We start from the raw sequence: 72,089 nt of genomic DNA, 5'->3' as shown, positions 1-72,089 counted from the left end.
AATATTTTAAATATTAAGATTTTTCACTTAATTCAAATAAGAAAAGATTTAATAAGCAAATTTTTTGTTGATTTTAAACTCCTAAATATTAGGAAAAATAACTAAAAGACAGTTTTGTCCAATATAAATCTATCTTTAAGGGGTAAAAAAGGCGAACGACATTTTGCTAAGAGCCTTCGTGCTTTTAATATAGTACTAGTATCTATGAACGTGCGTTGCACGTTGATAATGGCACGTGATGATTTAAACATTTATTTATATGAAGGAATAATAAAATTTAATTATGAGAGAAATTTTATGTTTAATAACACAACAATCATCAATGCCGAAAAATATTATTACATTAGCATAATACATGAATTTAAAATAAAAGAACATCATCAAAACTTACACAAATAATCAATTTTGTCATGTTAGTTAAATAATTATGTATTATAGTTTAAAAGTACTTAATGTGATGACATATTAACGAATACTTCTTTGTGGATAATTTTTTTTTCCGTATATGTTTTCTCCTAATGCTTTGGTTGATATGCCTTAACTATAACTCTTGTTGCCGATCTTGATATCCCTCTTGAAAGTGCAACATACAGTTGTTCGTGCAAGAAAACATACTGCGGTAAATATAGTCCAATATTTAAGATGTTTGTCCTTGTACTTTATTTATTATATTTGCAAAATATAAACAAACTAAAAATTATTCTCACACAAATTTAAAAGGATATTCCTTAGTTTCGGAAGACAAAAGTTGATTTCAGTGATAAGAATATACTTAGAAGCACAGTGACCCGTATCATGATTTTGCATGTATGACATTATTGTCAAAACTTCTATATACCATCTATGTGTTATTACATAAGTTATTCGGCGTGTTTAAGTTTTTCAGTAGCATGATGGGCATATTATGTTCTTGTTTTTATATTTCTTGTCAGTTGAATCTTTTTCATTTGAGGCCAGAAGTATAACTTTGGCAAGATAGCTTTTATAGTCTCAACTTTTGTCGATTTTGAAACTACTGGTACAGAAATCACCTCTCAAACCGTTAATTTCCACCAAACGGTTCATTAATATCTAATATATCTTTAGAATTCTAGGCAATTATTTTGATCGTTTGACACTTAGCCATAAGTGTTTCATCCCATATTATCTTACTTTCCTTATAAATTTATCACCATTGCTCTGCTTTGATATATTTGTGATGATTATTTAAGTTGTTTAAAAAGGTATATCAAATCTAAAGTCCTCACAATAAAATTGTTGTTGGTACACAACTTGCTATTATTGTTAATAGTGTCATGCATCTTAATATGATATTTGCAAGTAATACATAACATAAAAATATTATTTCGATTCCGCGGGAGGCATCTACAAAAAATAATCCCGTTATACCAGAGTTGACTCTTTATAATATAGTTTTGAAATCCTATTCTTGATTAGGATTTAGCTTTGATTGTGCTTCCTCAGACATTTGTATAACATTTTGATTCTTAATAATATACTATTCTTTTTACTTTGTGTTCTAACACTCTTTTTATGGAATAAATTTATGTACCCTAAGATTTTTTTTAAATTTGAATAAGAATTTTACTCATATGATGAATTTAAATAATAATTGAATTAGATTCTCTTGCTAAATAATTAATTTAAAAATTTAATTATTTGGCTTTAACATAAAAAATAATTTATTTTATGTTGATTCAGATCTTAATATTAGTTCATCTCTTGGTTTGGATATTTAACCTTAATTATAATTTTATCCACCATAAATTTTATTTTCAAAGAGTAAAAGATTGATATGACATTTCACTTTTAGATCGTTATGCTTGTAGAGTCATTAGTAGTATTGAATCTTACCAATCATTATTTTTTCTCTTTATCACACATTTATATTCTTAAATATTTTCTTAATTGTTGTTTAATAATTTGGTATTTTCCAATATTACACGAAAAATTGATTAAAAATATATTATTTGAGTAGAAAAATAGTTTAAATATAAAATAAAAATATATTAACGTAGGGGTATCTTTTTCTGAATTTCAACTCTTTATGCAGTCCATTTTAATATTACTTTTATTTTTTCTTGGTATTGGACATTATAGAGTGGTAATGTATTGCCAATATGGAGGATTCTTATGAAATTAATTTTATAAAACTTTCCTACATATTTTTAATAAGAATTTAATAGACAAAATTTTATTCATTTTAAAATTTTAAATATTAAAAATTAGCATAGAAGGTATTATATTCCAAAAAATAGGTTATTACAGTTATGTCATTTCCTTATGAGTTCTTCCGCTTAATATTTTAGGGCTATTTTGGTATATTAATATTGTATTTATGCTTTTAGAATAATATAGTCTCTCCTTTTTCTAAATAAATTTGGACAATATAATACATTATCAAACTAAATTAGTAATAGGACATTATAATGCGTTTTTAAATTAAATTACTAATAGGAATTTTTAAGAAGTATATCCTAATAGTAATAGGATTACAGACTAAAAATATTTAATTGTATAATTGACCTATATTACATCATACATGCAAAAACATTATGTGCCATCTATATGACCTAACACATGAAAAGAGATTCTGAAATTTAGGTCAATGAAAGGATTTTGAGTGTTCAATTTTATATGAATTAGACATCCCGAAAGTAATTATATTAATAGGATTTCTAAAGTTAATCATGTAGGATTTCTAATGTGTAGTATTGTCCTAAAACTAATAGGATTAAAAGGCTAATATCTAGAATTCCGGTTGTGCTATTTTATTATGAGTTATTATGCTTAATATTATAAGGTTATTTTTGTAAACCGATATTGTATTCATGCTTTTATAATAATATAAATAGATAGATATAGATAATGATCACAGTAATTCAATTTTCCCATTCGGTCTCGGAATTAAGTGCATTCTGGAGTTTCGTTATTTAACAATAGAGTTTCAAAATAAGAAAGGATCGTCTTCTCTGATCTAGTCTACTAATCAACACTTGCTGTTCATATTTTTTAAATCTACACTATCGTAAAGTTAATAGCTACTTCATATTTGATACAACTGATCGATGTAGCTCATTTCATCTAGTTACGAGAATCAGGAAAGCCATTTCAGTCTCCATTCATTACAATGTTTAACAAGTCATCCAATAGAAAAGTTGTCTTTTAAATGCCTGTGTACGGGTAAAATCGGGGGCAACCCGATTCCCCGATGAGAGAACGGAGGGGAGCACTGTAATCGAGGTCAAAGACCCTTCAAATCGAGACCCGGGAAAAGTGAACGTTATATCTAACATCGGACATGGTAAAGCGACGCACCTAGGCCGAGAGTAAGTTCTGAACCTCGGGAGACACGGTGAACGGTTATGTATGACGGATATAGGGCCGTGATACTCGCCCTCAACCAGATATCATGGCGCGAATCTCGCTCGATGTCGATTATGGATCAACAATTACTGGAAAAAGAAGATTTTTATCCTTTTTAGACTTACACTAGGACTGAAACACTCCTACTATATATAAAGGGGAAGTTTTTCTTTGATCTAGGACATTGTAACACGCAATTCAAAGTAATAAAATATTTATTTTTACCTTCTAGCTACTGTTAAGAATTTTGTTCACTTGTTCTGTTCATCATTCCTGACTGAGTTCGAACCGAGGGTCAGATCGAGGACAAGGTCATTGTTCAATCTAAGACCAGGCTTGGTCATAACGTTGTGATTGGTTTGATAGTTTACTTAGTCTTTAATTCATTTATCTGTTATTCTTAATTATTTGTATTGGATTAAACTATGTATCCTTTAAACCGCATATAAATTTAATTGTTATCCAATTTTGGGGTAAACAGTTTGGCGCCTACCGTGAGGCTAAGGATAATAGTGGTGATTTGATACGAATTTCCATAACACACTTTATTTTACGCTTGTTCTTTGAAATCTTAATTTCAGGTCAGCCAAAAAATGTCAAACTCTCGGTCTGCTCACTTCAACGATGACGCTGAGTCTGGCCATCACGATAAAAATAATAATTTGGTGCCCAGCAACAATGTGTTTCCTGCCGATCCCAACGGCGTCCCAGCTACCGACCCGGTCAATGCTAACTCGCAGGTGGCCATCAACATTAATTTGCCAACTGATCCCGAGAACAGTGTTCGTGGGGGACACGACCAATAGCTCGAGAAGCGCCCAAAGGCGAGGGTGATGAGGTGAGCCTACGATTGATTTTCGAAATGCTGCAGGTTCAACAAACGGTAATAGCACAGCTGCAGAATCAAATCCACGGCCCCAATTGCCGAGAGACCAGGTAAAGCCGAGCCTGGGATAAATTCCAAGGTGCTGAAAATGCTCGAATCATTGACAAAACGGGGGGAGACAGGTGAGAAAAAGATTGAGGCTAATGACAACAAGGTGAAAAATACAACTCCAAGGTCGATCAGATCCCGGGAGCACTCTCGATATTGAAGGGACCGAACTCCAAAAAATTTATCTAGAAGCCTTTTCCTCCGAGCGCGGCACCAAAACCGATCCCGAAGAGGTTTCATATGCCCGACATCCCCAAATATAGTGGGACCACGGATCCAAATGAGCATGTGACCTCCTATACATGTGCAATCAAGGGGAACAATTTGGAGGATGATGAGATCGATTCAGTGCTACTGAAAAAGTTTGGGGAGACTTTGTCCAAGGGAGCAAGGATACGGTATCACAACTTGCCCCCAAATTCTATTGACTCATTTGCTATGCTTGCAGATGCTTTTGTAAAGGCCCATGTCGGGGCCATCAAGGTCAAAACTAGAAATTCGGATCTTTTCAAAGTCAAACAAAGGAATAACGAGATGCTCAGGGAGTTCGTGTCAAGATTCCAGATGGAACAGATGGACCTACCATAGGTTGCAGATCATTGGGCCGTTCATGCATTCACTCAAAGGCTCAACCCCCGAAGTTCCTTGGCCTCTCAACAGCTAAAAAAAATTTGGTGGAGTACCTGGTGGTAACTTGGGCCGACGTCCACAACAGGTACCAGTCGAAGATTCGGGTCGAGGACGACTAACTCGGGGCCCTTTTTGGATCTGTTTAATCCATCAGGACTTATGATAGATCTAAGAGAACCATTGATCAAGATCCAAGATCGGTATCAACCATACAACACGGACCAAAGGGAAAATGGATCTGAGCGTCACCCCGTAAGGAACAAGAAGAAAAGAGATCGAGGGCCTAGTGGCCAAAGTCTGATGAGCAAGAATGGGTTCGACATGCAGCTCGGTAGTATGGAAGCACCGAGATTATGGAGTACAACTTCAACGTGGACGCTGCCAGCATCGTGTTAGCCATAGGGTGCATCAAAGAGACTAGGTGGCCCCAGCCATTGCAGTCCAACCTTACCCAGAGAGACCCTAATTTGATGTGTAAGTATCACGACACCCACACTCATAGGACCGAAGTTTGTTGATAGTTAAGGAAATAAGTTTCTTGGTTATTCAACAACGGGAACCTTCGAGAATTCCTGAGTGAACGAGCCGAAAACCATTTCCGGAATAAGGACGCCAATAAACAGGTCAAACAAGAGAAGTCTCAACACGTGATCAACATGATCATCGGAGGGGTCGATGTCCCCCAAGGGCCAATGGTAAAATGCACTAAAGTATCTATCACAACGGAAAAAATGTACCAAGGATTATGTTCCGAAGGGAGCCATTTCGTTCAGCAACGAAGATGCTGGGGGCATCGTACAACCTCACAATGATGCACTAGTAATATCCGTACTTATCAATTAATCTCGTGTTAAACTTTTTCTGATTGATCCAGGTAGCTCGGCCAACATCATCAGATCAAGGGTCGTAGAGCGATTGGGGTTATAGGACCAAATTGTACCACTAGTCTGGTTATTGAACGGATTTAACATGGTATATGAGACCACGCAAGGAGAGATAACCTTGCCAGTAAATACCATCGGGACAGTCCAAGAAATGAAGTTCTATGTGATCGAAGGAGACTTGAGGTACAATGCACTATTCGGAAGGCCTTGACTCCATAACATGAGGGCGGTACCCTCGACCTTGCACTAGGCGTTGAAATTTCCCACACCGAGGGGAGTCAAAATGGTCTATGGAGAACAATCGACCCCAAGGGAGATATTTTCTATCGATGAGGTAACCCCGATGCCCGCGGTTTTGACATCAAGGAACACGAAACCGACCAAAAAGGAAGAGATTAAATAGCAATCACTGATATCGGCCTCAACCGAATCGGAGAAATAGGAAAAACAAGGGGTAGACGAGGAGGACCATTACAGCGATCATTAATAGATTTTGATGACACCGACACTACCAAATCAACGGTTGAAGAGTTGGAGCAAGTCATATTAATCGAGCACCTGCCAAACTAAAAGATATACCTGGGCATGGGGTTAACCTCCGTGCTCATGACAAAACTTATTGACTTTCTTACAGCTAAGGCCGATTGTTTCGCTTGGTCCTATATTGACATGATAGGGATCCCACCGGAGGTAACCACTCACAAGCTGAGTTTGACCTGAACCTCCATCCGGTTAAGTAGAAGAGGAGACCACAGACCAAGATCAAGCAAGCATTCATCAAGGATGAGGTATCCAAACTTCTAAAAATAGGATCCATCCGGGAATTTAAATACCCAGATTGGTAAGCTAACATATGTTAATGGTAGTGCTTAAAAAGGAGATAAACTAAGGATGTGTGTGGATTATAACTACCTAAATAAAGCTTTCCCAAAGGATTATTTACCTTTTCCTAACATTGATTGAATGATCGACGCGACGGTCGGGCATGAGATACTCAGTTTTCTCGATGCCTACTTTGGGTACAACCAAATTCGGATGGACCTGGGTGATCAAGAAAAAACTTCTTTCATAACCAAATTCGAAACCTATTGTTATAACGTAATGTCGTTAGGATTAAAGAATGCTAGTGCCACCTACCAACACCTAGTAAACCGGATGTTTGAAGAATAAATAGGAAAATCAATAGAAGTTTATATTGATGATATGCTATTCAAGTCCCTACGAGCAAAGGACCATTTAAAACATTTGTAGGAAACCTTCGACATCCTAAGGAACTACAACATGAAGCTAAACCCGGTGAAGTGTGCATTCGGGGTCGGTTCAGGTAAATTCCTCGGATTCATGCTATCCAATCGGGGGATAGAGATCACCCCAACAAAATAAAGGCCATAGGGGATATCACTGTAGTGGATAACGTCAAGGCGGTTCAAATACTGACCGAGCGTATAGCCGTATTAGGTCGGTTCATCTCGAAGTCTTCGAACAAGAGCCATCAATTCTTCTCACTACTGAAGAAGAAGAATAATATTTCCTTGATTTTGGAATGCCAGCAAGCTTTAGAAGAACTCAAATGGTACCTGTCAAGCCCCCCTCTGCTGCACACTCCAAAGGCAGATAAATAGTTGTACCTCTACTTGGCGGTTTTTGAGGTGGCAGTAAGTAGAGTCTTGGTCCGGGAGGAAGAAGGTACACAATTTCCTATTTACTATATCACTAGAACTCTAGGCGATGCCAAATCGAGGTATCCTTACCTAGAAAAGTTAGCACTCACTTTTGTAAGCGCTTCAAGGAGGCTAAAACCATACTTTCAATGCCACCCTATATGTGTCGTAGCCTCTTACCCGCTAAGAAATATCATGCATAGGCCTGACTCTCGGGACGATTGGCCAAATGGGTTGTGGAGATTAGCGTGTACGATATCGAGTACCGACCCCGAACTGCCATAAAATATCAAATTTTGGCAGACTTGTGACCGACTTTATGTTGGCCTTAATACCCAAAGTCGAAAAGGAATTACTGCTCACCTCGGGGGCAAATTCGGGAATTTAGACCCTATTCACGGACGGTGCCTCCAACATGAAGGGGTTCGGGCTTGGTATCGTGTTGAAACTACCTGTAGGAAGTGTAATTAGGCAGTCTATTAGAACTGTAAAACTGATTAACAATGAAGCCGAGTATGACGCCATGATTGCAGGTCTAGAATTGGCTAAGAGCCTTGGGGCCGAGATGATCGAAGCCAAATGCGACTCCCTCCTCGTCATAAATTAAGTCAATAAAATGTTCGAAGTAAAAGAAGAATGGATACGGATGTACTTGGACAAATTGTAGATGGCCCTACACCAATTCAAGGAATGGACCCTGCAGCATGTACCCTGAGATCAAAACAGTAAGGCCGATGCACTGGCCAACTTGGGGTCATCGGTTGACTCCGATGAATTCAGCTCGAGGGTAGTGGTACAACTGATGAAATCGGTGATAGAAGAAGGACACGCCGAAGTAAACTCAACAAGTCTAACTTGGGATTGGAGAAAAAAATACATAGACTACTTGAAGACTGTAAGGTTGCCTTCGGATCCCAAAGAATCGAGAACCCTGTGCAGCAAAGCTGCCAAATTTATCTCAGTCGAAGGGGCATTGTTGAGGAGATCCTTCTTCGGCCCACTGGTCAGATGCTTAGGGTTGGGAGAGACCGAATACGCCATGAGAGAAGTTCACCAGGGCACTTGCGTTAACCATTCGGGGGCAGAATCGTTAGTTCGGAAGCTAATTAGAGTCGGCTACTACTAGACTGAAATGGAGAAGGATGCGAAAGACTTCATACAAAAATGCGGTGAGTGCCAAAGTCACGCCCATATGATCCATCAACCTGGAGAGATGCTCCACTCGGTCCTATCTCCGTGGCCATTTATGAAGTGGGGAATGGACATCATCGGTCCCTCACCGTGGGCACCCGGTAAAGTTCAATTCATATTATTCATGACCAATTATTTTTCTAAATGGGTCGAGGCTCAGGTGTTCGAGAAGGTCTGAGCGAAAGAAGTCATTGACTTCATCTGGGATCACATAATATGTCGATTTGGGATACCGGCTGAGATCATTTGTGACAACAGGAAACAATTCCTCGGCAGCAAGGTGAGTAAGTTTCTTGAAGATCACAAGATCAAGAAGAAATTATCAACGCCTTATCACCCTAGCAGGAATGGGCAAGTGGAATCAACTAACAAAACTATACTCAAAAACCTGAAAAAGAGGTTGACCGGTTCGAAAAGAAAGTGCAAGGAAATTTTGTCCGAAGTCCTGTGGACATACCATACAACTTCAAAGTAGAGCACTGGGGCGACCCCATTTTCTCTGATCTACAAAGCTGAAGCTTTAATACAGTCGAGGTAGGAGAACCGAGCCTCAGGTTCCAGTATGCTATCGAAGAGTCAAATAGCAAGGCCATGACCACAAGCCTAGAACTAATGGATGAAAGGCGAGAGGACATCTTGGTCTGATTGGCCGCCCAGAAGCAGCAAGTAGAAAGGTACTATAACCGAAGAGCCAACCTCCGATATTTTCAAGTCGTGGACTTGGTATTGAGAAAGGTAACACTACGTGCCAGGAACCCAAAATAAAGAAAACTGGCCTGAATTGGGAAGGACTGTATCGGGTTGTCGGAATAACTGGCAAAGCCTCATATAAACCCGAAGCAGGAAACAGTGTACAACTACCAAACAACTAGAATGTGGCACACTTAAAGTGGTTCTATTACTAAGGTACACATTTAATTCCTATTTAATTTAGTTACATTACGGACTAACGTATGCAGGTACTCGGCGAGGGGCGGATGTGACTATTAGGTCTAGAAGCACGTGTCGCACTCTTTTTCCCTTAAACCGATTTTGGCCTGAAGTGGGGTTTTTGGCAAGGTTTTTAACGAGGCAACAGTAAAATATTTACTACCTTAGTTTTGAATACCAGCCTTAAATCGGAACTGATAATTGTTTACACCAAATCAACAGTATCCGAGCCCTCACGAGTTTGACCTCGAATGTCGAGGGCCATTACCCCTAGATTAAGATCTTTATCAAAGGAAAACAAAATTTTATGTGTCAAAAGCTAAGGCTTGGTGGTTAGGATTTATTGTAAGGGTCAGACAGTCATACGAATTGTGCCCACATAGTCTACTCTACCCACAGCGCAAGGCTTATGCGCCTCCGATCATGTACCTTACATTTTAAACAATGAAAGAAATCTTTGCTTCACTTTTACTTTATTACTAGCTAATTCACTTTTCCGATCCTGGATCCTAAAGCCCACGGGCTACCCCAACTCGAGGACTGTCGCCCGATAAGAATTCGGACGACCCGGGTTACTGAATCCCGGAGGCACCGAGCCTATTAAGAAGTGCCAGAATATGAAAGGCTACGGCCACCCTAAAAATACCTCGGAGACATCCGAAGACCGTACTCAGAAAGTAAGGCCCTTACGTAAAATCAAAACCTATTAAGAGGTTATCCTCAGCAAACACACCATTTAATACACTTAAGCATCTTAAAACCTTCAATTCTATCGAAATCACGAAGCCATGAGTAACCCGGAGTGGCTATCGAAATCGAGTCTCATTCGGACCTTCGAAGAACGAATACTCTAGATTACATCTGATTTTATGCTAAGACCTGCAAATAAAAAATTACAAATAGATGCTGGAAAGTAAAGATACGGTGTTTCCAAAGGGGGAAATTTTATATACTTCAAAAAATATTTACAAAGGCACGATAAAACAACCTCAAAATAAAACAAAAAAGAAAATATACAAGGGAAAACTAAAAAAGAAATAAGGCATTTATGCCTGGTCTTCACGGGGGCTCAACTCATCACCGGAACCGTCGGAACCCTCGGAGCCTTGGGAATCTCAGGCTCATAGAGTTATTTTGCCTCGTCCTCGAGTTTCTTGACTTCTTCAATCTCGGCCGACAGGTTAAAAACCTCGGGCGTGGATCTCCTCGAATGTCTCTCTCCGGGATTGCCGCTTTACGTATTCGATCTTCATCTTTAAACGGGCCCCGGCTATCTCCACATTAGCCTTATACTAGGCCACCATTTCCTTGACACTGGAGGAATCAATAGAAATTTCCTCCAACTTGGACCTCAGCATGTTATATTCTTGGTGGAGCGCATCACATTCGATGACGGCTGAGTTCAGTTGTGCCTAGAGTTCATCATTGAGTCGAGACCACTTTTTGGCCTTGTCCTTTGCCCCCCGGAGTTGGTACTTAACCGATGCCAGCTCCTTTTTCGATGTCTCTTCTTTCAAAGCTAGCAGGTCCATTTTGCCTTTCCACGCCTCGGTCGTGGCCTTGACCTCATCCATCTTAGCTCGAAGTTGGTCGATCTGGTCTATCTTCTCTTGGACTTGCAAAGTTGCGTTATTAGTCACCACGAGTAGCTTCTCATTTTTAGCCTCAAAGATCCTTACCTTCTCGACCAGGTCGGCGTGCTCCCGCTTCAAGGACGAGGCCTCCTTCAGAGCCATTTCCAGCCCGGCTTGGAAAATTGGAAGGTTCTTGAGGGCCTTGTTTGTTGTTTACTAAGGGCCTTGTACATGTTCTTATTCCGGACTTGCTCCTTAAGCTCGAACTCGAGCTAACTGATTTACAGGAGGGACCTAAGGAAGCTTTGATGATGAAGCACTGAAGCCTTAAAAATAATAGAGTAATTAGATTATGTCTAAAACTAAGTAAAATTCGCAAGGGGTACGAAGGATAGACATCTTACCCGGTTCAGTTCCTGTTGCGCCTCGTTAAAAAGGCTCGACGTGCGTACTTCATTCATCTTTTCCTGGTCATCCTCGGTCACCAGGTAATGAAGGTAGCTAGCCACGCCCACTTGAGAGGACAGCGCTCGAGCGTCCGCTGGGATATTAAGAACGATCATTCTCTTATAGTCGGGGTCCACACGCGGGGCAAGGAACTGCTTCACTAGTTTCGGATTCAAGCCCGACTCGCCCGTTCCTGATGGCACATCCTTTTTTGGGACCTCCAGGTGACCCAGCCTAGAAAAGTCCTCCAGCGCATCCATGACCATGCCATCAATGAACGTGTTGAGGGCATCGTCTGGGTCGGGCGCCATCTCGTTTGATTTCTCTTTGCCCGTTTGAGCCTCTTCGAGCATGGACTCAATATAGGACGGCGTCTCCACGATGTCAATGAAACCAACTACCTCCTTCGGGACAGAACTGACTTCTCTGGAGTCTGCGGCCTCCGTTTCTCCCTCTAGTACCCGAGCTAGAGAGGGATCGATCTCGTGGTCTCCTTTCCCGATTACCGCCTGCTCTCCCTCATTGAGGGTTGACTCATGAGCGATGAACTCAAGGTCGTCATCCTTAGGATAATCCTTGAGCCGGTAGAGGGAATCAGAGTTTGATACCCTAGACTTGGTACACTTTTTGTTTTTCCAGACCCGGATGGTCGCCCTCTTCTTCTTCACCTTGGTATTCGGGGAGCTCGAGGATTTCCTCTTCTTCTTTTTCTCCTCCTTTGCGGCAGCCCCAGGCTGTCCCGAAACGGAGGGTTTAGCAAGCAAGGATAGATCCTCATCCTCATTTAAAGGTCTGAACTCGATGGTCTTGGGCAAACATGTGAGAAAAAAGAAGACATAGAGATATATAAGTCAAGTGTATGAACGTAATCGTTCGGGAAAGAGCCTCACCATGGGAACGAGCCTCCATTTGCAGAAGCGGATCCAGGATTTAAATTATATGAGTTTAATTATAATATTTTTAGCATTGAACCTATTATATTTTTAAAGTTATGGGTTCATATCTATTATTTTTGCAATTTTAATGAATTTTTACATACAAATTTTTACTCCGCGCCGAAAGTTTTGGGTTTAGTTGAACCCGTAGGCAGTACACTACATCCGCCTCTATCCACTTGCCCTTGGAGAGCTTATGCCATGTGCACTCAAAGTAGGGCATTTGTTTGCGGATCTCCTCGATCCACTCCTTGAAGCGAGGCATTGTATTAGGAACCTGGGAAACCACTGCACAACGACAAACATAGGTAATTGGAAAAAGAATAAAAGGGAATGCCAAATACCCGAGAAGGAAAAGACTTACGGGATGCATTCCACTTTTTGGGGAACGATAGAAATTCAGAGGGGATAAGATCTTCAGTTTTCACCTGAACAAACCTCCCCTACCAGCCTCGATTTTGGTCCTCGTTGATGCTCGAGAATGGAGCCTTGCTTTCTTGGCAAACGAGCTTGATCAACAACCCTCGAAAGATTCGAGATTATATAAACAAAGAAAATGGTAGAGGGTGAACTGGGGTGCTTTGGTGTTGTTTACAAAATGTCAAGGGAGGATTACGATCCTCTAAAAGGATGGGTGAATCTGCCCAAGGCAGAGGTCAAGGACTATGGGGTCCACCGGGGCGAGCGTGAAGGGGTAAGTGTAAACACTTAAGTACCCTTCTACATGAGTAGTGATGTCTTTGTTGGGCCCGGGGACGACCACCTCCTTGCCCTCCAGTTACAGTCTACCTGGACCGTGGGTAGTGTTTCCTTAGTAACGGAGCATATCTACCTCCATGCTCCCTCGCCTCGATCCTGTTGACCGGAGGCCTTCTTGACATTGAAGTTGTTCCCAATGGAGCAACCCCCAGGTACGAAGCTCTTCAAGGGAGGCTCCTAGGCCATCTCAGGAATAGTCACCTAGGCGTTTGTAGTCGGGTTGGAAGATGAAGGGGCGGTTTGCTGAGGCACAGATTTGAAAATTTTTGCCACCGGGATCTGAGAAAATATGAAAGTTTGAAGAAAAGATATGAATATTTAAAGAAGGGATGAAGATATGAAGGTCTGGGTTGAAATTTCAAAGAGAATATATGAAGATTAAGGATGAAGATATGAAGGTCTAAGAAGCAATGTATGAAGATATGAAGGAGTTAAAAGTAAGTAGAGAATTCGAGGGTAAATCAAAGAGTTTTGGAATCGGAAAGTGGAGAAGTGAAAAAGGGTCGGAGTTTTTATAAGGGGATAACAATTAATGTGCGACGTTTCGCATTCGAGGACAGTCAACCGACGACTGACACATGTCCAAAGTCAGAACGACGTGAATGATGGGATATTTCGTTGACCCAACAACTCGGTCGTAACATACGAAGGAAGGAACCGGGATCATTTATCGCTTCCTGCCGTTTCAATAAATCTACTCTACGAAATTCGAGGGGACCATTTGTGTACGGGTAAAATCGGGGGCAATGTATATCCCGATTCCCCGATGAGATAACGAAGGGGGAGCACGGATCCGGGAGATTGTAATCGAGGTCAAAGATCCTTTATATCAAGACTCGGGAAGAGTGAACGGTATATCGAACATCGGACATGGTAAAGCGATGTGCCTGGGCCGAGAGTAAGTTCTGGACCTCGGGAGACACGGTGAATGGTTATGCATGACGGATAGAGGGCCGTGATACTCGCCCTCAACCGGATATCACAGCATGAATCTCGCTCTATGTCGATTATGGATCAACAATTACCCGAAAAAGAAGATTTTTTACCTTTTTTAGACTTATACTAGTGCTGAAACTCTCCTACTATATAAAGGGAAAGTTTTTCTTTGATCTGGGACATTGTAACACGCAATTCAAGGCAAAAAAGTTTATTTTTACCTTCTAGCTACTGTTAAGAATTTTGTTCACTTGTTATGTTCTTCATTCCGAACTGAGTTCGTACCGAGGGTCTGATCGAGGACAAGGTCACTGTTCAATCTAAGATAGGCTTGGTCGTAACATTGCAATTGGTTTGATCGTTTAGTTGGTGTTTAATTTATTTATTTGTTATTCTTAATTATTCATATTGAATTAAACTACGTATCCTTTAAACAGCATACAAATTTAATTATTATTCAATTCTAGGGTAAACAGACTCTTTCTGATACAAATACCAGAAAATCTTCAAAACAAGAAGACCTAGGAAGGTAAGTAGACCTTTAAGATGGTGCGAAGCATGCATTATTTGAACTGATAACGGTTTTGGAAGTGCTAATTTTAACATGTAGTATATAGCTGCATATCTTGTGTATGAATAGAGAATGCCCGCTTCATTAAATTCTTGTTGTATGTAATAACGAGAGAAGATATTAGTTTTACCTGGTCTACAGTAGCATCAAATGTTAGATCCATCCATTCAAGTGCATGTTATCTTCATTTCAGTCGCATTAAGACCGAATCTCTGTTCCCCTTCCCCTTCCCCTTTGTGAATGAAATAAAAATGTTATGACGTAACTACCTAATCTTCTTGATGCCCTTACCGAAAACTTCTAAATACTCTTTTTTCAGAATTTTAGGTGTTATTTCACTTGCTTTCTTATTTAATTTGCGGCCCAATGTCTAATATACTATGTAATTTGTAGATCCAGTGCTATCACTCAACGTGAACCTAGGTAATATAAATGGTGCACCTTAGGGGTATAGATACTCATGTCGTATCTCTCTAGAGTAATATTTAACGATTGCATTTTCTCGTCTATCATCCAAATTTTCGTTTCACTGATCTAATGAAGGCTAATTCGAGCTGCTAAAAACCTAAAAATTAAGTGTTACTGTTGCAATGACGTTGATTTTTCCTTCACAATTACTTCATTGTGATAGAGAGTAGGAAGAGCTGAAGGAAGAAAATATAGGATCAAACAATTGAACATATTGTTCATGTTTTCGAATAGATTTTTTGCTAGGTAGACTCTTAACATAACTACTCTAGAGAACCAACATAAATAAACTTACACAACAGCAAACTAAAGGCTAAAGAAACCAAAACTGAGAGTCTGAGAACAACTTATGCCCATGTTGGTCAAACTAACAATTTTCTTTTCAAAGGCATCCAAAATGAATGAATGAATGAATGAACTCTAATACCCAAAGATGAAGAGAACCTAGAGAAGGCAAACATTTCCAGAGCTTTCTTAGACTCTGACTTATATCATCTTCCAAGCAGTAGCTATGATATAATTTAGCCCCGGGGAAATGAGAGCAAAAGCCATTGATTAGTTTGATTTTTACCTTATGAATTATTGAATTCTTGCTTAGGAATGAATGAGACTTTTGTTCATTTGATGATCTTGCTTTGTAGTGATTCAAAAGGGAGTAGTTTGTAGTGCTTAATGCTACTTAGATTTGAGAGAATCAACTCAAGGGCGGATTCGCTTCGTTGGAAAATTTTACTAAGTATATGTATTAATACTGTGAGGAAACGGATAAGTAGGAAAAAATTACACAACCTAACAAATATTGTCACTTGGAGTATTGGTTATGTATTTAATTTTTCTCTAAGAGGTCAAAGGTTCAAACCTCAACTAGCACGTCTTTTTGTAAATATTTGAGAGAGCCTCGCTAGGAAGAGCGCCATGCTCAACAATGTGCTGGGTTGTGAAGATAGTTGATGTTAGTAAACAAAAAAAAAAAAAAAGTAATGTGCATGTCTTGCACAGTTACAGTTGAGTAAAAAATGAAAGATCCTTTTTATTTTATTATTGAGAATGATAAAAATAGCCAGTTTTTCTAGTGTGGTCTTTGCATCATGCACTCATCCAACTATTTTAGCACATTGAAGGAAGGATGATGTTATAGTAGAGCTTAATACGACAGCAAGGGAAGACAAATAATTGAAGATCCCCCAGCAAACCAATCCTAAGATAGTGGCAGTTTTATGTAAATCTCAAAGATATAAGAAACAGTTTATACCATAATTAAAGTCTACAATCGAAATGTCCTTTTAGAAGCCACAAGTATAATCAAGAAACTTGCTTATATTCAACTAAATTTAATATTATATACCTGGAGAAGTTAAAAGATCTCATAAATTATCTTGTTGGAACTATTGATAATTTTGGAGTTTGTTATTAATTCCTGCTCAATATTTCAAATAATTGTAACTGCTAATTTATAAGCTTTGAAAACTAAAATATAATATAGAATACTATTATTAGTGGAATAGTCTTGTATATATATTTTTTAGGAGTGGGCGTTTGGACAATTCGGATTGCATATAAGAATTTTGGTTTGTATTTTGATTTTCGGATTAAAAAAATGACGATCCAAATCCACTCCAACTAAGCTCAAATTGGATCGGACTTTTTAAGTTCGGTTTCAAATTAATCGGTTTGGATATTTTAAATTTTCAGTTTTGAACCTATATGTTGAGATGTTTCTTCTTCTTACGAAAGCTAATATCCAAATGAAGTAGCCATGTTAAATTGCCTAAAAAGTCCTTCATTCTCATTGCAATCATCCAAATAAAGTATACGTAATAAAATTGTCATCAAGGAAATGCAACAGAGACATTAATAAGGCCGATAAAAATTAACAATAGTAAAATTATTTCCAAATAGAAAGTACTCTGACGGTAACTTAGTAATTAGTATTGAATATATGAGATAATGCCTTATGGGTAGGGTATTGGAGATATTACTATTTGCATATGGATAATAAACAAAATATAACATATAAAAAAATTGAATTTTCGGATATCCAAAAATCCGAAGTACCAAATCCAAAATCCAAAAATTTTACAAGTTAAATCCGAAATCCAATTCGAATATCCAAACCAAAAATTCAAAAGATTCAGATTTCAATTTAAATTTCAGGTTTTCCCGGACTATGCCCACCCCTAATATTTTTGACACTCTAATATAGAAGAGTTTCATATAAATCAGAATGTAGAAAAGTTTTAAAAATTCTACCACTTCCATTATTATCCAAAGCCAAACGTATGTCCTCTTTCTTTAATGTTCTTATTCTCTTCTTTATTTATTTTGTTTGTCATTTATATATAATTTAGGTGTATAATTTGTATAAAGTAAAATATTAATGATTTTAAAGTTCTAAATATCAGAATTTTTATTACAATTCAAATAAGGAAAACTTTCTTTATTAAAAATCCTAAATATTAGAGAATTAATTAAATGACTATTTCTAAATATTCTAAAATAGCATGCGAGAATATAACAAAAATCATATTTTTCGGTTTGTAGGGGAGTGCACAAGAATTTAAAGGGTAGAGTTCCAATTCCATTATTATAAAGTGTCAACTGGTGTTAACATGAAAAGCTGAAAAAGGTATTTTTTGAGTTTTAAGGAAAAATGGCAAAGAATGTTGAGAGAGTACCAAAGATTACATTTGACACTGAAATATGTAACGAGCGGGCATGGACGAATAACAGAACCGTGTTAATATTATTATTATTATTATTATTATTATTATTATTATTATTATTATTATTATTATTGAATTATTACATACGGAACAAGTTATTACCCCTATGTTTTAGGCCATACAATTTAAAATAAAAACTTGTTAGACTTTACGAACAAGTTTAGTTTCTTTTCCCATCTCAATGTGAATTAAGTTTTATGTTAAATCTTTATTAAAGTTTTCCTACTACAAGTAGGTTTTCCTACTACAACTACGTAGAATCTCTAAACATCTTTTCCATTCTTCTCATTTCAAAATCCATCTTCTTCGAATTATAGTGTTCTGTCTTACTTTCCAAAGGTTTCTTAACTAAGTATCAATCAATGGAGAAATCAGCCGCAAACATTAAAATTGATGACCAAACCAATGACGACCCTAATCACTACAATTTGGCATTGTGGATAATATTAACTGTACTGGCTATAGCATTGGGTGTTGTCCTATCTTTTTATGTGTTCTTTCCGGCTAAGGTTACTGAGGAAGTCCAATACCCTAAGTTTCGTCTTATATATGCCTCCTCTTCACTCCTTACCGTGACATGCATTGCGCCACCTTCAGTCCTCGACAATCCTGACAATTGGAAACTCACTTTCTTAGTCGACAACCCAACCATTGATTATAATTTCTTATATGATGAATTTGATGCCAAGATTACCTACAAGGATAGAGTTCTTTGGCAACCTAATAATTCTGCTAGATTTTATCAAGACGAAAGCGCTCAAAACTTCGTCGATGCAACTTTTGGTGCTTTGCCTGATAGTTATAATGGTTGGATGACTAACACTATTATGAATGATGTTTCTTCTGGTCTTTCCACAAGATTTTCAGTAAATTAAATGGAAAAGTTCAAATAAGCCACCACGAAGAGGCACAACGTAATTGTGGAAAATTGCAAGTCTCTTGTGAGGATTTGGAAATTAAGCTCTCGCAAGGTTCCAGCATCGGAATGTTGATGGCTACTTCAGATGCTTGTGCAGTACATTTGCAGAAATCAAGTTGTTGATTGAAGGAGTTGGGGCTATGAAAACATAGAGTGATACAACTAGAGTTTTTGTTTACTTTAATAGAGTGATAATATTTTTGTAGTGAAATTTCTGAAAATACGTTATATTCTCTTATGTTCCGGTTCGTATGTACTTTTTACTCCAATGTTTGAGATCACATATTTAAATGTATGACATGAATTTTGATATTCTCTTGTTTAACATTCTTTTGCGGTCTTTATTCAAGTTTTAGCATCCTTTAATTAATCTGTAAAATAAGGAACAGAAATTGGCCTTATAAAACAATAATCCACAAAAGAGTGCAAAGTAATGATTAAAATGAAGAGCGTCTAATTAATGTTGATAGATAAGTGATCAGCTCCTTATGATAGTTCTTTGCCATTACAAAGAGAAAAAAAGGAATCACTTCAAACAATACACAAATGAATGAAGTTAATCAACCATAAAAAAGCCAAACCTAACTACTCTGACAAATAATCTTAGTCTAGTTTCTAATTCTATGTTTGAGAAATATATCTGTTATATTAAAATCAATAGCATGATGTCGCCATGGGCGAGAACTGCATTAAAATCATGCATGCATGGTTTGGCAAAATTCAATGTACATCTACTTCACTATTTTCAAAGATGTACGTAACAATTTTGTATTACTTGGAGAAAATACTGCTAATTATAGTCTTCAATGGAATTTTTATGATACTTTTTAGTAGTTAATTTACACGGGCAAACTAGAAACTTTACCAAATTAATCATTTTAGTTCTGTAATACACAAACTTCACTTAAAAATTAAGTAATTAAGTAGTAGCACAAGAATAATTAATGAGAGAAACCTGCGTTACGTTCCAAGCAGAATTAAAGTGTGAGCCACCAATATGGTATTTTAAGACAATTTTCAAATTCTTGAATTGCCATCAATGGGTGCAGAAAAGAGCTAGCTAATAAAGTTTTGAGGAACTTCCATTTCCTTTTCTGGTTTTCTGTTTGCTTGAGAATTGTTTTATCTATAGTAACTTCAATTTTATTTCTAAACGATTGTTGGCCCAAGTTAAGGTGAAGTTTTGAAAACTGACAAAGGAACTCAGACATGGACCAGGTCCATCTTGTGAAGCACAGTTATGATCAACTCAAACATGTGAGATGCACCTGAAGGAGATAAACCTAACATATCAGAAGTGTTATCTCTTGATCATGATCGAAAAGGTTGCATATTGGATCAGGAGAAAAACTCTTTACACAAAGAGAACACGGTTTAGGAAAAGGATAGAGTACTTAGAGTATGAGATCAACTAGAACTCTTCCACCATGGAAGAGTAGCATTTGTATCCTAGTCAATCTCTAATTGCTAAGTCCTTAAATGTTAGTGTTGTTCTCTTTTACAGGTAATGCACATAAGCAGAAGTTAAACGTGAATTAAGAGCAAAATAGCAAGGCAATTTTGCAAGCAATTTATGTGTGATTCAAGCGTGCAATCCTGAAGCTACTTGAACCGAATAAAAGAACCAGTTCCAAGTGTCTATTTTTTATTCTAGTTCAATTGTAGTAAGTGATTTTACATTATGCCTTTCAACTTATTTAGAAGCAATTGTATTAGGTACTTAGAGTTTTCAAGTTAGAGTTAACTTGAAGTTGTCGCAACAGTTGAGGTTGTGTGCCATAACGGGATTAGAGTTAATCCTAGGTTTACAAAAGAGTTTTTGTAAATGCAGTTTTTTGGCTGAGTAATTTTAGTGGAGAGTTTGGGAAAATCCTACTGGAAGGTAGGACGTGTTTTTTCACCTTTTGAGCCAGGTGTTTTCAACGTAAAATCTCTGTGTTCTTTATTTTCTGTATTTATTATTCTGCAACAGTAGTAGTTGGAACACATAGAAAAACCAGGTCTTTCTATAATCAAGTTAAGCGAAAATTGGGTATCACACAAATCACTCCCCCCCCCTTCTTGTGTGGTATTGAAGTATAAAACATCAATTGGTATCAGAGCGGGTTATCCTTGAAGAGGCTAACACCTTAGGAACAGATCAAGATGAGTGAACCACCTGGAAACTGGGAAGGACAATCCACCGCTAGGCCTCCACTCCTTAATGGCCAGTACTATTTCTGGTGGAAGAACAGGATGAGAGACCACATCATAGGAGAAGCCTATGAACTTTGGGACATTGCCTCTGGCTACTACAAAGAAGAATGTTGAAGGAGTGGATGTGCCAAAGACTAGAGCTAACTATACTGCTGAAGATTTGAAGAAGTGGGAAAAGAATACCAAGGCCAAGAAATGGCTTGTGTGTGGACTAGGTCCGGACGAGTACAGTAGAATTCAAAGTTGTACTACTGCTAAGGAGATCTGGGACACTCTACAAGTGGCCCATAAAGGAACTCCTCAAGTAAAGAGATCAAGAGGAACACTGCTATATTCTCAATATGAAAATTTCACCATGAAGGAAAGAGAAACCATCCAAAAGATGTACACAAGATTCACAACACTAACAAATGAACTTAAGTCTCTTGGAAAAATTATCCTTGAAGAAGACAAGGTTGAGTAAATCTTGATAAGGGTCTTGCTAGTAACTTGGAAAAGCAAAATCACTGCTATTCAGGAATCAAAGAACATTGCTACTCTCAAGTTGGACGAGCTGATTGGAAATCTCACTGCCTATGAACTGAGAAGACAAACCATGAAGATGGATGCACCCAAGAAGGAAAGAAGTCTGGCTCTCAGAATAGTTGAAGGTGCAGACTTAGAGGATGATGAAATGGCTATAATCACAAGGGCTTTCAAGAAGTATCTAATGAGAGGAAAGGTTTCTTCAAGATGTGCAACCTTCAACAAACCAAGGGCCCCTGAAAAACAGACCAACGAGGGCTACTAAAAATGTGGTAAGACTGACCACATGATCAAGAATTATTCTCGGTGGGAAATTAAATGGAAGAAATAAAGGGTTGAACGAAGAAACAGGAAGAAAGAACAGGTTCAACCCAAGAAGAACAAAGGATCGACAAAGGCTATGGTTGCTGCTTGGGGAGAAAGCTCATATGAGGATTCAGAAGATGAAGCTGGAGATGAACAAGCACTTATGGCCATTGGAGAATCAGATGATGAACAAGAAGTAAGTGTGATTCATCTCAAAGACAAAATTAAATTTCTGTCTAAAGAAAAGCTATCTGAATTACTGGTAGACTTCATTGATGAGTCTGAGGTCATAAACTATGAGAAGGAACGACTGTCTAGGAAATGTGTAGTCCTAAAAGCTAAGTGTAAAAATCTGAAACTCAGGGCTAGTGAAAGTGATAGTAAAAACACTGAGCTGAAGAACCAGGTTCTTGAACTTAACAACACTATCTTAGAACTTAGATCTGAAAATTTAAAACTGATATTAAGAAAAGGTAAAAATAAAGTTGATCACACACATCTCACCTTAGAAGAAAATTTAGGAAAAATGAAGGATGAGTTGTACAAGAGAGATGAGCAGATAAGAGTCTTAAAAGAAGATCTAGGGAAGGTGAAGCATGAACTAGACAGAACTTGCAAATGGAATAAGTCCTCTGATGTACTATCCTGGCCACAAGAGCACCACAGTAGCAATAACAGAGGACTTGGCTATGGGACCCTAGCACCTAAGTGGGATCCCAAAAGCAAGTACATCACACTTCCTGAGAACAAAATCTGCACACATTGTGGCAAGACTGGTCATTACAAAAGTGAATGTAATGCAAAATAAAAGGCCAGTCAAAAGAACAAAATCTTTGTTCAAGAGAAAAATAGGCTATCTGGATGGGCTAAAAGGAATTTAATTCACCCCTTTGCCTATAGAAAGGGACCCAAACTAGTTTGGGTTCCTAAAACTAACCCCTGATTTCGTTTTGCAGGTCCAAGTGAAGGGAAGTAGTCAAATATGGTACATGGATAGTGGCTGCTCAAAGCATATGATTGGAAGTAAGAACCAGTTCCTTTCACTTGAGGACCTAAAAGGAGGTAATGCCTCCTTTAGAAATGGGAAGAAAGGTGAGATCATTGGGGTTGGAAAGGTAGGTAAGACAGACTTATATTCCATTGAGAATGTCTACTTGATAGATGGCTTGAAATATAGCATGATAAGTGTATCACAACTATGTGACAGAGGTAATCTGGTAGCATTCACCTCTCCTAAATATTTTGTGATTAATCTTACCACTGACAAGATTGTTTTGCAGGGAAAAAGAGTAAACAATATTTACATTGTAGATTTGTCCACTCTTTCAGAAAACGAACTCACTTGCTTAAGTGTGTTGGACAATGATCCCTTCCTATGGCACAAAAGACTTGGTCATGCAAGTCTAAATAAACTCAACAAATTAGTCTCCAAGGACCTGGTGATAGGGTAACTTAACATCAAGTTCAAGGAAGACAAAGTTTGTGATTCTTGTGCAAGGGAGAAGCAAGTAAGATCCTCTTTTAAAAGCAAGAAAGTGGTATACACTACCAGGTCGATGGAACTGTTTTATATGGATCTTTGTGGTCTAATGAGAACATTGAGCAGAGGTGGTAAGAAATATATAATGGTACGTATTGATGATTACTCTAGGTTTACTTGGGTATTGTTTTTAACATCTAAGGATAAAGTATTTGACATGTTTACTGCCTTTGTTAGAAAAACTCATAAACAACCAGGTAATCAACTTGCATCAATTCGGTCTGATTGGAACTGAATTTGAAAATGCTAAGTTTGCTGAATTTTGTGATGAGCATGATTAGAGATGGCAATGGGGCGGGGTGGGGCGGTTGCAGCGCAGGTTCATCCTTAACCCGCATAAAGTTCAACCTGTCCCGCCCCGCCCCGCCCCGCACCGTATAGCAAGATATTCTGTTTTCAAACCGCCCAGCCCCGCCTCACACAAACCCGCACCGCCCCGCAAAGCAAAAAAATCATTTTTTTCATTTTTAACAAGTAGTTTCTATTTTTAAAAAAATCCAAACAAATTAAAGATAACATATGGCCTTCTTGTCTCTTTTTCTCGATAGTTCCATTTATGTCCATAATGTTTTTCATGTGCTACAATGTATCTACTACTAATCTTGTTAAAAAATATCTTTTAGCATATTACTCCATAGTAAAAGTAGTAATTTAATTAGTGAGTTAATTATAATAATCAATTTTAAAATATCTTCTTAAAACTAGTATGCTACATTCTTACCGAATAGACGCATCAATATTATATTTTAATGACCCAAAAAAGTGGTAATATCTGAATATGAAGTTATGAACTAACAAAATTTAAAATAAAAATAAAGATATAAAGATAAGCAAGGGAACATTAATAAAACAGATTCCAATTAAAAAAGCAGATTACAACTCTACGAAAACATTTGATTCTTCTTTGATGAAAAGCAGAAAATGTGCGATGCAGGTATTAAACAAATGCACAACCCGCAACCGCAGCTAAATTAAAAAAGATTCTTGAACCCGCCCCGCATAAACTTAAACCCGCACCGCCCCACATAAGCTTAAACCTGCCCCGCCCCGCACCCGCCCCGCCCCGTTTGCCATCCCTAAGCATGGTATAGATCATAATTTCGCTGCCCCTAGGACTCTTCAACAAAATGGAGTAGTTGAAAGAAAGAATAGGACTCTTGAAGATATGGCTAGGACTATGCTTCTTTCTAGTAAACTACCCCATAGCTTCTGGGCAGAAGCTGTAAACACTGCATGTTACATCATCAATAGATGCATGATTAGACCTCTTGTAGAGAAGACTCCCTATGAGTTACTTAAAGGGAGAAAACTAAATATATCTCATCTTAGGGCATTTAGATGCAAGTGCTTTGTGCACAATAATGGAAAGGACTCCTTAGGTAAGTTTGAACCCAGAAGTGATGAGGGAGTATTCTTGGGACATTCTTCACATAGCAAAGCTTATAAAGTGTACAACAAAAGAACTTTGTGTGTAGAAAAAAGTGTACATGTAGTTTTTGATGAAACTAACATTCGTACTGAGAGACAGGAATATGAAGATGAGGCTATTGGGCTGGTAAAAGAATTAAGTGAAGTCACAGCTCAAACTGAAGCTGCATCAAAAAAAGGAACATGTAATGGAACAGGTTCTTCCATCTAGGGCAACCTGGCAAAGGGAACTGAACAAAGAAGAAGTGAATCTAATTTCCAAATGGAACCTGTCCATGAGCCTGTTCCTCAACAACAGAACATGGGAGAAACTCCAAACAGAAATTAGTTGGTTTTGAAACCTTACAAGTATCAAAGTTCTCATCCCATTGAGAACATCCTTACTGATCCAACTTTTGGAGTTAAAACTAGATCTCAACTAAAGAATCTATGTGCTTTTGATGCATTCTTATCTCTTATTGAACCTAAAAATATTGCTGAAGCTTTGCAGGATGCAGAATGGGTGAATGCAATGCAAGATGAACTCAATCAGTTTGAAAGAAGTCAAGTGTGGCATCTGGTCACTGACCCAAGGACAGATCAATAATTGGCACTAAATGGGTCTTCAGAAACAAACTTGATGAAAATGGAACGGTTACAAGGAACAAGGCAATGTTGGTGGTCCAAAGTTATAGCCAAGAGAAGGGCATAGATTATGATGAGACCTTTGCTCCAGTTGCAAGACTGGAGACAATAAGACTCCTCATAGCCTTTGCAGCACACATGGAATTTACCCTTCACCAAATGGATGTGAAGAGTGCCTTCTTAATTGGCTACTTAAAGGAAGAAGTCTTTGTCAAACGAAAGCGCTCAAAACTTCGTTGATGCAACTTTTGGTGCTTTGCCTGATAGTTATAATGGTTGGATGACTAACACTATTATGATGTTTCTTCTGGTCTTTCCACAAGATTTTCGGTAAAATAAATGGAAAAGTTCAAATAAGCCACCACGAAGAGGCACAACGTAATTGTGGAAAATTGCAAGTCTCTTGTGAGGATTTGGAAATTAAGTTCTCGCAAGGTTCCAGCATTGGAATGTTGACGGCTACTTCAGATGCTTGTGCGGTACATTTGCAGAAATCAAGTTGTTTATTGAAGCTGTTCGGGCTACGAAAACATAGAGTGATACAACTAGAGTTTTGGATTATTTTTTTGTTTACTTGAATAGAGATAATATTTTTGTAGTGAAATTTATGAAAATACGTTATGTTCCGGTTCTTATGTACTTTTTAATCCAATGTTTGAGATCACATATATTGTAATATTCTCTTCTTTAACTCTCTTTTGCGGTCTTTACCATCCTTAATCTGTAAAACCAGGAACAGAAATTGGCCTTATAACACAATAGCTGTAGTCATAGAAAAAGTAATGTTGATAGATACTCAGTGATCAGCTCCTTATAGTTCTTTGCCACTACAAAGTGAAAAGGAGGAGTCACTTCAAACAATACACAAATGAATGAAGTTAATCAACCATAAAAAAAGCCAACCTAACTACTCTGGCAACTAAACCTGGTTTTACAAAATTGGAGCTCCAGTCAATAAACCAGATTACTGGTAGCTCAATTCTCTTGCTCATCGAACGAGTGCTTCAAAATGACATGAATATTAATTAGGAGATCAATTACCTTCAAAGAATCAGAACATCTACAATATGGTGCAGTACGTAGCTAGGATTCTGTCTTTTGTCTCTCGCGGTTTTCCTCCATAATTCTTTGGAGCTCTTTCTCACTTCTCGCTATCAAACGCTTAACAGTGTCAAAAGTGGTAAGCCTAATGCTGCAGGAGAAAATGAAGAGACAAAAACAATGATGTGTTAGGTTATGATGTTAATATCATCGTCAATGATCATTGCCTGGTAATACTAGTACTAGTAGTAACTAAATTCCTTGTTATCGGTCCCCTTGGAGAACTGTTTGTTCCATCAGGCATGAGCTTACTTACGTTACTGGTTCGAGCCAGCATAAAACTAGTCAATTTATGATGAATCCTTAGTTTATGAATACTAGTGTAATCATCTCACGGAACAAACATGACATTTTATGAATGAAGCAACAACGTAAATATGCTTTTTTTTTTTTTTTTTTAATGGCAAACAGAGAATAAATGGGCTGAGAAATACTGCAACGGGAAGACAGCTACTGCAAACATCTACAGAATGACACTAGCTGGAGCTGTGTACTATTTATGGCAAGAGAGGAACAATGGAGTCTTTTAACGCAAGCAGAGATCTTCTGATATACTGGTGAAACTGATTATACAAGAGGTTATATTCAGAGGTAGCATGCGGCCAAAATTAGCTGGGAAGATTCACGAACTCAATTTTTATCCTAGGTAATTGGTAGAGGTTGAGGAGTTAGCTGTGTAAGGAGATATAGTGGAGATGATCTAGTCTTAACTCTAATTACTGGGTGCTGCCAGTTTTAGAGATGTTTTCTTTTGTCTTGAGCTGTACATATTCTTTACTGGTAATAAAATTGTTTTAATTACCAAAATAAAAAACATGCTTACCTAAACTCTTAAGTCTTCTGCGGATGGCGATTATAACCGTGCAGTTTGTTAAACAAACACAGCGTCAAACATGAGATTTTAAAACCGGCAAGCCTAACTATATTTATCAATTATGCTACAATCTCAAATAGAAACTATTGAGCCTGATTAATGCCCAAAAAATGGAAAAAAGGTGTGCGGAAACAGAGACCAGAGAAGATAAAAAAATAAGTGAAAAGAGAACAGAAGAAGGCACAGGAATGAGAAAATGCACCTGCTATTAGGGAGAGTTTTCAGCGCATTGGGAACAAACCCCCTGTATAATCCAACTAAACCATCACGCGCCACTATACCTGAAAAAAGAAAGGGTTCATTTAAACAATCAGAAAGAGTGTTAGGTTGATTAACATTCTCAGTTTAGAATAACTTAAATCCCCTCTCGAGCATGATCATGGACTTCAAAAACTATGATACAATCAGTCAGTCACTGAATTTTAAAGGCTTCTTTTCTTTTTCAAATGAAGTGAACTATAGAGTCAACAAGTTCGAGGAATTGAAATCAAAATGTTATCTAATTTTGACATTTCATACTTTTTGATACTTTAAGCTTAAAGGATTTGAAAGGATTTGAAGCACAAAAAACCTCATAAAGTGGAAAACAGTTTTATTAAAGCAGCTGGGCGACAGTATGTACAGCTATTTTCTATTACTCACTCGCCCCATTTTTTATGACCTATGTTGACTAATACCGAGTTAAAAGAGAAAATGGATTTATTATTATCTGATTTCGGTATATATTTGTCAACATAATTGTTGGAAGATGTGTCATGGTAAAAAATTATAATAATTGTTCGAAAATGTGAAGGCGTGAGATGTTAATTAAAGCCAAAGTTATATAAAACAAAAGCAAGTTATATTATTTTTTATAATGATGGAGTCCAGGCTAGCTTGCGCACACCTCGACTATTCCATCGGTGCTTGCTATCTCCCATCAGTACAGGTTCGAGGTAACTTTGCCAGCCCAGCAAGGCACAGACAAACCGTAAGAAATCACCTAGAGTTTTTTGTCCATAGTGGAATTTGAACCTTAGTCTCCAAGGTTTTCACCTACTTCATTGACCATTAGGCCACACCTTGCGTGCTTAGTGGACGTTCCGATTCAAGGAACAATTCATTTCTCGGCACAAACTATTAGAAAGCAAGCCAAACAAATAGGGGTAAGGAGCATTCCCTATAAATCAAGGCTTGAGTATGGGCATAGGAAAGCCTGTGCCAATGACTACTACGATGCACAAAGCCTGAAAAGTTTATGTTGTACTAGAACCAAAAGGTAGGCTACACTTTAGCAAGCAAGTCTCGATCCCTTAAGTAAACTAAGCAAAACTTGGAAAGCAGGACACATGAATCGAGATCATGCAAAATTTTGACCGCAGCACATGTAAATCAAGAACAAACAAGACAAAAATACGGTTTAGATTAAAAGAACAAAGTGTAGAAAGATGGAACAAAAACCTGAACCTTTCAGATTATCTGTTCACAGCCAGGATTTGTACACAGTACATACCTACCAACTCCCATCCCCTCCTCCCATCTCCGCATAAAAAAGAAAGGAGAAGAAAACAACAAGAGATACAGGCAATGACGTCATTTATTACTTACCTGGGAAGGCATCCAAAATTGTCACATAAGGTGTACCCCTCATTTGCATTTGCCTTCTCACTGTGTCCAATGGATAGCACATTAGCGTGGCAATAGTTGCTGAAATCAAACCTGTAACCAGAGATGCTTCAGTTCGTTTCTGATATTTCTCTGGCAAAGCTTTCTTCACCCTGACATTCACAAAAGTGTCATTACGTTAGAGTACTAACACCAGGACCCTGTTTTATATGATATATAGGATTAAGATCTTCCAAAGAACATAGACTCACAAGTCAAAAACACAAAAGTTCACAGCGATATATGGTGCTATTCCAATAAGAGAGGGCCCAAGACCATTATAAAAGGATGCAACGCCTTCCTCTTTCAGCATTTTTAAAGCAACCTGAAATCATTGAACTAATCAAAATAATGATCCAGATATGTCCTCGTATAATAAATTTGGAGTTATCCAACTTTTACCTCACTCATCGTCTTATACCCAGGGTCTACTGCTAATCTCAATCTGAGGACATCTAATGGGTAGGTTACCTGACAACATAACAACAAGTTAAAGGTCTTGGAGACAGATAAAAAATATAACCAAAATACCAAGAACAGGAATATGAATAATTGAGCTTCTGCAAGCTCCCACCCCACCCCTGCAAATGGGGGGGGGGGAGATAGAGAGATCAACTGGTAGTTTTCAAGTATATCTTATAAAGCAAACAACAGATTTCAGCTCAGTAACATTACTGAAACAACAATAAGCACCAAGTTTCTGCAAGGTCACTTTCACTTGTGTAAACATAATTGCGAAATTAAATGCCAAATGAACAACAACTGAGAAATAGCTATTTGGTGTTCACAAAATGTAAACTTACAAAAGTCGAAGTCATGCCAGCACAAGCACCTGCTGCTAGTCTTCCAATGACAGAAAGCTCCCCATCCTTTCCTTGAAATAGTTTCTGGAAATAGAAAGTGAGAAATAACCTTAATTGTGGTGATACAACAAACTACTGTTATGTCTTCTCTAAAGATGTTTCAATACCTTGTAATTTTCATAAGCAAACAGCTGCACTGCACTATAAGGTATGATCCGTATCACCTAAAACATAAACAGAAAATATCAACTTGAAGTTTTAAAAAAAACAGAGCCCTAATCACCAAGAATCTATGACTGACTATAAATGTTAGCTCAACAGGAAAATGGAGCAAAAACCTGTGGAAGGTTGCCTTTCCAGTATCCTTTGATCCCTTCCTCCTTCCCAATCAATGCAAATGCCTGCAATCGAATTTTACGCATATATCAAAAACTTGAGAATCATAAGACTCAATGATGGCACCTATGAGTGGTAATTATTTCCCTATGGGAGGTTTGCAGAAAAGAGAAGCATAAGAAGAATTTACTTCTGCAATGTACCGATAAGGAAAATAACCATTATACTGTTATAGACTAAACAGGAGAGCCCAACCCAAAAGACTAGCCTATTAGGTGGGAGAACCCATTTACCATTTGAAATACTAGTCCTTTTTACTCAATGAAGGAGTCAATTGGTTCACATCAATTGCCCCTGCTTGACGACCAACGACCTTGTTGATCGCGGCTGGCACCACTTTTTTAGATCCAGACCACCACCACTTGCGGCACCCCTCTAGCCCAGGTGGTCATAGCTGGCATCTGTCCTTTTTTTTCGCTGTGTGTGTGTGTTGGGGGGGGGGGGGGTCCAAGTCACAACTCTTGGTGCCCTACCAGGTGCTCACAGCTGGCAACCCCTCCATTCACGAGTCCAGGCCACCACTCCAAGTTGCGGCCTTAAGCGTTCATCAATCTGCTCTGATACCAATTGTTATAGACTAACATAAGAGTCCAACCCAAAAGACTAGTCTATTAGGTGAGAGAGCCCATTTAGCCTATAAACCAATTATTAGTACTCTTTTTAATCAGTGATGGACTCAATTGGTTCACAATAGAGAGCATCACTTGCTTATAACTAATTAAAGAGAAGTAATCAACCAAATGGCAGAAAATTGTACGCGTACGAGGATAATTTATCTATTCATCATAATAACTATAAAAAATTGTTTCTAAAGACAGAACTTCCCAAACTGAGACCCCCACCAAATTCTACAAATTTTACTAGGCGGTAGAATCGGTCACCAACACTGGCTGACAAGTAACAAGTTGACTATATTTCCACCCTCAAATCTAGAGTGGAAGGGACAGCCTTCATCATTTGTAGTAAATGGGTTCTAACTATGATACTGCAAATTACTCGCTTACTCTTTTGGATCAATCATCACAATACTAAAACTCCGCACAATATAAAAGAACAGCTAACAGGGAACATCAGACTACAGGAAACTCAATAAATTAAGAAGTAGATGCCGAGATGTGGGTAATTCTGAATTATTAACTAGGACATAGATTGTCTTTGTCGTATATCTCAAAAAGCAACAACAGGCAAGAAAACAATACAATACCTCAATGAATCCAACTCCCTTCTTTGCAGCTTCTTGTCCAGCTCTTAGTCCATGTGTCTAGCAACCAACGCAAATGACAGGAAGATATAAGTGCAAGGAAGAAAACGTAAAAGTGGCCGCTGTTAACTAAAATATGCATATCAAACTCATAATAGTATGGAGTCACCTTACCAGTAACAATATGAAGGATTGGGGCAATACGTAGATGGATACAAGTATGAGCTGGGGATTTCACTGTCGGGTATACAAATGCATAGTGAGAAAGGATGCTCGCGATGTCAAGTTTCAACACAGAATTTTTTTTTTTTCTCAAATGGAGTTTCACAAGACCAGAAGAGTGGGGAGGCAAGAAGAATAACCCCCAAAAGTCATTCTTGCACCGATATGTATCAGGCAAGTCATTCTTTCCTCTTTCTTCTCATAGAATAACAAAATAGCAGTAACGTTCATAGTTCCTTTAACTTGTCAACAGGTCAATGGCATAAACACATTGCAGCTGCACCTACACTCTTTGTCTACTTCTCTGCCACCGACATCAAAGACTGGACAATAAAGCCAATTTGGGCTTTTAAGATACACATTCAGGAATATAGCATAAGATGGCGAGAGTAGATGCTGATAACAAGTACTCCTACAAAGGATGTGGCCTTTTCTGGCTACCATTTAAGAAATCATATAAGTTTAAAGGTTATAAACCCTTCAAAAGAATATATTAGCAAACTAACAATCCTTCAAAACTATGAAAAAGATAATGCAAATACTTGCAGAAGTCAGTAATACCAAACAAAATTCATGTGAATTGCGTACCAGCCTACTTAGCCAAAACTAAATCACCATCCTGATCGGAGGATGACTTATCTGGCTATATCTCATGTTATTTTCCTCAAGTCCACTAACCAAATATGCTGTAAAGTCATTTTTAACTCTACTCTTAGTTACTGTCATTTGCTTTAAACATTTAGTTACCGTCTACTACTATAAGTATCACCAAATCTTGACCTCCTGCCCCATTCTCTCTATCTCCCACTATCACATTTCAATTCAACCAAAAATCAATCAATCAACTATACCTCAATCCTGAACTAGTCAGGGTCTGCTACATGAATCCTCTATATTCACTCCACTCTTTTCTTTTCTTTTTTCTTTTTCCTTTTATCTAGATAACTGAGAAATTTTTGTATCCAGCTTCAAACTTTGTGAAAAGCGGACCCGCCTCTCTACTCTTCTCCATTTAAATACTATAAGTCAACGCTCTGAAGGGCATATTCACTCCACTTTATTGGGACCCACATTATTTTATTTGTTCAAAGTGTAGGAAATGAAACAAACAATTTTGTCAAGAAATTAAGCCTAAAGTTCAACCAAAATTCAATTATCCAAGAAAACAGCAGTAATATGGTAGTAAAAAAAAAACAAAACGATAAATTAAAAAGGAGAGACACCTGCATGAGGAGCTTGATACGGTCAAGGGGAGCAGTAACAGTCTTAGCAGCAGCACCAGCAATAGCACCAGCAGCAAATAAAGCAGCATCTCTTGGAACCAAAGCTACCATAGCTAATGGGTGCTTTATAAGCTGAGCTGTTGTAGGATTATTGAACCCTTTATTATTATCAAGATTCTCCGATAACGAGATGCATCCAAAATTGCACCCAATTTGACCCGTAGAACCGACCCATTTGGTTTGCCATTGTTGTGGTGGGTGAGTTTGAGAGGTGCTGTTGGATAATTCGAGACTCGGAATGTCCATGGATACTAAAACGGGTCGGTTCTTTCTCATTGTGGATACTGGGTAAGAGGAAGGAAGTTTTTTTTTTTCCCTCTGTTGTGAAGAAGATAAGAGGGGTTTTAGAGGGAGAATTTGGCACTTTGCAGCTACCTACTCTGGGGGTTTATTCTGTTTCTATATTCATTTCTTTTGTATAAATTATTTTTTTTTTGTATTATTATATTGTTTTGTTTCTTAAACAAATCCTTTTTTATAATCAAAAAGAAAATCAATCATTATTTTAAAGAGAACATATTCTATACTCCAGATCCAATGCTTTTTCTCATTTTTTTATTTATCTTCCTCTATGCTTTTTATTAGATGCCGTTTGGTTGGGTTTTTAAGTCAGTTATAGCCTGTTTGGCCAAGCTGGACAAATCAGCTTATTTTGAGAAGAGTTTTTTTCAAAAGTGCTTTTGAAAAAAATACTTTTGGAGAGAAGCAGTTTGTGTTTGGCTAATCAGTCTGAAAAGCACTTTTGAGAAATAATTTGTGTTTGGCCAAGCTTTTTAGAAAGTGCTTTTAAGTGTCAAATTACGAATAAGGACATGAATAGATTTACTTAATAATTAATATTATAAGTAAATAAATAATATCAAAATTTTGTTATTACATGCAATAATTAAAAAAAATCATTTTATTTAAGTAAAATATGAAAATAAAATTTAAAAGTACTTAATTCTTTTAATATAAGTTAAATATATTAAAATTCCTTCAACAAATATAAAAGCATTCACCCCTAAAGTCACTATATATTAGAAAGTTTTCCTAAAAATAAGAAGAAATATTTATAAATTAATATCCTAAATATTAGGTTTAAGGGTTATTTTGGTATATACTATATTTTGTTAAGGATATTTTAGGTAAGAAGAAAAGCCAAAACTGCTTCTGCTTCTGCTTTTGGAAAGAAACTACTTTTTTCTGCTTCTCTGAAACTGCTTCTGCTTCTTCCCGAAAGCACTTTTTTTTCCCAAATAAGCTTGGCCAAACACTTCAAATTAGGAAAAAAAGTGCTTTTGGGAAAAAAAGTGCTTTTTCCCCTTGAGAAGCTTGGCCAAACAGGCTATTAGTAGGCGTTTGGACATAAAAATTGTGAAATTTCAGAAAAAAGTTTTTAAAAAAATAACTAAAATAGTATTTGAAAATTAGAGTTGCATTTGGAAATGAATACAATTTGGAGCTATTTTTGAGTTTTGTGAGAGATTTGAAGTGAAGATTTTGAAAAATAACTTTCTAGAGTTTTTAAAATTTTTGAAAAATTCCGAAATTTAACTTTAAGTGAAATTTAAAATTTTTATGGACATACATTGATTCCCAAAAAAAAGTAAAAAAAAAAAAAATTGAAAAAATGTATAATTTTTGTCCAAACGAACCCTTAATCTTCTGGTTGGTATTTTACGAAGAATTTATCTCGGTATAAATTCAGCTAACCATGTGGAGGCGGAAGCAGAGAGGTGAGAGGGGGTTCAATTTGACTAAAAATATACTATGTAAATATGGGCAAAAATGAATATTTTTTACTATACATAAATTGCTGAATCTCCTCGCCATAAATAATTTTTTTGAATCCATGGCTCCTTCACTAATGATTGTTTAGCTTTTTCTTTTTCTTCATACGTAAAACTCACACAAATTAATAAGGAAATTAATAATTATTTTAATGTAGAATAAGAATACATATATTAAATAATAGGCCAAATACATATACAGACCATTAAACTTGGCCCAATTTTTTATTTTGGTACTTTAATTCAGCCTTGTTCCATTTTGGCCCTCCAACCCCATTTCTTTTGTTCCACTTTGACACAAAAAATTTTCTCCCAGGTAAAAATGCACTGCATGCGAATACCCAGCAAATACCCAGCTGTTACCCCAACCCCCCGCAATTTTTTTTTTTGTAATTTCAAATTATTATTTTTTTTCGTTTTTTCTGCCCACATCCCGGGGAAAAAATACTTTTTTTTATATATATTTTTAGTAATAACTACGGGGTCAACTGAACCCATAACTTTCGACGCGGAGTAAAATTTTATATGTAATATATATATATATATATATAAACCCATAATATTTAAAAATATAATGAGTTCTTTTGTTCCACTTTGACACAAAAACTTTTATCCCAAGTAAAAATACAGCGCGGACAAATACCCAGTAGCGCGTGCAAATACCCAGGTGCTACCCCCACCCAATTCCCCCCTCCTCCCCGCAATTTTTTTTTTTGTAATTTCAAATTATTATTTTTTTCGTTTTTTCTGCCCCCCTCCCGTGGAAAAGATATTTTTTTATATATATTTTCAGTAATAACTACGAGTTCAACTGAACTCATAGCTTTTGACGCGAAGTAAAAATTTGTAAGTAAAAATTTATTAAAATTGTAAAAACAAAAATAGATATAAACCCATAACATTAAAAATATAATGGGTTTAATATTAAAAATATTAAAATTGAATTATAGGATTTAAATTCTGGATCTGCCTCCACGTTGGGAGTATGAAATTTGGCTTAAAAAATGGCTCTCACGCGCCTACAAGGGTGAGGCAAATCACACATGGAATCTAGTTAGCTTTTGTGTTAAAGTGGAACAAAAGAAATGGGGTTGGAGGGCCAAAATAGAACAAAGCTGAGTTAAAGTGACAAATGAAAAATTAGACAAAGTTTAATGTGCTGTCTATATATTTGGCCTAAATAATACCTTGATTAGAATATTAAAATGATAAAGTAACCCTTATAATGTGAAATGTAACTTTTATTTTGCTAAAATTAAATAAAGATTTTAAATTATGCACTTTATATTGTAATTTATAATATATCAAACTAAACATGCAACAAGAAATAATCTATGTATTACAATTTATGCATAACTAATTTTGCATTACTGATTTCTATATGGCATTATTAATTCATGTATAATTTGTATCCAAACCAAACGATCCCTTATTTATTTGAGAAAAAATTAAACAAAATAAATTTAGGTATCTATTTATTTACCACTTAAAATTTAAAGACTGGTACGGCTAATTGTTATTCACAACATAAAATACATGTTTTTTTTATGATAGAAAGAAAAAAAAAATGATGCAAATGTGAAATTAAGAAGAAAAGTGACAAAATAACCCCCCCCCCCCAAGCCAACCCCAACTCACCAAAAAATAAAATCCTGATAGCTCCAATAGTTTTCGATCTAATTTTTCAAAGCTCATCTTTCAAAATCAATCATTTTAAAACGTGTTGTATCTCTTCTTTATTTTATACTCCTACTTGTGGGGTCAACTGTTACTAATAGCTTGTTTGTTCAAGTTTTTTTTGGCCTTTAAGGTATTTTGCGAAACTTTATTGTTGAGTAAAAGCAGAATTTGTTTTTAAGAAAATTACATTTAGAAGTACTTTTTACAAGTTTGGTCAAATATTAATTGTTGTTCAAAAGTGTTTTTCAAATTAATTAGCTAATCATAAACTAATTCTCACCAAAAGTACTTTTTAGGAATATATTTTGTAGAAAAGCACTTCAAAATAAGCTGATTTTTAAAGCTTGACCAAACAAGCTATAATCATATTTTGCATATGAAAAGGTTCAGTTCGGATAATAGATTTATTTTTATGTAAGACCGTCTCCAACCATAACACCAAATTTCACACCAAAATGGTGTAACACCAAATTGACTCCAACCATTACACCAATTTTTACAACAAAAAAGAATATTTTTTCTCTTTCTTCTATATTATATTATATTATTATCTTCTATTTAAATTTTATTTTTTATTTCCTTCAAACAAATTCTATCTTTTTTCTTTTTTCCATATTCATCATATATAATTCACATTCACCACTTATATAATCATTTATTACAAGATTATTTTAAAGAATAAATCAACTAAAGGATAAATCATTTATTACAAAAACTAAACTTATGTTTTATATTTTTTAGTGTAATTTCAATTTTAATGTATCCTCCTTTGATGTACTTTAATTATAATGTATTTTTATTTTATGTATTGTTAATTTTCTTTTTTAAATTTTAGTTTCCACTTTTCAATTTTAGCAACATTAGATATCTTACATTTGCATTTTTTATTCTTAAATAATGGTTATATTTCTTTTTATACAATAATAATAATAATAATAAAATTAACTTATAATTATATATAAATATAATATATATACAAAAATTAATATAGCAAAAAAATAGGATATAAAATTAAAATTATAAAGATCTTAATATAAAAATTAATTATATACACAATTTATAATAAATTAAAGTCCAAAAAATAAAAAGATAAATAAAATAATAATAAATCAAATTTGGTGTTGATGAATAGTGTTGCACCAAATTTGGTTTGGTGCAAGATTTGGTGTTTCATTGGAGCAAAAAAACACCAAATTTAGATTTGGTGCAAAAAATAGTGCATCCTTGGAGATGCCGTAAGGATCATTTTTAAAAATTTCAAAAACTAAGAAAAAAAAAAAAGGAAAGGAACAGAAAAAGTCATACATGTTTTGCATTTCTTTCACTTTTGTTAAAAAACTATTTGATGAAACAAAGAGTAAACTGTTTAATAAAATTGTAAGTAAGGAGCTGAACATTTGATTTTCAAAGATTTCACAAACCAAGAATTGAAATAGAATAAGCAAGATAAGAAGAACTTAAAGGAGGAAATGGAAATGGTCTAAGAATAATATTACACTATCTGTATTAATAATCTAAGGACGTCTTTATATGTGTTTACCCTAAAATTTGATTGAAAGGCTAAACCAGTTAAATTTGTAAAGTTAGATGTTAAACAATTAATTTAATACGATTAAATTGGTCCCTGTTAATTTGAAACAAGAAAAAGGTAATGATAACAACTAGTAAACGCAAGATATATAAATAGAAATTGAATTAAAGTAAAATCGATAATAGCTAGAATCTCTTACTGAACAATCTGCAAAATTGAACAAAAGTCGACTGAATCTTTGTACAGTGACTGTAGTATGTATTCAGTGATTGTGCGTAAAAATGCATGAATCATGATCTAGGAGGTGATATTCATATCTAGAGACTCCAAACCATATAATCGAAATAACAGAGCAACTAACTCAGAATGACCGCAACATGTATGCATTCCACCTAACACAACTGCTTACTGTCAATATCGATAACTCTCCCATTTTTCGGATAGTCTCTTACAGAATATTCCAAAAAGATTTACGCGGAAAATTTTATTAAATCGCCATCATTATTTTTGAATATGAAGAGACGTGCATCCTCGCCATTTAATGCTTAACCCTGACTAGTGAAAACATCAGCGGAATAAGGATGACATCCCCACACTTGTATATATTAATTCCTTCTTTCCTAGGATTATTTTATTAGATTTATTCTTGTTGTCGCTTTTGTTTAGGGGTGGGCATTCGGTATTTCGGTTCGGTATTTCGGTATTCGGTTTATCAATTGTGTATACCAAATACCGTACCAAAATATTTCGGTACAGTTCGGTATTTCTTATTTTGGTTCGGCACGGTTTCGGTACGATTTCGGTTTGATACATTAATGAGTAATATTTAAAATATTGACACGTCAACTACTGAAATTTCTGCTTCAATATTAAATTTTGATACTGCTTCAATATTAAGCTGTTTTTTCATATAGACGTGTCAAGACTTTACATTAAGAAAGCAAAGTCGTTTCTTGAAAAACCACAACCAGTTGAAGAAATCTTAGTCCTTAAAAGGAAATTGCCAAATATAGCACCTTTTGGTTATTCTTGTGGTCTGTAACTGGGCGTGCATTCTTGCTTGCTTGGACCTGTTAGTTCTCATTACCTTATTAGTTTTCTGATCTTTAATAGCCTGCCTGCATACTATTATGTAATAGGGATGAGGAAAAAATTTACTTACTAGATTGTTTACACTGTTACAGGAGGGAAGATCAGCTTGAATTTAGGCATGCAGTTGTGAATGAAAATTACAATTAGTAACAAATGTAGTTGTGCCTTCAGTCTTAAACAGACACAGGTACACAACAGAATTAGACTTAAGGCTTCAGGCCATGTAACAATCATCTGCAGCCAAGCTAATAGATCTGTAGCCAAGCAAGAAAAACCAGAATTATTCTTGTCATTCTTTAGAAGAGATGACTAGCATTCAGAACACCTGCACAACATGTAACAAGCATCTGCAGAACAAGCTATGTAACAAGCGTTTGCAGAACACCTGAACAGCCAAACCATCTGCAGAACATCTGAACAGCCAAACATTTACACACTGCCAAGTTGCAATAGTAACTAAGATGCAGCAGCAACATCAGGAACACCTGAACAACCAATTGCACTGTGCCAATTATATTTACACACTACCAATGCCAAGAACACCTGAACAACCAAACCATAAACACAAATACACAACATTCAACAAGTTTGAGGTCTTGCAGCAGCTAAAAGATGCTAGCAGTAACACTAGAAGTTCTTTTAAAAGATGCTAACAGTAACACAATATTGAGTCCATTAGCCCGCCGATTAACATATAGTCATATATCAGTCTGAATAAAGTTGAAGATTCCACCAAGTCTAAAGAAGATTTTAACAAAATAGAAAAAGAAAACAAAATCTTTTTGTAATCATCTTCATTTATCTTTATGCTTTCAAATACAAATTACAATATGATCTATCCAAAATTAATCAGAGTACTATGTCCATTGCTAAAGAACAGAGAGCAGCAGCAGCAGAAATTAGTACAGTTTCTATCCAGTTAGCTCTAGTAAGATACAATTACTACAGTTTGTGCAACGGGCTACATAAATTAGGTTACAGAATCATTTTCCTGTATCAGTTACTTCAATCAATATCTATACATAACTGCCAACGCTTACTGCTAAAGAAATTTCACGAAACTACTATCTTCATTCCCTGTTCTACTGCTATATCTTATAGGTTTCTCATATGTCAACCTACTTTATACCTAATCAAACACTTGATCCAAAAAAATGAGTTTCAAATATAAAATTAATCTTCGCTAAAGAACATCGTTAGAAATCTTCATCAAATTCATTTCCATCGCTAGAAAGTAGAAATCGCTAGAAAGTAGAAACATACCTTTGAAAATTGAAACTATCGCAAGTTCTCAACAACAACATCTTCGTTTGCCCGGAATTTGTGAGGACTAAGGACTGAGGAGTGAGGAGTCGGAGCTCGAAAATCGGAAATCTCCAGATCGCCGCTCAACTGTACTGTAATCTAAATTGCTAAATGCTAATGCCCTAACCACTAACCAGTAACCAGCTAACCTTTAGAGTTTAGGCTTGGGCTTGGGCATAAGAATTAAGATGGGCTTGGGCGTTTGGGGCTGGGGCGATGGGCTGGGTGGGCAGTAATAATTAAGAAAATGTCTTTTAAAATCGGATTTTCGGTATTTCGGTATACCGAAATTTCAGAATTTTAATACCGAAGACCGTACCGAAATACCGAAATTGCAATACCGAATTGGACCGAAATACCGGAAAAAATCGAAACCAAAATACCGAATTAATTCGGTCCGGTTCAGAATTTGATTTTTCGGATTTTATGCCCACCCCTACTTTTGTTGCTTTCTAGTATTTCGTCCTTTAGAATATTCCTTCTAATCCTTAAACACAAGAACTAAGCGGAATGGCTTCCTAGCCACTTAAACTTGTCGAGTTTTTAAAAGCCGATACATAAACTTTTTATTTTCTCATTTGAACACTTGAACACATTTTCCTCGTAACTAATAAACACATCTAGCTAGAGACCATATGCGCGTGTATTACACATACATATACGTGTCCATCCAGTCAGCAAATGACCAAGGGATATCTTACACTTCAAAGGCGCGAAAAAAACCATGGTCCCTTCTTTATTCCATAGACCGACCCGCCTCCCTCATTTTAACCTCTCTCTGGCTAAACCCTCCCATGTTAATTCAAAATTTTTGATGATCGGAGAAGGTGAAAAAAATCTGGAAAGTGAGGAGATCATATGTAAGGCCCATATGCCATCATAGTAGGCACGCAATAGGCCATCATATGTAAGGCCGTTTCTCGTCATCGATGAACTCTCCATAAGTTCGGAAAACCTCGTCGAGAATGGCACTGATCTGCTCATCGATGAATTTGACCCTAGGATTTGCAGCAACCACCAAAGCTGCTGTTTCCTCACGGTTAAGACCCCTATCGCCATTTGCATAAAAAATTTGGAAGATTCTTTTCACCTTCTCCGATCACGATCTCTGAATTCCAGAATCTTTCACATTCTTTTCACCTTCTCCAATATTCAAAAAGGACTTGTTTATGGTGGTGAATATGGCGTGAGGTCAGTCGTACTGGATGAACTTTCAAAATCAATCATAATCACTCACCCTTTTTTTTGTTTTTCGTTTATTATCTGTTAATCTTGTTCTGATCGAGCTTCGTTTGGTCTAAGTGATGCAAAACTTTGCTTTAACTCCACAATGAAAAAATATACAACTTTTCATCATTTTCATGGTCTGAAAAAAAGAAAAGAAAAAGTAAAAATAGAGCTTTAGATTTTAAAAAATGGAGAAAGAGGGTATTTTAGAAGGAATGAATAAGAATACACTTAAATACAACCCATTTTGTACGGTTGGGCATTGTGAAGGGGGTTTTCACGCTCCTGTGCGTCGTGTTCCTGATGCGGCCTGCTGATTAGAACCAACTGATGCCACATGAGCATGGTCAATGGTCAAATGTGTTTATTAATTACGGAAAAAATGAGTTAGAATGTTCAAATGAAAAAGTTAAAACTTTATGTATCGACTTTTAAACCCCATCAAGTTTAAGTGGCGAGGAAGTCATTCCGCCGAAGAACTAGTATCCATGACCTCCCAGAACCCTAATACTCAGAATAAACTGCCATCATCTGTTTCGGCTCTGAGGTGGCTGAAAAAATTATATTGGTGGTCGTTGGCGCTTAAACTGAAAATAGTCTACTGCCATACAAGAAGGGCAAATCAAGTAAGTCGTTCTTCCTGCAAAGCCGCAAAGGCTAAGTCGCTCCCCGAAATAACTGTTACATATATAGTCCCTGAGGAATTGGATTTGACTTCTGACTTGACAGTTCGAATAAGACTGATAAGTAATTTGGTGATCGAAACACATCGGTGATCGAATTCGCGTCCATGATCACCTGGGAACTCCTTCCTGTTGTCTGAAAGGACTGCTGGTGGACATATAAGAATATCAAGTTCTATTGTGTTTGGCCTGAGCGATTCACCAGCTATCGTCCTGGACACTCTTTTGTACATACTTATCTTTTTATTCTTGGGATGTCGCTTCTAATAGACACGATCATCAAAGAGATGTACCGTAGATACTGGATTTGCCTGGCTCAAATAGGTCCAATGATCTAGAGGTTGGTTGCCTGTCTTTGCCACTTGGCTTTTGCGAACGTGCTCTTCACCTTGTGGTATCTTATCCACCTTCTTTCTCCCAAGATCTACCAGAGTGTTATGCTCACCATGAATCAGTTGACTAATTCTTCAAATCAGTTCAGTTGCACATGATTTGGTCGTGACTCCTTTTTAGCAGCAGTGGACTTATGTTTTACTTTTCTTGTTAGTTTTACAACATTATCACTTAGTAGTGGACCATGTTTTTCACTTTTCATAATATTCTCCCTTATCTATTAGTTGCTATTTTTTAGACTTAGCAGTTAAATCGTAATCCTATAAAAGGCAGTAGGTGTTCTTGTTTTCAAGTGAAGTGAATTGAGCAGTAAAAAAACTTTCTGTTGTATATCTCTTTTATTGCTTCTGCATTTGTTTCCAACATATTTTGGTATCAGAGCAATTAGAAAAAGAAGTGGGTTACAACATAAATCTTCTTCTTTTCAATTTTCAGGTTTCACTCTAACTCATGTGCATCAAATAGTTAAGTTAGAGAGACAATTCTAAACACAAATCAGAGACCAAAATGGCAGCAAATTCAAACTCTAACACTAACTCCCAACATCTTCCAATTTTCAAAGGGGTGAATTATCATTTTTGGAATCTTAAGATAAAGACTCTCTTCAAGTCTCAGGAATTATGGGACTTGGTGGAGAATGGATTTCTAGACCCGGATGAAGGCCACGCACAACGGCTACGGGAAAATCGCAAGAATGATTCGAAGGCACTGTTTCTGATTCAACAAGCCCTTGATAATGATATCTTACCCCGAATTTCAGCAGCAGAGACTTCCCATGAAGCTTGGGAATTTTTGCAGCAGGAGTATATGGGAGATAAGAAGGTAATTGCAGTAAAATTGCAAACTTTGCATCGTGATTTTGAAACTTTGAGCATGAAAAATAATGAATCGGTGCAAGATTATATGTCTAGAGTCTCTTACATTGTTAATCTCATGAAATCTTATGGGGAGATTGTAAGTGATGAAATTGTTGTAGCAAAGGTGTTGAGGTCTTTAACCAATAAATTTGAGCATGTGGTTGCTGCAATTGAAGAATCCAAGGATTTATCTGATTATTCATTTGATGAATTAATGAGTTCCTTGTTAGCACATGAAGATAGGTTAAACGGGTCTCATGAGAAAATTGAAGAAAAAGTATTCCAGGTGAAAGAGGAGGCATCTTTCTCTAGAGAAAAATCGGCAATTTTTTCTGGCAGAGGTAGAGGAAGAGGTGGATTTTGTGGTCGAGGTCGAGGACGCGGTAGAGGCAGAGGTCAATTTACTGAGACACGTCAGCCCAATAATGACATGTAATGCCGATATTGCAAGAAGTACGGTCATATTGAATCATATTGCTGGACTAAGCAAAAAATGAGCAGAAGCATTCCAATTTCTCAGAGAAAGTAGAGGAAGATAGTAAGTTGTTCATGGCTCATTCTCCAATTTCTAACTCTTCTGATGGTGTTTGGTTCATTGATAGTGGATGATCGAACCATATGTCTGGCACAAGGTCTTTGTTTAGAGACCTCGATGAGTCACAGAAGAGTGAAGTTCGACTTGATGATGACAAGCAAATTCGAGCCGAAGGCAAAGGTACCATAGCCATAAAGACAATACAGGGTAATGTAAAACATTTCTATAATGTGCAATTTGTTCCTAGTTTGGCTCATAATTTACTAAGTGTTGGACAATTTATGGCTATTGGTTACTCTATTCTGTTTGATAATGGAGAATGTATTGTTAGTGATAAAAAATTTGGTCAGACTATTGCAGTTGTGCATGTGACACAGAACAACATGTTTCCCCTTAATGTTTCAAATGTTGTGAAAAATGCTTTAGTTGCTAAAGGTGTTAATGAAACTCAGCTTTGGCATCTTCGCTATGGCCATTTAAATATTAATGGGCTAAAATTGTTGATTAAGAAGAATATGGTTGTTGGGTTACCAGAAATTGGGGAGCTTGATTTGTGTGAAAGTTGCATTTTTGGGAAACAAAGTAGAAAATCCTTTCCCGTAGGACAATCATGGAGGGCTACATGTTGTCTTGAGCTTATACATGCTAACTTGTGTGGACTAATGAAGTCTGAATCACTTGGTGGGAGTCGGTTTTTTCTGCTATTTACCGATGATTATAGCCGTATGAGTTGGATTTACTTTCTGAAATTTAAATCAGAAGCTTTTGAGAATTTCAGAAATTTCAGAAATTTCAAGGCACTCGTGGAGAAGCAATCAGGCTGCAACATAAAGATTCTTCGCACAGATCGTGGTGATGAATTTTTATCTAATGACTTTAATTTATTTTGTGAAGAGAATGGAATTTGCAGGGAGCTTACAACACTGTACACACCACAACAAAATGGAGTTGTCGAGCGAAAAAATTGTACGGTGGTTGAGATAGCCAGAAGCTTACTTAATGCAAGAGAACTTCCAATTCATTTTTGGGAAGAGGCAGTGGCAGCAGTTGTGTACCTCTTAAACATCTCTCCAACAAAAGTAGTTTTGGATTAGACTCCATATGAAGCATGGACGGGACGAAAACCACGAGTAAGCCACTTGAAAGTCTTTGGTTGTATAGCTTATGCTTTGGTTAATTTACGCTCTAAACTTGATGAAAAATTAGAAAAATGCATTTTCATTGGTTGTAGTCCTCAATCCAAAGCATATAAACTATATAATTGATTATAGACTATAATTGTGTATTTTAGTCACTTATTACACTCTAAGTTATTGTACTTTAATTGAGTTTGAGCTTTAATCGCTAGTGTTTTGCACTAAATTTGTGTTTTATTCCTTGTAGGAGTGATTTCGAGCTATGTAGATATTATGGAATGAATTCAAGTGATTTGGAGCTTTGAAATCTGAGTAAAAGCCTAAGATATTAAGTCGGGATCGTGTTCGAAGGTCATGTACCAAGTCCGCATGTTAAAAGAGGACAAAATAAGTTCACTCTGAGAAAATTACACTACTGCGCCACATGGGACGCCGCAGGGTGCAGCGCAGCAGTGTAAAAACTGCCTGACAAGAAAAATGCGAGGTTGCCGATAAACTCCATTGGCGCGCCGCATGGTGCGGCGCGGCTGTACAAATTTCACAGAGCTGGAGTCCTATTTCGTGCAGGAGAAGGTATTTTCGTCTGGGCCCGACCCTACTTGGTATATATACATGGAAAAACATTATTTTGGAGATCTAACAGACTTTTGGCACATCTTAGACCTAAGGAGAACACAAACCACGTTTGGAGGAGGCTTCTAACTAGTTTTTCTTCTCTTCTCTTCCTTTAATCTCATAGTTTATTAGTTCTAGAGTTTTGGGTGCTACAAGAACATTGTAGTTTAAAGCTTGAATTATTCTTATTATTTTATCATATTGGTTTATGTATTCAATCTTGTGCTTAATTATTTGATTGCTTGATCACCAATTGAATACTATCTACGAATCTAGGATTGAACTCGGGAGAGAGAATTCTAGATTGCATATAAGATTGAGTAGAGCAAGATCTTAACTCTTAGGGAGGGCGGATTTGCAGTTAGGATAGGAATATACCTAATCGCCTTGCTTGGTTACTATACAGGAATTATTAATGCGTTCTTGTTAATTCTAATTCCATAGGAATATAGGCGTTAGGTTATCTTGAATACGCGAGTTGTACTTCGGGAGAAGGCTACTAACAATATTAACCCTATCAACCAATAAACTAGATAAATTAATTAGACGATTTAAGTGGAAAACTAATCTGGATTGTTAGCTAACCCATAACTCTAGAATATTCAACCACATTGAATTCGCTATTAAGCTTGTCGTTGTTTTCTTTGATCTCTTAATTTGTTACTTTAGATTAATTTTAGTAAAATATTCATACTTTAGAATTCGCTTGAATAGATTAATTATTTGGTTTAATTTAGTTGATAGTTAATCACAAGTCATTGTGGGTACGATATCTGGACTTACAATCATATATTACTTGTCGACCACGTATACTTGTGTGTACGTTTGGGAGAAACCATAATCCTACTAGTGGCAAAGTGATTATCAACAGGAATGTGATGTTTAATGAAGAAGCAGCTTGGGAGTGGAATGACAAGAAGGAAGATTCATCCGTCCATATTCCATTTCACACAGAAGAGGAGCATATGGATATACTTGAATCAGGAAGTTCGAATCCTTCCTCTCCTGGTAGCAATAATACTGATTTCTCTTCTCATGGAAGTACCAAAAATTCTACTCTAGCAAGCTCTCATTCTCCAACTTTGACATCATCTAGCGAAACTCCACCAACAAAGTTCAGATCACTGAAAGATGTTTATTCAGCTTGTAGTTTTGCCTTGTTAGCTGTTGATCCACTGTGTTATGAAGAAGCTGCAGAGCAACCAGAGTGGAAGAATGCAATGATTGAAGAGATTCAGTCCATTTAGAAAAATCAGACCTGGGAGCTAGTTGATTTGAAGGGAAGAACGTTATCGGGATAAAATGGATTTTTAAAACAAAATACAATGCTGATGGAAGCGTCAAAAGGCACAAAGCTTGACTTGTTGCAAAAAGATACTCCCAACAACAAGGCATCGACTTTGAAGAGACGTTCTCACCAGTAGCTCGCTTTGAAACGGTTAGAACTATTCTAGCCATGGCTGCTCAACTTGGTTGGCCTGTGTACCAATTTGATGTTATGTCTGCTTTCCTAAATGACGACTTAAAAGAATAAGTATATGTTTCCCAACCTGAAGGCTTCATTTCTAGTGAAGGCAAGAGCAAAGTATATAGATTGAAAAAGGCATTATATGGTTTGAAGCAAGCTCCTCGGGCATGGTATAGTAAAATTGCCTCTTTTTTTCAAGAGAACCAGTTCAGAAGAAGTGAGAATGAACCTACACTCTATATGAAGAAGCGAGGTAATGGTGATTTTCTGGTTGTCTGTCTTTATGTAGATGATATTATATATTTGGGCTCTTGTGAATTGATTGTTGCTGAATTTAAGAATTGCATGATAAGTAAATTTGAGATGTCCGACTTAGGTATGTTGCATTATTTTCTTGGGCTTGAGATAAAACAAGGTCTAGATGGTATTTTTATTTCGCAAAGAAAATATGCTACTGAACTTTTGCAGAGATTCAACTTGCTGAACTATAATCCATCTCCAACGCCCATGAATATGAATGAGAAGCTGGTACTCGAAGATGGTACTGATGATGTCCATCTCATTGAAGAAGTATTAGGCATGTGACTAATAAAAGTTTCTTTGGTTTGGTAGCCAACCTTGTTGACTTGGTTTGGTTAGGTGTCCAACCTTGTTGAATTAGTTTGGTTTGGTAGCCAACCTTGTTGAATTTCTTTGGTTTGGTCGCCAACTTTGTTGAATTGTGAAAAGCGTGTGTAAATTATCAAATATTGTAGGCTTTAGAGAGTGAAGCTTTGGCTATAAAAGGAGAGCTTCAACTCTCATTTCTTCACACCAACAAAGAGAGAAAGAAAGAGTGAGGTTTCACAGATAGGGTATAAGAAAATAGTCTGTAAAGAAAATAGAGAGTGGACGATATTGTAGTGAGGTGAGAATATCAAAAGAGGGTTATTTCTTTTGAGTGTTGTAGTGATTTTTGGAATATTTTACTCGGACCTACAAAGTGTAAAATTCCTTACTATAGTGATATCAGTTGCTCCTCTCGGGGCCGTGGTTTTTTCCCTTATTAAAAAGGTTTTCCACGTAAAAATCTTGGTGTCATTGTTACTCTTTTATTCTTGTTAATTACCGTATCTCGGTGCTACATTATTATTTCGCTTTTATTACCGTGAATATTATTTTTGTGGGGGTTTATTCCCAACAACTGGTATCAGAGGACAGGTTCTGCTCGTTCACTGAAATACTATTCAGTATCGGTAGTACTATACTCGGTGAAAAATAAAAATGTCTGGAGTAAAGTACGAGGTAGCAAAATTCAACGGAGATAACGGTTTCTCAACATAGCAAAGAAGGATGAGGGATCTGCTCATCCAACAAGGATTACACAAGGTACTAGATGCTGATGCCAAAAAACCTGATACCATGAAAGCTGAGGATTGGGCTGACTTGGATGAAAGAGCTGCTAGTGCAATCAGGTTACACTTATCAGATGATGTGGTAAATAACATCATTGATGAAGACACTGCACGTGGAATTTGGACAAGGTTGGAAAGCCTATACATGTCCAAAACGCTGACAAATAAATTGTACCTGAAGAAGCAGTTATACGCCCTACACATGGGTGAAGGTATGAATTTTTTGTCACATTTAAATGTGTTTAACGGATTAATCACACAGTTTGCCAACCTCGGAGTGAAAATCTAGGAAGAAGATAAAGCCATCTTGCTATTGAACTCGTTGCCATCTTCGTACGTAATTTGGCAACAACCATCCTGCACGATAAAACTACTATTGAGTTGAAAGATGTCACGTCGGCTCTTTTACTCAATGAGAAGATGAGAAAGAAGCCTGAAAATCAAGGACATACTCTTATCATAGAAGGTAGAGGCAGGAGTTATCAAAGGAGTTCGAACAACTATGGTAGATCCGGAGCTCGTGGGAAGTCAAAGAACTGATCCAAATCACGAGCCAGAAATTGCTACAACTGTGATCAACCAGGTCACTTCAAAAGAGATTGCCCAAATCCAAGGAAGGGCAAAGGTGAAACTAGTGGCCAGAAGAATGACGACAACACAACCGCCATGGTGCAAAACAATGATAATGTTGTCCTCTTTATAAATGAGGAAGAGGAATGCATGCAGTCGGAATGGGTGGTTAACACAATGGCATCTTACCATGCCACGCCGGTAAGAGATCTTTTTTGCATATATGTAGCAGGTGATTTTGGCACAGTGAGAATGGGTAACACAAGTTACTCAAAGATTGCAGGGATTGGTGACATTTGTATCAAGACAAATGTTGGATGCACATTGGTTCTAAAGGATGTGCGACATGTACCTGATTTGCGGATGAACTTGATCTCGGGAATTGCTTTAGACCGAGATGTATACGAGAGCTATTTTGCAAATCAAAAGTGGAGACTCACTAAGGTATCATTGGTGATTGCAAAGGGAGTTGCTCGTGGCACGTTGTACAGGACAAATGCAGAAATATACCAAGGTGAATTGGACGCAGCACAAGATGAGATTTCTGCATATTTGTGGCACAAAAGAATGGGTCATATGAGCGAGAAGGGATTGCATATTCTTGCGAAGAAATCACTCATTTCTTATGCCAAAGGTACAATAGTAAAACCTTGTGACTACTGTTTATTTGGTAAGCAACATAGAGTCTCATTTCAGACATCGTCTGAAAGAAAATTGAATATACTTGATTTAGTATATTCTGATATTTGTGGCCCAATGGAAATTGAATCAATAGGCGGTAACAAATATTTTGTTACTTTTGTTGATGATGCTTCACTAAAATTATGGGTTTATATTTTGAAAACCAAAGATTAGGTGTTGCAAGTTTTCCAGAAGTTTCATGCTCTAGTAGAAAGGGAGACGGGTCGAAAGCTAAAGCGTCTCCGAAGTGACAATGGAGGTGAGTACACTTCAAGGGAATTTGAAGAGTATTTTTCAAGTCATGGGATCAGACATGAAAAGACAGTTCCTAGAACCCCGCAGCACAATGGCATAGCCAAGAGGATGAACCGCACCATTGTGGAGAAGGTGAGAAGCATGCTTAGAATGGCTAAACTGCCTAAGTCATTCTGGGGTGAAGCAGTTCAGACAACCTGTTACCTGATCAATAGGAGTCCATCAGTTTCGTTGGCGTTTGACATCCCAGAGAGAGTTTGGACCAACAAGGAGGTGTCCTACTCGCATCTGAAGGTGTTCGGTTGCAGAGCTTTTGCACATGTACCAAAAGAGCAGAGAACAAAGTTGGATGATAAATCTGTTCCCTGCATATTTATCGGATATGGAGATGAAGTGTTCGGGTATAGATTGTGGGATCCTGTAAAGAAGAAGGTCATCCGAAGCAGAGATGTAGTCTTCCGAGAAAGTGAAGTTGGAACTGCTGCCGATATGTTAGAAAAGGCGAAGAATAGTATAATTCCTAACCTTTTTACTATTCCTTCTACTTCTAACAATCCCACAAGTGCAGAAAGTACGGCCGACGAGGTTGCCGAGCAGAGGGAGCAACCTGGTGAGGTTATTGAGCAGAGGGAGCAACTTGATGAAGGTGTCGAGGAAGTGGAGCACTCCACTCAGGGAGAAGAACAACCTCAACCTCTGAGGAGATCAGAGAGGCTAAGGGTAGAGTCATGCAGGTACCCTTCCACAGAGTATGTCCTCATTAGTGATGAGGGGGAGCCAGAAAGTCTTAAGGAGGTGCTGTCCCATCCAGAAAAGAAGTAGTGGATGAAAGCTATGCAAGAAGAGATGGAATCTCTACAGAAAAATGGCACTTACAAGCTGGTTGAACTTTTAAAGGGTAAAAGACCACTGAAATGCAAATGGGTCTTTAAACTCAAGAAAGATGTAAATGACAAGCTGGTCAGATACAAAGCTTGATTGGTGGTTAAAGGCTTCGAACAGAAGAAAGGTATTGATTTTGACGAAATTTTCTCACATGTTGTCAAAATTACTTCTATTCGAACAATTTGAGCTTAGCAGCTAGCCTAGATCTTGAAGTGGAGCAGTTGGATGTGAAAACTGCATTTCTTCATGGAAATTTAGAAGAGGAGATTTATGTGGAGCAGCCAGAAGGATTTGAAGTAGCTGTAAAGAAACACATGGTGTGCAAATTGAATAAAAGTCTTTATGGATTGAAGCAGGCACCAAGGCAGTGGTACATGAAGTTTGACTCATTCATGAAAAGTCAAACATACCTAAAGACCTATTCTGATCCATGTGTATAATTCAAAAGATTTTCTGAGAATAACTTTATTATATTGTTGTTGTATGTGGATGATATTTTAATTGTAGGAAAAGACAAGGGGCTGATAGCAAAGTTGAAGGGATATCTGTCCAAGTCATTTGATATGAAGGACTTAGGCCTAGCACAACAAATTCTAGGGATGAAGATAGTTCGAGAGAGAACAAGTAGAAAGTTGTGGCTATCTCAGGAGAAGTACATTGAACGTGTACTAGAACGCTTCAACATGAAAAATGCTAAGCCAGTCAGCACACCTCTTGCTAGTTATCTAAAGTTGAGCAAAAAGATGTGTCCTACAACAGTGGAAGAGAAAGGGAACATGGCTAGAGTTCCTTATTCTTCAGCAGTCGGAAGCTTGATGTATGCAATGGTATGTACTAGACCTGATATTGCTCACGCAGTTGGTGTTGTCAGCAGATTTCTTGAAAATCCTGGAAAGGAACATTGGGAAGCAGTCAAGTGGATACTCAGGTACCTGAGAGGTACCACAAGAGATTATTTGTGCTTTGGAGGATCTGATCCAATCTTGAAGGGCTATACAGATGCTGATATGGCAGGTGACATTGACAATAGAAAATCCACTACTGGATATTTGTTTACATTTTCAGGGGGGAGCTATATCATGGCAGTCTAAGTTGCAGAAATGTGTTTCACTTTCAACAACTGAAGCAGAGTACATTGCCGCTACAGAAACTGGCAAGGAGATGGTATGACTCAAATGGTTCCTTCAAGAGCTTGGATTGTATCAGAAGGAGTATGTCGTCTATTGTGATAGTCAAAGTGCAATAGACCTTAGCAAGAACTCTATGTACCATGCAAGTACCAAACACATTGATGTGAGATATCATTGGATTCGAGAAATGGTAGATGATGAATCTCTAAAAGTCTTGAAGATTTCTACAAGTGAGAATCCGGCAGATATGCTGACCAAGGTGGTACCAAGGAACAAGTTCGAGCTACGCAAAGAACTTATCGGCATGCAAACTAGAAGACAGTACTACCTTCTCTAGATGAATGAGAATGGAAGGGGAGATTGATGATGTCCATCTCAATGAAGAAGTATTAGGCATGTGCCTAATAAAAGTTTCTTTGGTTTGGTAGCCAACCTTGTTGACTTGGTTTGGTTAGGTAGCCAACCTTGTTGAATTTCTTTGGTTTGGTAGCCAACTTTGTTGAATTGTGAAAAGTGTGTGTAAGTTGTCAAATATTGTAGGCTTTAGAGAGTGAAGCTTTGGTTATAAAAGGATAGCTTCAACTCTCATTTCTTCACACCAACAAAGAGAGAAAGAAAGAGTGAGGTTTCACAGACAGAGTATAAGAAAATAGTCTGTGAGGAAAATAGAGAGTGAGCGATATTGTAGTGAGGTGGGAATATCAAAAGAGGGTTATTTCTTTTGAGTGTTGTAGTGGTCTTTGGAGTATTTTACTCGGACCTACAAAGTGTAAAATTCCTTACTATAGTGATATCAGTTGCTCCTCTCGGGGCCGTGGTTTTTTCCCTTATTAAATGGGTTTTCCACGTAAAAATCTTGGTGTCATTGTTACTCTTTTATTCTTGTTAATTACCGTATCTCGGTGCTATATTATTATTCCGCTTTTATTACCATAGATATTATTTCTATGGGGATTTATTCCCAACAGGTATAAGTGAAGCAAATGCTTCTTATTTTAGAAGCTTGGTTGGTGGTTTAAATTGCTTATCGCACACAAGGCCCGATGTAGCGTTCTCTGTCATTTTGATTTCAAGGTTCATGCATAGTCCCTTAAAGCAACACCTAGGTGCAGCCAAGAGGATTTTGCGATATGTTGCTGGCACAACAAGTTATGGAATTTTTTACTCAAAAGTATCAGATTTCAGGTTAGTTGGCTTTACTGATAGTGAATGGGCAGGTAGCTTGGATGATCGCAAGAGAACATTTGGTAATGTTTTCAATCTTGGTTCTGGAGCAATCTCATGGAGTTCAAAGAAACAAGATATAGTGGCTTTTTCATCTTTGGAAGAAGAATACATGGCTGCAACTACAGCAAGTTGTCAAGCTGTCTGGTTAAGAAAATTGTTAGCGGATCTTCAACAGGTGCAGATTGGTCCAACTGAAATATGGTGTGACAACAAGGCAACAATTGCTATGACAAAGAATCCTGCTTTTCACAGTAGAACAAAGCACATTGACACTCACTATCACTTCATTCGCAATCTAGTCATTGGTGGAGTAATCTCAATGGAATTTTGTGGCACAAATGATCAAGTTGCTGACGTTCTTACGAAATCGCTGCCTCGCAACAAGCACGACTTCTTCAGACTACAAATGGGCGTATGTGATTTTGAAGAAAGGGGGAGTGTTGACTAATTCTTCAAAACAGTTCAGTTACACATGATTTGGTCGTGACTCCTGTTTAGCAGTAGTGGACTTATGTTTTACTTTTGTTGTTAGTTTTATAGCATTATCACTTAGTAGTGGAACATGGTTCCCACTTTTTCTCATATTCTCCATTATCTATTACTTGCTATTTTTTAGACTTAGCAGTTAAATTGTAAGCCTATAAAAGACAGTAGGTATTTTTGTTTTCAAGTGAAGTGAATTGAGTAGTGAAAAAAATTTCTTTTGTATTTCTCTTTTATAGCTTCTGCCTTTGTTTCCAACAGAATCATCAGGAAAAAATATCTTTGATTAGCGACTGTAATAATGACCACGACCGGAGGTGGTTCGAGAGATACATTATAATACCGACCACATGCCTCGTCAATTCAGAGAGTATGACTTTTCCGGAGAAGTGGAATCCCAACTGTAAGTACTTTTTCTTAAACTCCCTAGCTTTTATCCCATGAATTCCTCTGATTTCTTCCTTTGGATTGTAGATGTCTCCCTTGATTTTAGAGGGGTCGACAACATAGAAGAGTAGGTATTTGAGATATTGGGGTTTCCTTCTTCAAAGTAAAGAACATCACTTTCGGGCATAAGCTGAGAGTCAAATCCCACAAACTTCCACGTCATGGTCCTCCTGGGAAGAAAAAGGAGAAGCGGGAGAAACATCAATCTCTCTCAAGGGCTAGATTACCCAATGTCGATGGCGCTGCATAGAGAACAGCTGAGAAAAAAGATGGCCACCCGTGGTTAATAAGAACACTCCCCATATTAGGCCTCTAACTGCTCGCTACCGCTTAAGTGAGGAAGTTAAAAGTGACATGGTCTTGGTTATGGTCGATATGGAGGAAGATACTCATCCCGGAGATGAGAGGTCACTTACTACAATAAATCTGGATGGAGATTCCGAAATTCCTATCCCCGAGGGTCCGCTCGATGAGAGGATGCCCGTTGTTCGAATTATTGGACCCGAGAAAAGGGGCTCTCGAAGCAACATAGTGCCACTCCCGATGGGTCACCGCTGCTGGAGGATGGAGGCACCCTCAGTTGGCGATGATGTAGTGTTGGCACAGGGTTCTCCTCCCACCATCTTGTTCACCCTTCCCAATGACGTCAATATCATAGCGAAACCTTGGCATGCTATTTAATGTTTGCACCAATAGGTCGGCCCCATAGAGAAGGAGAAAATGGTGTAGTATGATATGGAATGGTTGATGACCCAACTTGTGTATGGAACCATCAGGGTACATTTTATTTTCTGCCCTATTTCAGATTATTATCTTGATATTTTATAACTTGCATGACCTATTGGCTACATCATGCAACATAACACAATCACTTCGGAGACTTTAAAAAGACTCAAAATTGATATGTCCAAGTTTAGCGCGAACAAAGAGATGTGAAAATTGATGATAGCAGAGGTCAGAGGGCAAAAGACCGAGGTTGAAAGGTTCAAATATGAGGAGGCCCTATAGCTGAGGACAAAAGTTGTTGAGTATGTCAGAGAGGCGATATAATGTACTCTCGGGATCTCGCTAGAAAAAGCTTCAGGATGAGAATTGGTGTACTCTCGAGATCTAGCCAAAGCAAATGAGAAAATTCGAACTCTTAAGGCCGAATTGGTTAAGAAGGAGGAGGTTGAAACTGAGCATTATTCCTAAAAGGAGGCGCGGGAGAAAGAGTTAAAAGTTGTCCTGGCCCTTTTAAATAAGCTTGCTTGGGCTAGCGTTGCCGACAGAGCTACCTAGAAAGAAGCTTATGATAAGATGGCCTAACGGTATTAGCAATTGGAGGAAAAAGTGGAGCTTGACAAGAATTAGGTCCCCTTGGAAACCCAATTGAATGTTCTCTATGAGGTTCATGCCGGAAAGACGGACATTCAAAGGAAAATCATAGATCTTGAAGTCGAAACGAAAGATATTTGGATCTCTTAGATTATCCTTCTCTCGATGGCCGAGAGTAGAGCCTTGATGTGGGTGAGGATAGCTTAGCAGGAAATTCAGGCAAAGATAACGAATGAGAAGAGATTTCGGCACCTCCACCATTTTCTCCTCTCCCAACTGCTCAACTCCCAAATATTGCCTCGTCGATCATCTGGACCTTCAAACCCCTTTCTTGATCCGAACTATGTAGCTAGTAGGCCTTATGGTTCTTAAGCATCGTATTTTGTACATCTGGGCTTATCATGAATAGAATTCTATTTTTGACGAGTTTTTGTCAGCATTTTTGTTTTGATTTCGAATATGTCATACTGAGAAATATTTGTATAGTTTATGTCTGGTTGTATGGACTTATGTTTTTTTTTGTGGTTTATTGTATTCAGAGCGATTGCACAAAACTGTTAAATATTTGACCTAGGTAAAAGACGGTCATTTTATATTATTCAATGTTATGAAGAGGATGTTTCCTTCTCATTTAGTCGTAAAGTGGAGTAATCGATCCCGAGTGACATCTTGAATGAGAAATACATCCAATTAAAAGACAATGATATATTCATTAACTCAAACGGAATAATCAGTCGGATGCATTGTCAAGTAACAAGCCTTTTCAATAGACTTAAACTTAATAAAGGGATACTTAACCTGAAATAAAATACAATGAGCCATTACGAGTAGGATTAATATTTCTACTAAGATGGCCGCTATCGGACTAGATGCAATACATGAATGATTTCTCGAGATAAATTTGCTCTGGTTGTATTTATCCGAGAAAGTCCCTTCAGTGTTTGCGCTTGAAATTTTTAAACCCCGTTCACTAATTTTGACTTGCATTTGTCCCGGACAGGTCCATGAATTCCCAAGTTTCAAGTATTTTGATCTTTCATCTGTTCTATTCCTGAAAGGAAATAAAGGGGAACGAAAAGTATTTTTAGACGAAGATGGTGCCTTAGCCCTTTATGGCATGACATTTTGTGACCTTGGTCAGGAACGTTAATGGTTCGAAATAGTTTTCGAGGGTCTGCGTAATCATCGGTCAGCTTGGGCTGGCTATGCCTATCATCTAAAAATATTAGTACAAATATATGAATGTAAAGAAAATAACTAATAAGGATAATCAAACTGTAGCAAGTCCTTCAGAAGTAGTAAAACTTTAAGGGTACAACATTCCAGTTAGCCAAGATATGCTTTCTATTCATTGTCTCTAATTCATAAGCTACTTTTTTTGCTGTCTCATGGACCCGATATGGGCTTTCCAGCTAAGGCCAAGCTTTCTTGAGCTCTTGTGTCATGGGGAATACTTTTCGGAGGACGTGATCCCTGAACTTAAAATGTTAAAAATTGACTCTTTGATTATTATATATCTGATCCTCCATTTCTATGCAGCTCTTCAGATTATAGCCATCTCTCGACATCCCTCAACCTGATCTAAGCTTAGTGTTGATGTCTCTTCGTTAGTTTTCTCGGTGACATGTGCAGACCTTAGGCTCAGTCCCCCTATTTTGACCGGTATTAAAGCTTCCAAATCATACACAAGTGAGAAGGGGGTTTTATATACGCATAAAACTCTAGGTAGTTCCTTCATCCATCTTTCCTTGGTGTTTTTAACCATTTTTCAAGTTGTTTAAAAGGACTTTATTTGATGATCTCGCAGGGACGTTCGCTTTGGGATAGTATGGGAATGAATTTATCCTTTTTATTTCTTACCCATCTAAGAACTAGGTCACTTTAGCTCCAATGAACTATGGTCAGTTATGACAAACTATCTCTTTGGGAACCCTATACTGGCATACTATGTTCCTCCATATGAAGCCTATTACTTGTTTTTATCAGACTTTTGTGAATGTCCTACTTCAATCTAATTAGAAGTAATTGGTTAATAGAGTAAAAACTTTTACCTGACCCGGAGCTTGAGGTAGAGTCCTATTATGTCCATACTCATTTCGTAAAAGACCAAGAAGAGAGGATACAATGTAACGACTCTACTGGTTGGTGTAGTTGATGTGCGAGCTGCTCGTATTTATCGCACCTTTTAGCAAATGCTTTAGCATCTTCTCCCATCCGGGGCTAGTAGTAACTAGTTCTGATGAGCTTTTAGACCAAAGACATGTCTCCAGAATGATTTTTGTATGTCCCTTCACGGACTTCTCTCATGATGTACTACTTATCCGGGTCTAAGGCACTTGGCTAAAGGGCCACTATACATCCTTCAGTACAAATCCCCTTCAGCGAGGCAACATCGGATTTGCTCGTACTTTAAGTTAGCATATTGCTTTCCGGTCTTCAGGAAACATTCCGATCAACAAGTAGTTCACAAATTTGTTGCACCTGTCCTAAATTATATTGGCTTTGCTTACCTTATTCCTGCTTTGATTGATGGCATAATAGAATAGGTGGACCACCGAGCTACTTCTTAAGTCGGTGATCTCTGCAGCTGACCCAAGGTTAGCAAGCACGTCTCATCTCGAGGTAGTTGAACGACTTTCTATTTCCGAAATTGATCAAAAAATGTTGTAATTTTGTTTAGATATTATTGCATTAGGGTCTCTCGTGTTGTGTACGTCAACTGAGAGTCGCTTTTTAACTGAGGTGTTTTGCATCGAGTTCTCTAGCTAGCTTAAGTCCTGTAACTACAACCTCATAATTGGTTTCATTGTTAATTATAGGATGACATTCTATAGACTGCATAGCTTTATCTCCAGATGGAGCAATAAGTACAGCCCAAAACTGGACCTTTTGACAGTAGATGAGTCATCAGTAAAGAGACTCAAGTCTTTAGGGGCCATTTCGGAGGAAATGATGACTGCTTCTTCGTCCTCCAGAAGGATACTCAAGCTGAAATTAGCCACAAACTCAGCTAAGACTTGAGACTTGATGACAGTACGAGATTGATATGATATGATATGATATGTCATATTCACTAAGTTTGACCACCCACTTTGCTAGTCACCTCGAGAGTTTCAATTTATGGAGGATGCTCCATTACAGAAAAGCCATGACTATCAAGATCGGATAATACAGAAAATATGGTCTTAGTTTTTGGGCAGTCGTTATTAAAGCTAAGGTCAATTTTTCTAAGTGAGAATATCTTATTTCCTCATCTACTAGTGATTTTCTAACATAGGAAATGAGGGATTACTTACCTTTATTTTCTCGGACCAATACTGCACTTACCAAGATCTCTAAAACTGCTAGGTAGACCAACAATCATTCTACTTCTTGGGGTTTTGCGAGTAAATTTGGCTTTTCCCTGTAACTTTTAAATCTCATAGTGTTTGTTGTTATTTCAGCGTCTAGTCAAATTTCTTATGCTTTTTCAGCACCGAAAAAAACTTATAACTCCTTTTTTATGACCTTGAGATAAATCTCCTAGAGCTTCTATGCAGCCTGTTAACCGTTATACTTCCTTCTTATTTGTCAACATGTCTGATATTCCCTCAATAACTTTAATTTGATCCGAATTGACTTCAATCCCTTGTTAGAAACAAGGAATCCCAAGAATTTCTCGGATGCCACCCTAAATGTACTTCTGGAGAGTCACAAATCTTTCTCTCAAGTGACACAAATGATCTGTGGCCTGAACCGGCTTTACCAACATGTCATCAATGTAAACTTCCATGATTTTTCCAATGTAATCCTTGAACATTTGAGTCACCAAACACTGGTTTATAGCCCTTAAATTTTTTAATCCAAACGACATTACATTGTAATAATAAGTCTCCCTATTTGTAATAAAGGAGGTTTTCTTTTGATCTTTCGATTCCATTCTGATTTGGTTGTATCCGGAATACGCACCCAAAATTCACAATAATTCGTGATTGGTCCTCGTGTCTATTAGCTGGTTGATTTGTGTCAACATAAAAGAATCTTTGAGACATGCCTTATTTAAGTTAGGGTAATGGATATATACCTTCTATTTTCATTATTCTTTAAAACTACCACCTATGGCTTAGTGTAATGGATATATACCTTCTATTTTCATTCTTCTTTGAAACTACCACCTAGGGCTGCTTATCCGGCAGATCGGGTGAATATTTACACTTAATAATTCTACTTATTGGTTATTGATGATCGGCTATAATATTGTGTTTTAGTCTTTTATTGCACGCTAATTTACTGTACTTTAATTGAGTTTGAGTGTTAATCGGTAGTGTTTTGCACTAATTATGTGTTTTATACCTTGTAGAAGTAATTTCGAGCTATGTAAATGTTACGGAATGAATTCGAGTGATTTGGAGCTTTGAAATCTGAGTAAAAGCCCAAGGGGTTAAGCCGAGATCACGTTCGAGGGTCAAGGACCAAGCTTGGATATCAAAAAGCGAGCGAAAAAGATTCACTATGAGAAGCCTTCACAGCAGCGGCACATGGGGCGGCACGTGGCGCGCCGCGGCTGCCCAAATTGTTGTTGCCAGTCAAAAGTCATGCTCTCTGATAAGTTCCACTACCACCCCGCGTGGCGCGTCGCCCCGTGCAGTGCGCCTCTGTATTTTTATAGAGTAACAATCCAATTTTGGCTAGAAGAAGGTATTTTTATTTGGGCCTGACCCTACTTAGTATAAATACATATAAAAATATTTTTTTGGTGACTTTTGACACATCTTAGATCTAATGCAGTCAAGGAGGAGGTGGAGAAGCAAAAACTCAAAGATTTCATCATTCAATCCTCACTCAAGACAAGAGTTTGTATCGTTTTATGTTTTACTTTAACTTAAACATATTTATGATGAATTACTCCATATCCGTGGAGTAGTTCTCTTTAGGGTTTGATGGATTTGGTGTATTGATAATTGTTTGTGGATAATAACTCTAGTTTTTATGTATTGAATCATTTTGTATGTTTTAATCGTTGTATCTATATTCACTAGTTCATGTAATCGAGAGAGACATAACTTGTGATATCTTTGTATTATATTTTGTTGGTGGAATTCATTAATTCTTCTTAGTAATCAGAAGAGGCTAGTTGAGTTGTTAATTAAACCTAGTTAGGAGGATAATCGAGAGAGGTTCTCCTAAAGACCAATCCACTACAAATTCTTACATATTTTCACGTGCTTAAAATTGGCTCATCTTGTGAGGTTGAGACTTAATCGAGAGAGGAGTTTCTTCTAAACAATTAAACTAATAACCAAGTGAATTCGAGAGACTCACTTGATATTAGAAGTGAATTATCTAGAGTTAGATCTCAAACATTTGTCTTGCACCTATCCTATCAACCCGATCTTTTCCCAATTGATAACCTTCTTTGCTCATTGCATCGATTGTCATTAGCCAACAGTTTAGACTCTTAGTTAATTTTAGTTTTAATCACACGAATCTAAATTGCTGATCATCTTGGTTAGCAATCTAGCTACAAACTACGATAATACTGTTTAACTCCAATCCCTATGGATACAATATTATATTTTACTATATTCGACTAGCGAGCATATTTTAGTGTGTGTTTTGCGCTCGTCAAAAATTTAGCGTCGTTGTCGGGGATTGGCAATCAATAGTATTTGAAATAGTTTGTAGTGCTAATTCAGGAATTTTTTTTTCTCTTTTTACGTTTGGGTGTTCTTTGACTATGCGCAAGCTACAGGTTAGAGAGGTGCATGACTCGATCTTCTGGAAAAGAATTGCTACCGTACGAACCAGAAATTGAAAAACAACTGCAACAGTTGAGAAAGGAAAGAAATCTCCCCGAGAATATAGAGAAGATTGGGCAATCCTCAACCAAACAAAATATGGCGGGAGATGATGAATGTTGATTTGTCTGCGAGAGAGGCAGCCCAAGTAAGAGAAAAAGCTGCTCGGGATGCTGAGGAAGAAGCTCTTCGAGATGCACAAATTGCATATGAAGAAGAGAAGGCTCGGAGAATTGCTCTGAATCAACCTTTGGTTCCAGACTAGTTTGGAAACATAGCTCCCGGTGCTGGAAGACCACTTGGTGATTATGCTAGACCAGTCTACAACCAAGGCTTATTAAGTGTGAGACCACCTCCAGTTTCAGCGAATAATTTTGAGTTAAAGAAAGGGTTGCTCCAAACCCTCCAAAACAACTGTGTGTCAGAGGAAAGATAAACGAAGATCCAAACAATCATCTGATGGACTTCGAGGAGATTATGAACACCTTTTAATACAATGGTGTGTCAACAAGATGCAGTTTGTTTAAGGACATTCCCTTTCACACTCAAAGATGATGCAAAACACTGGCTTCGAAGTTTGTCCCATGGATAAATTAGAATATGGGAGGAGATGACTAGAAAATTTCTTGCTAAATATTTTTCCTTAGCTAAGATGGGAAAGTTTAGAAGAGAAATCCATAACTTCTGCCAGAATGAAATTGAAACTGTGTTTGAAGCTTGGGAGAGGTTTAAGGAGATAGTGCGAAAGTGTCAGCATAGTGGAATTGAATTCTGGATGCAACTCCAGGACTTTTGGGATGGATTGACACCGGCCACACAGAGAACATTGAGCAATGTAACTCGAGGCTTGTTGATGAAAAAGACCCCAGAGGAGATAGTGACAATTCTAGATGAGTTATCTAAAGATGCAAATAAGTGGCCCTCTGAGATTGCTGAAAGAAGAAGATCAATCGGTATTCACCAAGTTGATGCTAACACATCTCTGGAGGTACAACTTGATGCCATGGCCAAAGAAATAAGGAAACTGACATTAGCCTTAGTACACAATGAGACTCATGCAGCATGTGACATATGTGGAAGAGGACACCCTACATATGAGCGTCAAGCCTCAACTGAGAAAGTTAATGTTGTGGGTAATTATAACTTCAATGTAATGGGTCAAAAGCACCCTGGTTTTTCATGGAGTTCACCTGGGAGTACAGCAAATGCATGGCAACAAAACAACCTCAGAGTTCAGGGACAAGGAGCCCCATGCTTCCAAAATCAGCAGAAGTAGCAGTTTCAGCCCCAACAACCAATTTAGTCTGGGTTAGAAGATCTGATGAAGTCATTCATTGTCAAGACAGATGAGAGATTAGATGCTCATGGTGCAGCTATCAAAGAACTTGGCATATGTTTGCGAAACTTGGAGAAACAGGTGGGACAAATTGCAACTATATTGTTTGAGAGAATTCCAAGAAGTCTCCCAGCTGATAATCCCAAAGAAACGGTGAATGATTTGTCCTTGAGAAACGAGCAAGTATTGAAAGATCTCACTCTAATCCAAAAAGAGGTGATACTTGAAAAAGAAAATGGGAAGGAGCTAAAAATTGAAGATGATAAGAAGAAGAAAGGCAAGAGGGAGTTGAGAAAAAGAAGAAAGAGAAAATTTCGAGAAGGGAGGAATCTAATGAAGAGAGAAAGCACATGCCTGCTCTACCTTTTCCCCAAAAGCTCTATAGATAAAAGTTGTACAAGCAATTTGAGATATTTCTAGATATGCTGAGACATGCTAATGTAAATTTGCCAGTCACAGAAGTGCTCTCACAAATGCCAGCTTATACTAAGTTCTTGAAGGAGATCCTTACAAAGAAGAGGAAGATAGAAGAGACCTCAGTGGTCAAGATCACAGAGCATTGCAATGCAATATTGCAAAATAAACTCCCATAAAAGTGTGGAGATTCAGGGAGTTTTACTATACCTTGCTCTTTAGGCACTCTTAACTTTGATAAATCTTGCTAAGTTAGTGTACTGGATATATACGTTTGATACATGCCTTACTTAAGTTAGTGTAATGGATATATACCTTCGATTTTCATTCTTCTTTAAGACTACCACCTAGGGCTGCTTATCTGGCAGATCAGGCGGATATTTACACTTAACGATTCCACTTTTCGATTATGGGCTTGTAAATATACTAATCTGCTAGCCAACTGATAAGATATCGGGCGGATTGGTATTGGTTTAGCAATTATCAGGTGATTTATCATCTAAATCAAATAGACAATGAGTGCATATACAACTTGACTCTTCAGCAGTTCAAATGGTAACTGATAGCAACCCAAAAGATCAGAAAGGTTGCTCTTAAAATTTTCTTATTTATCACAGTTTGACTTTGATTATTCAAAGAGTAGTTTGTGGTCTCCTCCAATTCAAAAAAGTCATGTGTTGTTGAACTCACCAGCTTCCCAAATTCTTTGTCACAGAGAAATGGTTGCTCAATTAAATAAACTAATAAAGTCTTGAAAAGACATCAAAGAAGAAGGCGTTGCTTCAATGTATGAATCTTCTTTCCCTTCTCTGCTTTATTGGGTAATTTTGATCTTTGAGAAAATAAAACTTTCATGTGCATATTCTTATTTATATTTATATTTAAAAATGTAAATAGAGTAATTTTTAACGGGTTAACAGCTTATCCGCTAAGACAATTGAGTAATCCGTCCCCTAAACTAATAAGCCATTAATTATAAAATTATAATCCGCTCACCAACTGTTAATTCGATAACCTGATACCAATAAGCCAATTTTGCAATTCAGTTATCGATATTGGTTTGATATTGAACAACCCTACTTCCCAAATCGATTCTATTTTAAGAAGTTTATATACCTCGCTTTTGATGACTTGATTTCGATATGGTACGTATTTTCTTTTATTTTGCTTGATTGTTTGATATCGGGGGTCTATGTTAAGCTTTTGGGTTATCACCTCAGGAGAGATTCCTGCCATGTCAACATGGGACCAGACAAAACAATTTGTATTAGCTCGTAAGAATTCAATCAATTTAATTTTGAAATTGGAAAAGATGCCTGAACCAATGTAGACCTTTCTCTTTAGGAAATCAATTAAGAGGATGATGTCCTCCAACTTCTGTGCGGTAGATTTGGTAGCAATGTCTCCTTAAGTTCTATGATTTTGTCCAGAATTTTTATGTATGGTTGCTCAGTTGTGCTTGTTCTTCCTTTAGTTGGGAGTTTGTCGCTTTGCTTGATTCCTGTTGTTTTAATTGCTATATTTGCTTGCAACGATGATTGAATTGTGCTCTCTGGATTCTCTATGCTTTCCTCGGATCTCCCTGATTCCCGACTTGGTCAGAAATTAGATAACTTGGTATAAAATGGATGACACTCTACCCATCTCATTAATCTACAATGTTCCTAGAATGATGTGGTAGGTCATATCTCTGGCTAGATATGGAATGGGTTTTCTTTGGACACCACTTCTGCAAAAGTCATTAGAGTGATCTTACATTGGGTTGTCTTGCTAGAGTTATTGAACCGGGAGAGGAAACGTGATTCTGGAATGATCTGATCGGCCACTTGTATGTCTTCAACGACCGTTATTGGATAACATTCGTCAAGCTTCCTAGATCAACTAAAGCTCATTTAATGTAAGTATCAGAGGCTTGTAGTGTAATTATTAGTACATCATTGTGCCACATCATTAGTCCATCTGCATCTTCATTTTCAAAAGTGATGCTTTCCCTTATTAGGATCTCCCGACTATGCTTCTCGTGTCTAATCAAAATTTGGCAAATTTCCTTGTCGTTGTGAACGTGACTTTGTTGACTTCTTCACCTTCAAAGATAACATTGTTTGTCCGCTTAGGTGACAGGGCTTGGGGAGGCCCTTCTTTACTCCAATTCTTCATGTAGCATTGCTCCATGTGGTACCCTTTTTTAGAAGGTATTTTACCTCACTCTATAAAATTTTGCAATTTGCACACCTGTGCCCAAGATTGTTGTGACATTTGCACCAAAATTCTTGGCTTCTCTTACTAGGTCCTAATCTTATTTACTTGGACTATCTCAAGTTGTCGCTCATATCTACTAATTCAGAAATGTTGATGTTGAAGTTGTAATCTGCGAGCTTTGGTCTGGAGTGGTATTCAATGAGTTTTGATGTATGTGGTTACTTTTGTAATGACCCGACTATTCATTTTGCTTTTTAGAACCCCATTCCCTTAAATAAATCTTCCCGCACTTGCTTTAACCAACTTACGACCTGCGGGGATGGTTGGTTCGGGATTTGGAAGAGCTTGGGTTGAAATATGCTTATTTGATTTCTTAGGATTTTCTCAAAAGGATAAGTTTGACTTTGGTCAATATTTTAAGTAAACGGACCCGGATTCGTGTTTTGACGGTCCTGGAGGGTCCGTAGGAAAATATGGGACCTGGGCGTATGCCTGGAATAGAATTCTGAGGTCCCTAGCCCAAGTAATGAATTTTTATTAGAAATTGTTAAACTGAAATTCTAAGGATTTAAAGAAACTAATTAATGATTTATCACATGGGTATCAGGCTCGTAGGTTGGTTTCGGAGCCCGGTAGGTTGGTTTCGGCTCGTTAGAGGAAAATTAAGAACTTGAAGTTCATAAGTTTAATTCAATTGATTTTAGGGGTAATTCTTAGATTTAGCGTTGTTTCAGATATTTCGAAGGTTCGAGTATGTCTGTTTCATGATTTCAGACTTGTCGGTATGTTCGGGCGGGGCCCGGGAGCCCCGAGCATCAATCGATCGAGGCTCGAGAGAAGTTGGAATTTTTGAGAAGTGTTGAAGCATCTGCTTCTATCAAAACCGCACCTGCAGTTGGTCAACCGCAGGTGCGAGACGGCAGAAGCAGTCCGCCTATCGCAGATGCGGCCAAGGCAGGCCAGGCCCAAATCGCAAAAGCGGCTCCCAAGTCGCAGAAGTAGCTTCGCGACCGCAGAAGCTGTCGCAGCCAGCTTGGCAGGTTCTGTAGATGCGTCCGATTTCTCGCAGAAGCGGGACCGCAGATGCGGTCCCCTGACCGCAGATGCGGAAATCGCTGAAGCAGTGAGCTTCATTTAATACGGGTTCTAAGTCCCGTTTTTCAACTTTTCACTCCTCCATTGGCGATTTTGGGAGCTTTGAGAGAAGACTTCCACCTAGCATCTTGAGTTAAACTTATCCCACCTATTCTTAGTTTAATACTTGTGTCTTAGGTAGATTAAACACTAGGATTAAGGTAAAAATTATGGGGTTAGAGCAAAACCTAGGGTTTTAACAAAAGTTAGATTTAACCACGAAATTTGTTATGAAATGAATTAGAAATCATATATTATTGATCCTTAGGTTATGGAGAACAACTTCCTTCGAAAACTTCAGAATCCGGGCACATGGGCCCGAGGTCGGATTTTAGGAAACTTGTGTTAATGGTTGGGAAATTGCTTAAATAGCTAGAATACGATCTTGTGAGCTTATATTGACTAGTTCTTACCTCATTTAACTAGTTTGGTATCGTTCAGCTCTGAATTGAGGGTTTGGGCTCGTTCTTAATATTGGAAGTGCACTTTGGAGCGAGGTGAATCTCCTTTCTAACCTTGTAAGAGGGAATTGTCCCCATAGGTGTAATAATTTAGTAATTTGCTACTAAATGCTGGGGCTACATACGCACTAGGTGATGAGAGTCCGTGCGTAGCTACTATTATATTAATTGTCCGGGTAGTCTCGGACCCGTATCATGCTATATTTGTGAATGTCTCTATATTTTCTTGCTAATGTGATCACTTAGGACATGCTAGAGACTTGGAAAGGAATATAAGCGAATGTATACACTTGTTGGAAACTTGTATGAATTTACTTGAAAATAAATGCGCATTCATGTGTTTTCTTGATATTAATTGATATTTGTGGATCGGGCCAATTGCCTCGGTAGAAATAGATACATCTATGGTTCGTGCCATTTGACCCTCTGGCAGTGCATAGTTTACTTTCTATTGGATCGGTCCATCGACCTCAGCATAATGTGTGCATGATATCTATGTGAAATCTTATCCATGACTTGTCCTGCTAAATACTTGAAATGTATTTGGTTAACTGCAAAATTGTTCAGAACATGACTTATTATCTCTTGCTGCAAATTGTTGATTATTTGTGACTCCCATGCTTAGCATAACACCTTATTATATTATTTGACCCTAGTAAGTATCAAGTCGACCCCTCGTCTCTACTTCTTCTAGATAAGACGGGATACTTACTGGGTACATATTGTTTATGTACTCATGCTACACTTCTGTACTTAATTGTACAGGATCTGAGGCATGTACATCTGGCTATCAGTCTAGTGCGCGCCCCTGATTCATAGTTTGAGACTTCCACGGTGAGACGCTCCCTTCCCGTGCCGTTCAACAGCTTGATGGAGTCTTTCTTTACTTTTGCTGTCTATTCTATCTCGGACAGTAGGATAGTTTTATTCTTTTTGTACATTCTACTAGTTGCTCATTACTTGTGACACCACGTCTTGGCATACACATTAGTAGACTATTATTTTGGGGTTGTATAACTATTTTTGGCACATTACTGTTCATTCTTGGTTTAAGTTTAACTTAATGAATTGTTGCACTTATTTTGGTAAAAGTAAAAAAAATGAGAACTTAATTATATTTCTGCGTTGGCTTGCCTGACAATAGTGTTGGGCACCATCATGATCCATTATGGAAATGGGTCGTGATAACATGGTATCAGAGCACTAGGTTCACATAGGTCTCACAAGTCATAGGCAAACCTAATAGAGTCTTACGGATTGGTACGGAGACGTCTGTATTTATATTCGAGAGGCTATAGGGTGTAAGGAAAAACTACTCTTTATTCATTTCCTATCGTGCAGTGGTTGGTATACTAAATTTCCCTCTTCTATTCTCACATAGATGGTGAGGACACGCACGACTGATGGTCCAGATCCGGGAGGAGCTGCTCCTCTCGTTGCTAGAGGCCAAGGCAGAGGCCGGGGGAGGGCACCGACCCGAGGTAGGGGACGAGGGCATCCCAGAGCTATCCTAGTAGCACTGCCAGCAAATCTTGCGGGATATCCTATCATCGAGGAGCAGGGCGATGTGCCCGCAGTTGAGCCTCCCCCAGCGGACTTTATGACAGCACCGAGATTCCCGGAGGTCATGGGCCGTATGCTACGACTCATGGATACCATGACTCAGGCTGGTTTATTTCCAACGGATCCAGCTATATCACAGGCGGGAGGGGGAGCACATACCCCTACTGCTCAGGCTCCTGGTCATGCTGCTGTAGTGTATTAGACTTCGGGCGTACTACCCGCATATGGGGCCCAGCCAGTTGCTGCAGTGGCGCCCCAGCCTAGACCAGCTGCGCATGGCGACCCGTAGAAGTTATTGGATAGATGGACTAGACTTCACGCTCCTATCTTCGGGGGTGAGCGTCATGAGGATGCTCAGGACTTCATTGATAGGTGCAGGGACAGACTGCACAACATAAGCATATTGGAGTCACATGGGGTCGACTTTACTACTTTTCAGCTAGAGGACAAGGCCCATAGATGGTGGCAGTCTTATGTTCTGGGAAGGCCCGCAGGTTCTCCTCCTATCACTTGGAGTCAGTTCACGCAGTTGTTTCTGGACAGGTATATTCCACCCTCTAAGAGGGAAGAGCTACTGTATCAGCTTGAGCAGGGTCAGATGACCGTGACCGATTATGAGGCGAGGTTTTCTAAACTATCCTGCCATGTATTGATGATACTTCCTACCGACGCAGAGAGGGTGCGGAGGTTTGTTACATGTTTGCATCTGGCATCAGGGCCAACATGGCCCGAAAGGTGGAGATTGGGACTCCTTATCAGTTAGTAGTGGAGATTGCTCGGAGGATTGAGGGCTACCGTCTGAGGGGTAGGGAGTAGATGCAGCAGGATAAGAGGGCTAGATTCTCCGGAGAGTTCAGAGGTGCCCCGGCTAGGGGCAGAGGTCAGTTTGGGAGGGGACAGCCTAGCAGGCCCCCATATTCAGCACCACCACCTGCTCGGGGTGTGTTACACCCCGCAATATTACATCCCACAGTATTATATTACGACAATGTTATGCTCTGCAGTAATATGTTATGAGGATGTTACCTTTTACAGTAATATATTACGATAATATTACGTCCTACAGTAATAAGTTACGATAGTGTTGTACCCAGCAATATTACATTACAGTGATGTTACGCTTCGCAGTAATAGGTTACGGCGATGTTGCACCCCGCAGTAATGTATGTTAAATTTGTCGTAAGGTAATTGAAATTAGTCCAAGGAAAAGATTATTTGGGGATTATAAGGATTATAAGTGATGAGTAAATTCGTGAAGGTAAGAGGGTAAGTAATATCAAAGAAAATGAATTTTGTCAAAGTTTGGCATGTTGGAGTAAAATACGGCCCAAGCTAAAATACCCCGGTATTTATGGACTAGTGCCATACAAAGTACTACATGGCCATGATAGTAAGGTGTATAATGTATGTGGAAAGTGAGTAATATTTTAAGTAATTTGTGGTAAATTTTAATAATTCGGGTAATTGGTTAATTACCGGGTAGCGGGACATTACCTAATTAATTAATTAACTACAGGATAAGACTAAAATTCCCACCCCACCCCCACGTGGAAGCCACCTTTGTTTCAAGTAATGACTCTTAATGTTTGGAAGCATTACACTTGTAGTGCATATTTAAAGTTGTGTTCATGTGTCAAGTATATGAGGGCATATCTCGTTTCTTGGAAAGGGATCATTAAGAGTTGATGATTTAGGGGGTTGTTTTAGAAACCAAAAACACGTGAAGAATGCCATACATTAGCCAATTTGATAGTTTAGCCATTATAACTTAAAAAGTTGATCTTTTGCAAATATGGAAGGCATTAAGAAGCCTCTGAACCTTACACGCATAAATCCTTTAAGCAAGGTTTATGGTTTCACATATAAGCTCCTACTTTAGAAACAATACTAACTGAATGTGCATAATGAATTCCTACTCTTCTTACGTGAAACAATTACAATAAAAAAAGAATAAGAGCAAGTTTTGTACCAAGACTTTTTGGAAAATTAGGGTCACTCACCAATAAGATAGTCTTCAACATCAAGTCCAAATTCTGTTGTGTCAAGCAAAGTTTCTCCTCAACTCCATTGTGCAGAACAAAAGTCCCGGTCTCTAACCAATGCATAAAATCAAGTAACGATACCATATGTATGTAGAAATATGTGTATTGTCATTGGTTTCCTCCGTATAATAGCAAATTGGAGACTTCTTCGTATGAACTAAGGTAAAGGAAGACTAGTTTTGGCATATAAGATTAAGGCATGGAGGAGATTATTCGTGGATACAAGTAGAAAGTTGATCTTAAAGGTATGTTAAGGCTAAGCTCTTCTTTCATTTTGCATGATCTCGTCATTACATTCATATCCCGAAATTTACGTATATTTTGCTAGTTTCATAAATTGCGTATATTTTCCTAGTATTGTAAGTTATAATATTCTCCTTATCAGGACTTCATATTTAGTTGAATATTTCCTTCTTCCAGTCAAGAGAGCATAGAAGTTACATATATATAGTATTAAAAGTATTTTCATTACCATCGAGCTATAATAGATGGGCAGGCCCCTATTGGGCAACCTCTGATCAGATGGTAAGTTATATACCGAGCCTACTGTGGCCGAGCGCGTATGAGCGAGCCCAGTTGGTCGAGATACAAAGCCTAGTATGGCCGAGTGCTTATGAGCGAGCCTACTACGGCAGAGCAGTTATATATATACTGAGCCTATTGTGGCCGAGCGCTTATGAGCGAGCCCAGTTGGTCGAGATACAGAGCCTAGTATGGCCGAGCGCTTATGAGCGAGTCTACTACGGCAGAGCAAATATATATGTATACCGAGCCTTATAGGGCCGGATAACTATTTTACTTACTATATTGAGAGAATTGAGTCAGTATCAACAGGTAAGCATATCTTCAGATTATCTTTGACTTTCAGCTACTTGTAGTTATTATATTATCAGTTCACTTTCAGTTTTCAGTATATTGCCTTACATACTCAGTACATTATTTCGTACTGACGTCCCTTTTTGGGGGCGTTGCATTTCATGCGTGCAGGTCAGACAGACAGACGCGTAGGCCTCTTCAATAAGTATTGCCCAAGCTCAGCTTGGTCGGTAAGCTCCATGACTTTTGGAGTTTCCGAGTCTAGAGCCTTATGTATATCTTGTATATATACGTATATATGTCATGAGTAGGTCGGATAGCCGTTCCGATCACAATATATCCATTAGTAGAGGCTTGTAGACATATCTTGTTAGTTAGTGCAGTATGTTGGGCTTTAAGGCCTTGTATGTATATTTGGTTGCTTTGTTAGTTGTAATAAATATGACGGCCTTATTGGCCAAGCTTTATATTCATATTTAGTCAGCATTCATTGTCGTCTTGCGATGTGGCCCATGGCCAAAAGTATGACATCATATGTTCAAAGTCCCTTAGTTGCAAATTGGTACGCAAGGATAGGTAAGGCACTGGGTACC

General features: G+C 37.7%; 3 protein-coding genes across 4 annotated transcripts; 2 read left to right on the top strand and 1 right to left on the bottom strand.

Annotated features, from left to right (window-relative positions):
• Positions 1–21,191: 21,191 nt before the first annotated feature.
• On the top strand, positions 21,192–21,587 carry LOC138873839 (uncharacterized). Its single transcript, XM_070152322.1, has one exon. The coding sequence runs from the start codon at positions 21,192–21,194 to the stop codon at positions 21,585–21,587; it is 396 nt and encodes a 131-aa protein (XP_070008423.1).
• A 4,702-nt stretch (positions 21,588–26,289) lies between these two features.
• LOC104220567 (probable envelope ADP,ATP carrier protein, chloroplastic) lies at positions 26,290–33,447 on the bottom strand. Of its 2 annotated transcripts, XM_009771485.2 has the most exons (11): positions 33,012–33,447; positions 31,570–31,626; positions 30,308–30,370; positions 30,137–30,193; positions 29,970–30,053; positions 29,569–29,637; positions 29,379–29,491; positions 29,110–29,279; positions 27,725–27,803; positions 26,589–26,739; positions 26,290–26,374 (listed from the first exon to the last, which is right to left on the bottom strand). In XM_009771485.2, the coding sequence occupies exons 1-10, from the start codon at positions 33,345–33,347 to the stop codon at positions 26,631–26,633; spliced, it is 1,137 nt and encodes a 378-aa protein (XP_009769787.1). In that variant the 5' UTR covers positions 33,348–33,447; the 3' UTR covers positions 26,290–26,374; positions 26,589–26,630. The 2 variants fall into 2 exon arrangements, with proteins under 2 accessions (XP_009769787.1, XP_070007081.1); XM_070150980.1 differs by having other exon boundaries at positions 26,290–26,739.
• A 9,814-nt stretch (positions 33,448–43,261) lies between these two features.
• LOC104220845 (uncharacterized) lies at positions 43,262–44,047 on the top strand. Its single transcript, XM_009771836.1, has one exon. It carries the CDS (start codon positions 43,262–43,264, stop codon positions 44,045–44,047), a length of 786 nt encoding a protein of 261 aa, XP_009770138.1.
• The last annotated feature ends 28,042 nt before the right edge of the window (positions 44,048–72,089 follow it).

This window comes from Nicotiana sylvestris, chromosome 7 (assembly GCF_000393655.2).
Source record: "Nicotiana sylvestris chromosome 7, ASM39365v2, whole genome shotgun sequence".
NCBI lineage: Eukaryota > Viridiplantae > Streptophyta > Magnoliopsida > Solanales > Solanaceae > Nicotiana > Nicotiana sylvestris.
Note: the sequence above shows the minus strand (reverse complement) of the source record. Positions and strands in the feature narration are given on the sequence as shown.

Coding starts and splice junctions, on each gene's coding strand:
- LOC138873839 (XM_070152322.1), top strand. CDS start 21,192: ATGAACTTTGGGACATTGCCTCTGGCTACTACAAAGAAGAATGTTGAA.
- LOC104220845 (XM_009771836.1), top strand. CDS start 43,262: ATGGCAGCAAATTCAAACTCTAACACTAACTCCCAACATCTTCCAATT.
- LOC104220567 (XM_070150980.1), bottom strand. CDS start 33,347: ATGAGAAAGAACCGACCCGTTTTAGTATCCATGGACATTCCGAGTCTC. Junction 30,371..31,569: donor AGGGAGTTGGATTCATTGAG/GTATTGTATTGT, acceptor ATTCGATTGCAG/GCATTTGCATTGATTGGGAA. Junction 26,740..27,724: donor AAAACTCTCCCTAATAGCAG/GTGCATTTTCTC, acceptor TTTCTCCTGCAG/CATTAGGCTTACCACTTTTG.